Here is a 72,089-nt window from a genome sequence, read left to right as displayed (position 1 = left end):
AATATAATACATAGCCTTTCATGACTGGCTTCTTTTACTTAACATGTTTTCTTTTCTTTTTCTTTTTCTTATTTATTTATTTATTTTTTTTGAGACAGTCTTGCTCTGTTGCCCAGGCTGGAGTGCAATAGCATGATCTTGGCTCACCACAACCTGCACCTCTTCGGTTCAAGCGATTCTCCTGCCTCAGCCTCCCGAGTAGCTGAGATTACAGGCATGTACCACTGTACCTGGCTAATTCTGTAGTTTTAGTAGAGACAGGGTCTCTCCATGTTGGTCAGGCTGGTCTCAAACTCACGAACTCAGGTGATCTGCCCACCTCAGCCTCCCAAAGTGCTGGGATTACAGGCATGGGCCACCGCGCCCAGCCTAATCTTTGTATTTTTAGTAGAGATAGGGTTTCACCATGTTGGCTACGCTGGTCTCAAACTCCTGACCTCAGGTGATCTGCCCACCTTGGCCTCCCAAAGTGCTGGAATGACAGGCATGGGCCACTGCATCTGGCCCTAACATAATGTTTTCAAAGTTCATAAATGTAGCATGCATTAGTTCTTTGTTCCTTTTTATTGGTGAATAATAATCTATTGTATGGTTATCTTGCATGTTATTTATCCATTTATTAGTTGATGGACATTTGGTTATTTGTACTTTTTGGTTATTATGAATAAAGCTTCTATGAACACGTAAAAATTTTTCTGTGGATGTACATTTTCATTTTTGGGGGGTACATAACCAGGATTGAAATTGCTGGATCAAACATAATTGTTTTATAACAGCATAGTAGTATTACTTTAGATATTTGACAGAAATAGATTTCAGAGTCTGTTGACTCCGGTTGTCATATGGTGAATTTCTTTCAGTCCGGGGTACTCAGCCACACAAATAACCACACCTTTAGATATGGATACACACATGGCGAAAGACTGCTTAACTACATAATGCACGCATGCAGCTCTCATTTTTAACCGGAGATAAGCACCTAATAGCATTATGATGCCTTAAAGGGGAACCTTGCCATGCAGTCATCTCCCTGTACATTTTAATTACAACTCATGACAATTACAATGTGGTATTTCCCCTTCCAAATCAAGATGAGAGAGAGTACAGATAACCACGTCCCTTTTTCTTTCTTCTTACATGCTTGTTTGTTTTTGACAAAGGAAACGAACAGAACTAATGATGTAGTAATTTCAGCAGGCCTGGCTCCCATGTTTGGGGAATTTGGTGCAGCCCTGCACCAGTAGTACTGAGAATTTTCACTCAGCATTCTCATTGTTTTTTTTCTCTTAATTATGGTAAAATATATGCAATATAAAATATGTGATTTTGACTCTTTTTAAGTGCACCATTTAGAGGCATTAATGACATTCACAATATTGCAGAGCCGTCACCACTATGTCTACAATTTTTCCATTACCAAGAACAGAAACTCTGTACCCCTTAGGAAGAATCTCGGCTCAAGTTATCCTCCTGCCTTGGCCTTCTGAGTAGCTGGGATTACAGGCTTGCACCACCGTGCCTTGCTACTCTGTATCTTTTTAACAAAAGGTTCTTACTTTCAAGTGTACCTGGGTTCATTTTGTACAAGTTTGAGACAGGGTCTCACCCTGTCACCCAAGCTGGAGTGACACCATCACGGTGGCTCACACCTGTAATCCCAGCACTTTGGGAAGCTGAGGCGGGTGGATCACTCGAGGTCAGGAGTTTGAGATCAGCTTGGCCAACATGACGAAACCTGGTCTCTACAAAAATAGAAAAATTAGCTGGGTGTGGTAGCACCTGTAATCCCAGCTACTCGGAAGGCTGAGGTAGGAGAATTGCTTGAATCTAGGAGGCAGAGGTTTCAGTGAGCGGAGATCACGCCACTGCACTCCAGCCTGGGTGACAGAGTAAGACCCTGTCTCAAAAAAAAAAAAAAAAAAACCTTAAAATTAAAAAATAAAAGTAATTTTTAAAAAGCTTTACATTTTCATGAAGTCCAATTTATCTATGTTTTTGTTGGTTTTACTTTTGGTGTCAGATCTGAGAGTCCATGGTCACCTAATCACTCTTTTTTTCCTTTAACACCTACAAAGCTTCTGGACCTCATGACTCCTATGCAGGAGAGGCAGGACGTGTAAATGTCCTACAAAATAATTAACAGTGGTGGAAGTGGCAAGTCAACTATCTTTCTAATACAGAAAATGTTTAGAAAGCCACATATTTACACTGAATATGGGCTAAAACAGCATTTGTATTTTCTTTGACAAAGCTCATATTTAATGAAGTATGTTAATGTTGCTCTGAGAACCTAAGTTCATTTTCATCAATTATTTGTTTGGGTCTCTATCAAAGTGGACAATATGAGAGGTGTCTGCCTAGCTTGGAAACCATTGTTCCTCCTAAGGAAACTGCCCCCACAATGTCCTCTCCCACCTTGGTGGTTCCCTGGAAGCCACACTTGTACCTCATGATCCTACTCCCTGGTCAGGACCCAGCCTGGCCAACCAATTCTGTCCTGAGAATCTGTCTTTGAGACTGAGAAATGATGTGTTCATTACTGCAGGGGACCATGGGACTGCCTCATCCTGCTATTTGATTTGAATTAAGTAAAATTCATTCCCTGCCTTGAGATCCATGTGAGAGATCCCTGTATTTACCTATTTTCTTGAAACAGGGTCTTGCTCTTTTGCCCAAGCTGGAGAACAGTGGTGCGATCTCAGCTCACTGCAATTTCTGCCTCCTGGGCACAAGTTATTCTCCTGCCTTGGCCTTCTGAGTAACTGGGATTATAAGCATGCACCACCGTGCCTAGCTACCCTGTATTTTTTAGTAAAAAGTTCTTATTTTCAAGTGTATCTGAGTTCATTTTGTACCAGTATGATTTTTTTTTTTTTTTTCGAGACAGGGTCTCACTTTGTCACCCAGGCTGGAGTGCAGGTCTGTCACTGTAGCCTTGACCTCCCAGGCTCAAGCCATCCTCCCACCCAACCTCAGCCTCCTGAGCAGCTGGGACTACAGCCACGTGCCACCATGCCTGGCTAATTTTTGTATTATTTATAGAGACGGGGTTTTATCGTGTTGCCCAGGCTGATCTCAAACTCCTGAGCTCAAGTGCTCCTCCTTCCTTGGCCTCCCTAAGTGCTGGGATTACAAGTGTGAGCCACTGTGCCCAGCCTGATATTTTGAAATAATGTTTATGTTCCCATACTGGTGGGCTGGCTTCTCTCCCTGCAGGTACCCTAGCTGCAACCAGAGTTGAGCTGTGAAACTGCAGTCAGAGAGGAGGGTATGGCTTAGTGCAAATATGGAAGTCTCAGTCATACAGAGGAAAACATGAAAAGCCTATTCTTTCCTCCTCACAGGATTGTGAGAAGCAGGGATCTTGAGGTAGGTGAGATGATTGGGCCCTTCATGTTCGTTGCTCTTTGGGGCTCTGCCTAGATGAGAAGGGGCTTCAGGCTCACCCAGCTGGGAGCAATGGCGCCTGAAGACATGAAGGCTCTTGATCTGCTTCCCTGGACACTGTCCGGGGGAGGCTGCCAGCCCTGGGAGGCCTATCCTGTGGTTTGGCAACATTTTTAACAAGAGACTGAAGAGATGGTGAGATTGTGGTGTCAAACACAGCTACAAAAATGAGTCTAGGACAGAACTCCTTGGCTCTTCAAGGTGTGGCATTCAGGGACCTGGAGGTTTCCCCAGGTCCCAGCAAGGAGACGCAGACAGCCTGCGAGAGCCTGCGGACCCTCAGAGGCCTAGCTGGGTGCTGAGGCCTCTATGGCCCAGAGCACGGATGGTGCCAGACGTACACTCACACTTCAGCATCGCCAGTACCAGGGGCAGGGCAGAGGAGATGCTCAGCTTCAGAGACCAATGCGCGTCCATAGGACCCCACCTAGGTGGGAATGACCCTTCTGTCATCTCCAGGACTCAGTGACCCTCTGTACCAAGGCACCATCCTGGGGAAGAGAAGGGGTGGGACTTAAAGGAGCTGAGAAATCATTGCCCTGGGCTCCTGTTTGCCAGACACAGACAAAGCTGGAGCAGATGCAGCTCTCCTTTCTCACCCTCACCTCTCTGAAATGTAAAGAGCTCATCGGACACTGAAAAACTAAAGAAGCCATGTTCACTTTGCATTCTGGGTGTTCTGTGAACTCCAATTTAGACTAGACTATACTAAAAGCTCCAGAATCCAAAATCAACAGACATTGTTCTCAGGGCCAGAAAAGTTAATCCAAAAGATACCAACGACTCCCTTGTTTCTCCTGCCTATCCTGCCTCCCTCCACCTCTCCCTCTCTCCTGTCTTTCCCTCATTCCTCAGTAGGTCTTAAATGCCCTATTGGAGGTCAGGATCTGGAGATTCCAAGATGACTACAGAATCCCTCCTGCGTGGAATTCACAGTCCTGAGACAAGACAGAGACCAAGCAGCTCCAAGCTCCAACACTGAGGTGTCCACGGGGGCTCTGAGAGCAGAGAGAGGAGCCTCTTCTCTCTGCTTGGGCAGGTGTGAGGGTGAGCGTATGAGTTTCACAGGAATGTGTGTACCTCTGGTATAGATGTGGGTGTCTGTGGTAGATGCAAACAGTTACCTACCCCTAAATGATTCTCTCCCTTCTTTTTTCCTAATGGAACCAGATTTTGTTTGAGGCTGCCTGTGTGCCATCTTAAGGGCTGATGCATGAATGATGAATGATTCTGTTTCCATTGCAGACTCTGTTTCCAGGCCCCCTTCCCTTGTAGCCATGGCTCATGATCCAGATTTTTTTTTGTTTTTTTTTTGAGATGGAGTCACACTCTGTTGCCCAGGCTGGAGTGCAGTTACGCCATCTCGGCTCACTGCAACCTCCGCCCCCTGGGTTCAAGCAATTCTCCTGCCTCAGCCTCCCGAGTAGCTGGTATTACAGGGGCCTGTCACCATGCCCAACTAATTTTTTGTATTTTTAGTAGAGACAGCGTTTCACCATGTTGGCCAGCTGGTCTCAAACTCCTGACCTCAGGTGATCCACCCGCCTCAGCCTCCCAAAGTGCTGGGATTACAGGCATGAGCCACTGCGCCTGGCCAATTTTGTATTTTTAGTAGAAATGGGGTTTCACCATGTTGGCTAAGCTGGTGTTGAACTCCTTGGCCTCAAGTGAACTGCCTGCCGCGGCCTCCCAAAGTGCTGGGATTACAGGCATGAGCCACCATGCCCAACTTATTAAAAAGTTTTAGAGCAGGAACGAAAGGAAGTAAAGTACACTTGGAAGAGGGCCAAGTGGGTGACTTGAGAGATCAAATGCACTGTTTTGACCTTTGACTTGGGGTTTTATATGTTGGCATGTTTCTGGGGGTGTTGGCTCCCTTCTCCCTGATTCCTCCCTTGGGGTGGGCTGTCCGCAGGTGCAGTGGCCTGCCAGCACTTGGGACAGGAGCATGCACAGTGTGTTTCCTGGAGTTGTGCGCATGCTCACTTGAGGCTTCTTCCCTTACCAGTTGAGTGTTCCTATAAGGAACCAGTTAAACTCTAATTTTGCCTCTTAGTGTGCCTGTGTGAGCCCACTCACCCAGCTTCTGAGATATTATTAGGAAGCTAATCACCAGCTTCAGGGTTTTTCTATCTATTGGGAGACTACCTTTGCCTGGTGCTGGCTGTGACCAATAATGATCTCTGAGAGACAGTGTAACAACTGCCTGACCATCACCTGACAGATGCCTGCCAGTCAGAGTGGGAGATGGCCTCTTCTGCCTGCTCATGTCTAGCTACCTACTGCAACAGCTCTATTTATGAAACCAGTTCCATTTATGAAAATTTATCAAGCTGTTCTCATGATATGTGCACTTTTCTTTATGTTGTACTATAAGTGTAGCTGAGAAGTATGGGAAGTGGAGGACAAAGTGTGGAGAAAATGCCAATGGGTTCTGTCTTACAAAGTGAGGAGTGAAGAGAGTATGTTAGGTTGATGGAGAAGATATAAAATCCTGAATATGTAAATGAACAATAGTAACCAATAGATGAAGTAAAAGTAATACTAGAAGTGTGGAACATGGAGGAAACTAGTAGTAGGGAGGTAAAGTGAGAGTTAAATTCTCATGTTTCATTGTATGAGTCAATAGATGTATTCCAAGGTGGAATTAGTCACCTAAAGAATTCAAATCCAGGCCAGGTGCAGTGGCTCACACCTATAATCCCAGAACTTTGGGAGGCTGAGGCAGGAGGATCACCCGAGGTTAGGAGGTCAAGACCAGCCTGGCCAACATGACAAAATACCGTCTCTACTAAAAATACAAAAATTAGCTGGGCATGGTGGCACATGCCTGTAATCCCAGCTACTTGGGAGGCTGAGGCAGGAGAATCACTTGAACCTGGGAGGCAGAGGTTGCAGTGAGCTGAGATGGCGCCACTGCACTTCAGCCTGGGCAACAGAGTGAGACTCCATCTCAAAAAAAAAAAAAAAAAAAGAATTCAGATCCTAAGCTGGGTGCAGTGGCTCATGCCTGCAATCCCAGCACTTTGGGAGGTTGAGGCAGGAGGATCACTTGAGACCAGGAGTTCAAGACCAGCCTGGGCAACATAGAGAGACCTCATCTCAAAAAAAAAAAAAAAAAAAAGGACTCAGATTCTCAGATTTCTAGTGGTGAAAGAGATGACTTCTGACGTTGGGAGGCATGGGATGGAAGACTGTTATCATCACTAATGCTGAGCTATTTAATTTATAACCATGTAGGCCAGGTGCAGTGGCTCACACCTGTAATCCTAGCACTTTGGGAGGCCGAGGCTGGCTGATTGCCTGAGCTCAGGAGTTTGAGACCAGGCTGGGCAACATGGCAAAACTCCATCTGTACTAAAAATACAAAAGTGTAGCTGGACATGGAGCTCAGGAGTTTGAGACCAGGCTGGGCAACATGGCAAAACCCCGTCTCTACTAAAAATACAAAAGTGAAGCTGGACATGGTGGTGTGCACCTGTAGTCAGGTGGCTGAGGCAGAAGAATCGCTTGAATCCGGGAGGCAGAGGTTGCAGTGAGCCGAGATTGCACCACTGCACTCCATCCAGCCTGGGCACAGAGCAAGACTTTGTCTCAAAATAATAATAATAATAATAATTTATTACCTTGTACATCTATTATTTTAATAATACAGACCTTAAAAAAATACAATTGACCAGGGTGGAAGGAAGCTAAAAAAATAAAAATAAAAATAATACAAGACAATAAACAAGTGCTACATTGTATGATATAGTCAAGCAGTGCTGAGAAGGGCCTTCTGATGTTTTGAGGCCAGAGCACCTCTTTGCCCTGGCTACCAACCCATGTCACCAAGACCCACAGAATGTCTAAAAGACCTTTTGGCTTTGAAATGTTTCTAGGACACAGGCTATAACCCACATTTTCCCTTAAACTATATTTCCTAAAGTAGGCAATGGTATTTCTAAATCTCAGTTTTTCAGTACCATGGGGGAAGCACCAACAACTTTCAATGGTGCTAGGAAAGTCTTAAAGATGTCCCAGCAAAATTATTTTTTAATATATTTTATGCTTTAAGCAGTTTATACTCATCAGCATTTGTAGACATTATGAGGCAAGGGGAATACAGAGGAGTATAGGAACCTGCATAAAATTTGATAAACAGTAGGATGTTGTAATCTAAAAATTATTGGGGTATGAAATAAGATTTTTAGGAGGCCATTGGTTTGGACTGAACTCCAGCACCAGGTTCAACAGACCAAACAAGAATGGAGTCACTCATGTGAAGTTCCACACCACCAAACTGAAAGTAAGTTGTTTATCTGACCTTCCAAGAAATCAGGACAGAGAGAGAGCAATAATAGCCAAATCCCCAAACAGTCTGGTTTTAGCTGGCATGATAAAAAAAAGTCCCCTCTGCTTTAACCTTTACAAGAAAAGTGGCTTTGAAATGACCTATTCACTTTCTGTTTTCTCTTTCTGCTTCCCTCAGTGCCTCTGTTTATAAAACCAAGTTCCGGGCCAGGTGCAGTGGCTCACACCTGTAATCCCAGCACTTTGGGAGGCCGAGGTGGCCGGATTACCTGAGGTCAGATGTTCAAGATCATCCTGGGTAATGTGGTGAAACCCCATCTCTACTAGCTGGGCGTGGTGGTGCATGCCTCTAATTCCAGCTACTTGGGAGTCTGAGGCAGGAGAATCGCTTGAACCCGGGAAGTGGAGGTTGCAGTGAGCTGAGATGGCGCCACTGCACTCCAGCCTAAGAGACAGAGTGAGACTCCATCTCAAAAAATAAAATAAAATAAAAAAAATAAATAAAATAAAACCAAGCTCCTCTGCTCAGCTTATCAGAGTACTCATCTGTCTTATGAAATAAGTGTGCCTGATTCTGGAATCACAAATAAAAGCCAATTAAGATCTTTAAACTAAATTTGTTGTAATTTTGTCTGTTGAAAGAGCTTTGCCATGGAATTAACAGAAGTCACCTTAAATTCAGGTCTTTTTCATACCTTGGACAAAACACACAGCTGAAGCAGGATGTCAGCTCACAAATGTTCATTTATTTCACTCCACAAAAATATACACTAGGCTGAGTCCTGGAGATTCAGTGCACACCTTCAAGGACCCTTTAGGAGAGTAGACAGATTTTGTGAATTAAAATGGCAATTAATAGGGCCTTCTCCCTATTAAATGTATTCATAACATTTTGCACCCAGTTTAGGAGGCTCCTGGGCCACCCCTAAAGCCCATCCGTGGAAGGATTCATGAACTTTTTGCTCTAAGAGTCTAAGAACTTAGGACCACCATGTTTCTTATCACTTCCATGGATCCTAGGGCAAGGGTGCTTCTTGGGAAGCCAGCAGCCAGGAGACTCCTCTTGCAAGAAGATCTTGGAACATCTCTTCTGGTCACAGAGATGTTCCAAGTGGAACCAAAGACAAGTCGAGCACCTTTGTTTACAGCTGAAGAAACTGGAAACCCAGAAAGGGGAAGTCTTACCCAAGGTCTACTTCCTCATCCACTTAGAGATCACAATAACGATAGTCACAATTGCTGCCTCAATGGAGTGCAGGGGAGTGGGAGTCACTCAAAGATCTTTCCAACACTCTGGCCTGGGCTTGATCATCCCTGTTCTCCAGAGTCAGAGAGGACGAGTGGCTTGTCAGGTCACATAGCAGGAAGCAGCCCAGCTTGGCACACAACTCAGTTCTGTGGAACTTCAAAGCAGGAGGCCAACAGTTAAGAGGGCTATAAAGGTGGCAGAGACACTGTCTTTGCCCTCATGAAGCTGGTAATCTTATTGGCTCTGGGGATGGGGCATTAATATGTAAAGAAGTTAACATTTTGGCATAGGGGCAGTGGCTGATCCCTGTAATCCCAGCGCTTTGAGAGGCCGAAACAGGAGGATCACTTGAGGCCAGGAGTTCAAGACCAGTCTGGGCAACATAGCGAGGCCCTGTTCCCTACAAAAATAAACAAATAAATAAAATAAAGAGTAAATAAAAAGTTAACATATTTATTGAATGCTTACTCCTGGCCTGGAGAGATGCGCCCTGGGATAGAGCCCTGAGTCCTGAATCCATGCTGCCGGATTTTGCATTATCTTTGGCTCAGATGATAGTTGCTTTTGTTTTTTTGAGACAGAGTCTTACTCTGTTGCCCAGGCTGGAATGCAGTGGCACCATCTCGGCTCACTGCAACCTCTACCTCCCAGGTTCAAGTGCTTCTCATGCCTCAGACTCCCAAGTAGCTGGGATTACAGGCATGTGCCACCATGACCGGCTAGTTTTTGCAGTTTTAGTAGAGACAGGGTTTTGCCATGTTGCCCAGGCTGGTCTTGAACTCCTGGCCTCAAGTGATCCACCCACCTCGGCCTCCCAAACTGCTGGGATTACAGGCATGCGCCACTGTGCCCGGCCTGAAATCACAGTTTTAATGCTGTGCACACTCAGGCTGCAGTTTATAGAGTTCTGGCAGGCAGAGAGCAGGTGTCCTAGTTTCCTCAATTTTGCACCAACCAAGGGCCTCTGTGACTCCCACCTGGAGCCCTGCTCTTCTCCTCCAGCCTGCACATAAGAGGCAGCTGTGCTGAGTCTTTCTGCCTTGGTGGGGAGGTGAGAACTGCACAGGGGGACAGGGAGCCTCTTAGGGGGTGGGAGGTCCTCTAATCAGCCTGTCATCAGTTATTGATCAGACCCCCGGGTCAGAACTTCTCCCTGGCCACGAGGCCTGGTTGACCTCTCCAGCCCCATCTGTTTCTCCAGGGTCCTCCGTACCCCACTACCAATCCATATTTGCACCTGCCTGAACACACACGCAGTTGCCTCCTTCCTTGCATTGTCCACACAGCTCCCTTGCCTGGAAGGCCCTGGCCGTCCTGATCACCAGGCAGTGAGTTCCTGTCCTTCCTTCACAGGCTGCTCATGCTCCAGTTCCTCGAGGCCCTCCCTGACCTCCAGCCTAACTTTGATCTCTGCTGTTTTCAATGCCTCTGTGTCTGTCATTTCACTTGTCTTTCTCCTTCTTAGGGAGCCATATTCTTTCCTATGTCCCTGTCCTTTGCATGAGGCATAGTGTCCAGGACACACTCAAAAATACCAAAAAATGAAGGCACGTTCCTTCCCTTCTCTCCCTCTACACCCGGGCCTCATTTAATTATGCACAGACTCTGAGAGTTGGCAAGTATTCACTTCAATTCCTCACTTTACAGATGAGGAAACCAAGACCCAGAGAGAAAGTGACTTCCCTAAGGTCACAGGCTGTTGACAGAGTCCAGACTGAACCCAGGTTTCTTTCCTCCCTGTCTTGTGCCCTGTTCCCTTCCCCATGCTTCTCGGAGTAGCCTTTCTCTTGGGGAAATGATGATTTTATTTAGCCACAAGGAACCTGTGGTTGGATTAGGTTGTCCTCAAGAAAACAGAGGAGGCCTCCAAGAAAGACCTCTTTAATGGTGGAGGAGGAAGGAAGTGTAGAGTAAGAATTGCTACAAACTTTGGTTTCCTCCTGTGTAAAATTAGGAGCCTGATCCCTGTCCTGCAGCAGTGTTCTGAGGATATGTGTTGATGTAAGAGCCGAGGTTCTCATTCATGAAGAGCTTATATCACATGTTTCTCTTGCTGGGGGAATATCGCCTCTTCAGTCAAGAGCTTTTATAATCTGGTCCAAATTACCTTTCCAGACTCATCTTATCCTATTCTAGCCCAATAGCTCACACTCCAGCCACATCTGGCTCCCCCGCTGTCCTAACCATTTCCTACCCTTTCCTCCTCTGTACCTATTTCCTCAGCCTGGACTAGCCTTTCCTCTCAATCCAACCATTGCAACCCCGGTCCATTTCTGGGTCCAACTCAAAGACCACCTCCTCTGAGAAGTCTTGCCTGATAGCCCTCCTTTCTGTGTCTCTGACGGTTTGCTCACTCTTCTCCTTAGGCATGGCTTGGTCATTTCTATTTGGATAAATGTCCCTCTTCCTTTTACCCTGTGGGTTTCTTGAGAGCAGAGATCCTGTGCTGTCAATATCTGTGTTTCCTGCAGCCCTTAGGAAGCTCTAGTACAGAGCAGTTGCTCCATCTTGTCTGTGGTAAGCAAGAAATAAAGGCTTCCTGGGACAGAGTCAATGTGAAGAAAGATAACACCAGGCAGAGCCTTCAGGTGAAGCAGGAACACGGCTTCCAAGAACACTGATCATTGGTTTTGCAGAGCAAACCCCTAGCTGGCTCCTTTGTGTGCCTATTTTGGCCCAATTTTCACGTCAGCACGTTTCCACCATCCCCAAGCTGAAACTTCCCTCTGCCTCTCAGTGACTGACCCTTGTCTCACCAGATGTTTATTTTGCCTCCCAGGCTGAGGAGTTTAGACACTGCTCTTGCAACAGGGGACCCAGGCAGCTGTGTGACCTTGGCATGTGACCTTACATCTCTGAGCCTTGGTGCACCTCCTCTGCAAAACAGCAATTTAAAATAGCACCTGACTCCTGGGTTGCTGTGTTGATTAGATGAGCCAAGGCATGGGAGGTGCCTAGCCCAGTGCCTGACATGAAGTAAATACTCAATTAAAGATGGAAAAACCAAAAATAAACTCACTTAGTATGTGTTTCCCTCTGTGTTGCCAAAACCTGTTCCTGGACCCTTGCCACCCATCTTGTTGTTTGGCGAGTCTTGCTTGGGGCAATTTCCAGCTGCCCCCTGCCAGGAGCGCCCCTGATGGAAACCTGGGACCCAGGAAGGAGGAGGTGCTGGCACGACTGTGAATCCACAGTCACCAAGCTGCCCTTGCCCAGACTGCGGGTAAAACCTACATAAGTAACACATCTACAAAGTATTAATTTTTTTGTTTTGTTTTTTTGAGATGGAGTCTCACTCTGTCACCCAGGCTAGAGTGCAGTCGTGCGATCTCTGCTCACTGCAACCTCCACCTCCTGGGTTTAAGCGATTCTCCTGCTTCAGCCTCCTGAGTAGCTGAGATTACAGGCACATGCCACCACGCCAGGCTAATTTTTGTATTTTTAGTAGAGACGCAGTTTCACTATGTTGGCCAGGCTAGTCTCAAACTCCTGACCTCAAGTAATCCACCTGCCTCGGCTCCCCAAAGTGCTGGGATTACAGGCACCAGCCACCGCGCCCAGCTTTTTTGCTTTTTAAAGATCTAATGTCACAAATGGGAAGACTTCTGCCTTCTGGGAGGCCCTCATGTGTGCCTGGCCCGGGATCAGTCCCATCCAGCAAGGGCATTGATGAAAAGTCTCAGGACATCTAACACAAAGTGGTGCTCCCTGGCACTTGTGGCTGCACCAGTATGAGGCTGATCTGCTGCTTGGCTCACCCCCCCAGAGCAGAGCTCCTTTCTGGCCCTCTCTAATCATGGCCCATTTCCAAGGAGAAAATGACAACAAAGTCCTAGGCAAAGCACTGGAGTCCTGGTCTTGGCCTTAACCTCCTGGGACTGATTGCATCCCTCTCTGGCTCTCCCACCTGGAGGGCAATTCCCGCCTGCAGTGGAAAGCAGTAGCTGTGTGCAAGTCTTAAAATTCTCAGTGGCACACTTAGAAATAACAGAGGGAATTAGGTTTCATAAAACCATCTATTTAAGTGGCTCCAAATTAAGCCCCATTGTGATCTCTCTCTCTTTCTCTCTGGTTCTTTATATCCTGATTGTTCATGAGAGGCCCCACAGGACAGGTAAGAACTGCCCCCCTTTTGTTTTTTGAGACAGTCTCACTCTGTCGCCCAGGCTGGAGGGCAGTGGCACAATCTCGGCTCACTGCAACCTCCACTTTCCAGGTTCAAGCAATTCTCATGCCTCAGCCTCCAGAGTAGCTGGGATTATAGGCATGTGCCACCACACCCAGCTAATTTTTTGTATTAGAAAACTTTTTTTTTTTTTTCCTGATAAACCAGCAGAAAGGCATTAGTCCTGGTAACTAATCAAGTCAGGAATTGCCGAGAGGAGGGAGAAGGGGAGGTGCAGGGCCAAGGCTGGGACTATTAACACACATCTGGATTTTTGGAGGAATAGTTTATTACTCCTCCTCCTCCAACTCCTTCTATATTCAAGGATTTTCAAGTGGGAAAAGCTGAGGTCTTGGCCTTGGGTGACTTTCATAGCCAAATGACCTTAGCAATGGATTGGTTGATGCAGAACTTCTCATTGATGACTTTGTAAACCCTTGGTTAGCTCACTGCTGTCTTGCTGCTTCTCTGTGTCAGAATTAAGAAACTACTCTAGGTCTTTCAACAGAGGGAGTTTAACACAAGGAATTGCTTACATAGATGATGGAAGGATGAAAAGCTGAACAGGGGATAGTGAGGAACACAGGTTAGCACCAGCAGGAAGCTTCTTATTCCAAGGCTGAGGAGGTGATGCCCAGAAGCCAGTGTTGGTGGCAGCAGCTAGAACCATGGCAGGGCTGCCCGTGAGAGCTCGCCCCATGGAGGTGAGGGTTGTCTGTCAGGAGTCAGAGCCACAGAAGGGCTTGGAACCATAGATGATACACAGCCACTGTGGAAGGTGCAGAGCAAGAGGGGGGAAATGGTTGATCCCCACATCTCACCCCACCGTACTCTGGTCTTGTACCAGTTTCTCCCAACACACAAAGCTATGTGAAAGCCACTTGGCAAGGGAACCTGGGAAACACAGCTTCCTGCAATATAGAGCAGAACAATGGAAAGGCAGGGAATAAGCTGGGAGCAAACAGTGGGCCATCTGTGTAACACGAGGCTGCTGGATGAAATGGCCGGGAAGTAAGAAAGCACTGCAGAGAGGAGCTGAGGGGGCCATGGCAGGCTGGATCCCATTGAAAGCCTTACAGCAGTGTTTCCCAATGTGTGGGATGCACTGGGCCACCTGAGCTGGCAAAAAGACCGGGCAGAGCATGAAGGAACAGTGTATCAGTAAGAAAGCTAGTCCATTTTCAATTCTCTTTCCCATCATCTGATGACATTAAGGAGAAAGTCTCTATTTGGTGCTAACCTGTGTTTAACATCACTCTAACATTTTCTAATTTCTTTTTTCTTTCTTTTTTTTTTTTTCTTTTTTTTTTTTTTTTGAGACAGAGCTCTGTTGCCCAGGCTGGAGTGCAGTGGTGTGATGTAGGCTCACTGCAACCCGCAACCTCCACCTCCTGGGTTCAAGCAATTCTCCTGCCTCAGCCTCCTAAGTAGCTGGGACTACAGGCATGCACCACCACTCCCAGCTAATTTTTGTATTTTTAGTAGAGACGGGGTTTCGCCATGTTAGCCAGGCTGGTCTCAAACTCCTGACCTCAAGTGATCCACCAGCCACGGCCTCCCAAAGTGCTGGGATTACAGGCGTGAGCCACCGTGCCTGGCCACGTTTCCTCATTTCTTTTTAACTCCAAAAGATAGCAAACCAGACAGGTGTGGTGGTTCATGCCTGTAATCTCAGCACTTTGGGAGGCCTATGCAGGAAGATTGCTTGAGTCCAGGAGTTCAAGACCAGCCTGAGCATCATAGTGATGACCCCATCTCTACAAAGAATAAAAAATTAGCTGGGCATAGTGGTGTGTGCTTGTAGTCTTAGCTACTTGGGAGGCTGAGGCAGGAGGATCCCTTGAGCCTGGGAGTTTGAGGTTGCAGTGAGCCATGACTGTACCACTGCACATTCCAGCCTGGATGACAGAGTGACACCCTGTCTAAAGAAAAAAGTGAGAAAACCTTAGGTTAAAGCCTTTGGCTGGTACTGGCATAATAGATGCTGCTGGTCCTGCCTAATCCCCTTCACCTAGTTGATACATTCACCTCCCAGCTGCTGTGAATGTTGGCAGCTAGCACTTTACAGCCACACCCTTCTTTTGGAAATTGCCTCACCTGGAAATAGGTGGGCGATTATACCATTATCCCGAGGGGAAGTATGCGGCAATGACTGATTGATGCAAGGCACAAAAGCCCAGCCCTTATGCCTTGAGGTGGTTCAACTCTGGTCCCATTCCTGTTCCAGAGCTTCAGCTGGCCCCACGCCTTTGCTTAGCCTCTTTCTGTTTCCCTCCCTCCTTCACCAGGAGTCCCCCATGTAAATCACTTGCACAAGAATCCCCACCTTATACTCAAGCCCTGGCTTGACTTCTAGAGAATCTAAGATAGCAGGCAACAGGAGCTAGCTGGGATTGTGTAACTTTAAAAATTATCCTTTTTAATATTTTTGCCTGTATTGATTTATGATAAGCTATAAAGGTTTTCCCTTTATAGTAGTGCTACTAAGTTTTGTGTAAGTGTAATATTATTTTTAATATATATATATATAATTAAATTATAAAGACCATGGGCAACATAGTGAGACCCATCTCTACAAAAATTAGCAGGGCATGGTGGCATGTGCCTGTAGTCCTAGCTACTTGGGAGGCTAAGGCAGGAGGATCCCTTGAGCCTGGGAGGTCAAGGCTGCAGTGAGCTAGGACTACACCACCGCACTCCAGCCTAGGCAACAAAGTAAGACGCTGTCTCAAAAAAAAAAAAAAAAAAAAAAAAGGCAGGGGTTGGTAGAAAAAAGAAAAAAGAAAAAAGAAAAAATAATTACCTGGGCATGGTGGCATATGCCTATACTACACTACTCAGGTGGCTGAGCTGGGAGGATCCCTTGAGTCTCAGGAATTCGAGGCTGAAATGAGCTATGATTGCACCACTGCACTCCAGCCTGGGAAACAGAGCAAGTCCCTTTCTCTAATAATATATATATTTTTTATTTTTATATTTTAATTTATATATAAATATATATAGGTCAAGCTCTGTGGCTCTGTAATGCCTGTAATCCCAGCATTTTGGGAGGCCGAGGCAGGCAGATCAGCTAGGTTAGGAGTTTGAGACCAACCTGTCCAACATGGTGAAACCCCGTCTCTACTAAAAATACAAAAATTAGCTGGGAGTAGTGGTGCATGACTGTAATCCCAGCTACTTGGGAGGCTGAGGCAGGAGAATAGCTTGAACCCGGGAAGCGGAGGTTGCAGTGAGCCGAGATCTCACCACTGCCCTCCAGCCTGGATGACAGAGCGAGACTCTGTCTAAAAAAATATATATATATAAAAAATATTTTTATAATTTTTATAATACTTATTTTTATATTTTATAATATTTATTTTTATTCTATTTTTATAAGTTATTTATAATATGTATTTTATAATATTTAATATATATAATTCTATATATGTAATAAAATAAAAATAAATAACTTTCTTTTTTTTGAGATGGAATCCCCCTCTGTCGCCCAGGCTGGAGTGCAGTGTCGCGATCTCACTGCAACCTCCGCCTCCCGAGTTCAAGCGATTCTTGTGCCTCAGGCTTCTGAGTAGCTGGGATTACAGGCACACGCCACATCTGGCTAATTTTTGTATTTTTATTAGAGACAGAGTTTCACCATGTTGGCCAAGTTGGTCTCAAACTCCTAGCTTCAAGTGATCCACCCGTCTCAGTCACCCAAAGTGCTGGGATTACAGGTGAGTGCACCCGGCAGAAATGGACTATTAATACATTCAAAAACTTGGATGGACCTCAAAAGCATTATGCTAAGAAACCCACAAAACTAGGTGCTGTGTGATTCCTCTTCTATGAAACTTTAAAAAGGCAAAATTACAAGGACAGAAGGAAGATCAGCATTGCCAGGGGCTGGGAGGGGAGGGGAGTGACTGCCAAAGGGCACGGAGGACCTTTTTGGGAAACAGAAATATTCTATATAGTGTAATTGTAGTGGAGGCTATAGACTACATACATTTATCAAAATGTATCAAACTATACACTTGAAATGGTAAATTTTAATGTACATAAATTATACCTTATAAAGCTGATTCTTTTTTTTTTTTTTTTGAGATGGAGTCTTGCTCTGTTGCCCAAGCTGGAGTGCAGTGGCATAATCTCAGCTCACTGCAACCTCTGCCTCCCGGGTTCAAGTGATTCTCCTGCCTCAGCCTTGTGAGTAGCTGGGACTACGGGCGCACGCCACCACACCCAGCTAATTTTTGTATTTTTAATAGAGACAGGGATTCACTATGTTGGCCAGGCTGGTCTCGAACTCCTGACCTCGCGATCCTCCTGCCTTGGCCTCCCATAGTGCTGGGATTACAGGCATGAGCCACCGCACCCGGCCATAAAGCTGGTTTTTAAAAAATAGAGGCAGAGCATGGTGGCTCACACCTGTAGCCCCAGCCACTTAGAAGGTTGGAGGATCACCTGAGCCCAGGAATTCCAGGCTGCTGTGAGCCATTGTCGCACCACTGCACTCCAGCCTGGGTGACAGAGGGAGACCCTATCTTCAAAACAAAAAAAAGACATAAAATGAAATAATAGTACGGTTGCATGTGGGTATAGGAGAAATTGCGATGATGGTAGGGGGAAGAGCCCAAGTGGGAAGAATATTTCAGAGGGAGGTGCCAAGCCTTTACCGAGTAGGTAAAGTGGACTCCTGGAGTCCACTCTAGGAATTGGGCAAGTTTGGTGGCTCGGGGCCGGTTGGGGTGAGTGGGGAGGAAGCGGAATGTGGCTCCTTGACACAGCCTCAGGCCTGATGCTTACGACAGATGCAGACCTCTAGGCAGAGTGGTGGGCAGAAGCCCAGCATGCCTCTCTCTCCTTCCCCCAGGGACCAGTTGAGGAGAAAGCAAGGACCCCCTGCCTCTGCATAGCAACACCTTTCCTGGTCTTTGGGTCCTTTTTTTTTTTTTCTTTTTTTCCCTGAAAGAGACAGGGGCTCCCTCTCTCACCCAGGCTGGAGTGCAGTGGTACACTCATAGCTCACTGTAGCCTCAACCTCCTGGGCTCAAGTGATCTTCCTGTCTTGGCCTCCCAAAGCACTGGGATTACAGGCATGAGGAGCCACCACACCTAGCCAAGTTTCTTTCTTTCTTTCTTTTCTTTTTTTTTTTTTTTTTAAAGCAAATATCCCTGGAAAAGAGGAAGAATGAAGAAAAAAGAGGGTATTGAGGAAGCTGGCAAAGAAAGAGCTTTCCCCAGCCTCCCTCTGAAGCAAGGTGGGGAGCAAGAAGAGTGCTTGGTGACAGAGGTGAGCTCCAAGAGGCCATTTCAGAGGACAGAATGGGCCCTGGAAGCCCCCAAGGGTACTCAGCCAGGAGCCTTTCCTCTCAGCCTTGGTCTTTCGGCTTCCAGGTCTCTCTAAGTCTCCCATCTTTGTCTCTGACTCTTTCTGAAGGAGGATCACGCTGAGCCAAGGTGGGATGCTGACATAAAGTCCTCATGGGAGTCAGCTCTGAGAGTCCCCTCAATGTTGACTTAGTATGAAGTCAGCTTGTCCAAACATCACCATGGACAGTACTTCATTAGATTAAATGACTTCTTTTTGCAAAGAAGAACCTGTACTAATATTTGCTTTGCATCTTGTAAAATCATATGGAAATAGGATAATGATGCTGAAAATAGAAAGAGTGAATTCCCAGAGAGAGTGTGGCTGAGATAGCTGTACTTTTCCAAGCAGCCCCTCCTCCCCCGTCCGCAGCCTCTCACTCTGAGCAGCCCCAGCCTCAGCCGAAGGCGACTGTCAGGCTCTGGAGTTTATTCAGATCATCACATGGAGAGTTTTTTAAATTTAGACTCAAACCACCTTTCCCTTGGTGGGTCAGGGGTCTGTTGTTTTTGTTGTTGTTTAAAAATTTGCTAAGAAATTCAAGAAAAGGGAGTAAACAGTTGTATGCTTGTAAAAAAAATCTATCACCAGTAAATACTAATGAAAACGTTTCTTTTTTCTTTTTCTGTTTTCTTTTCTTCTTCTCTACTTTTTTTTTCTTTTTTTTTTTTGAGACGGAGTCTCACTCTGTTGCCCAGGCTAGAGTGCAGTGGTGTGATCTCGGCTCACTGCAAGCTCCGCCTCCCGGGTTCACGCCATTCTCCTGCCTCAGCCTCCTGAGTAGCTGGGACTACAGGCACCTGCCACCATGCCCACCTAATTTTTTGTATTTCTAGTAGTGACGGGGTTTCACCATTTTAGCCAGGATGGTCTCGATCTCCTGACCTCGTGATCTGCCCACCTCGGCCTCCCAAAGTGCTGGGATTACAGGCGTGAGCCACCGCGCCTGGCTTTTTTTTTTTTTTTTTAGAGACAGGGTCTTGCTCTGGTTGCCCAGGCTGGAGTACAGTGGTGGGTCACATAGCTCACTGTAACCCTCAAACTCCTGGGCTCAAGCGATCCTTGAACTTCAGCCTCCCAAGTGGCTGAGACTACATGCAGGTACCACCATGCCCAGCTAATTTTTTTAATTTTTCATAGAAATGGAAGTCTCACTATGTTGCCCAGGCTGGTCTGGAACTCCTGATCTCAAGCAATCCTCCTGCCTTGGCCTCCCAAAGTCCCGGGATTACAGGCGTGAGCCACTGTGCCTGGCTTTTTTTGATCATTTCCTTAGTGAAATGCATATTGTTAATAATGTGATTCACTAATTTGTCAAACATTTGCAGAGTACTATGCACTGCATTCCCTGCACTATGACAGACACCAGGGTTGTACTAATTCATGTTTGCATCCATTTGTTTTTCAACAAATATTATTGAGTTCTTTCTGTGAGCGAAGCACTGAGTGAGGCTTCGAAGGACAGGAAGGAATGTGAAATAGCTTAAGTTCCCTTACAATTTTGCCTTACAGGAGGCAATGAAGGATTCATCTATTCAATTGCTCCTTCCTGTATTAATTGACTCCATGTTTACTCCTGAACATCCACTTCTGGGCACTAAGATGCGGGGTGAGTGTAGCCCTGTCCTTTCGGAGTTCAAGGCTGGACACACCCCAGAATCCCTTCCCAACTCTGTTGCCATTAAGTCACTCAACCAGACAACCACTGGACAGAATGAGGTGCACACATAAATGTGAAACAATGGCCAGCTGACCAGTGAGGTGTCAGTGGCTGGCCCGGGCTCTGGCCCAGAGGACCTCGGGGAAGGCCAGCACCCTTCTTGGTGGCAGCCAGTACTTCCCCTTTGCTCCCCGTCATTGTATTTGCAATGTTAATTAGCAGCAGTGGCAGTGTGTCTTGTTCAGATCAGTGTCTGGCACATAGTGTGTGCCCAGAAATATCTGTGGCCTGACTTCAGCCAGCTTCCCAGAGCAACTGAGTTTCTGGAGGAGAAGGCCTTTGGGGCAGGATTCTGGGGGAAGTCTGGGGGGCCTTGGTGTGCTGGCAGGCAGAGGCACCAATATTTAGAAAAGTGTCATAGGCTTGACACCATGGCGTATGCCTGTAATCCCAGCACTTTAGGAGGCTCAGGTGGGAGGATCGCTTGAGGCCAGGAGTTCAAGACCAGTCAGGGTAACATAGTGAGATCCTGTCTCTACAAAAAATTTACAAAAAATAGGGCCAGGCACAGTGGCTCACACCTGTAATCCCAGCACTTTGGGAGGCCCAGGAGGGTGGATCACTTGAGATCAGGAGTTCAAGACCAGCCTGGCTAACATAGCAAAACCCCGTCTCTACTAAAAATACAAAAATTAGCCAGGCGTGGTGGTGGGGACCTGCAATCCCAGCTACTCAGGAGGCTGAGGCAGGGAGAATAGCTTGAACCTAGGAGGCGGAGGTTGCAGTGAGCCAAGATCACACGATTGCACTCCAGCCTGGGTGACAGAGTGAAACTCCATCTCAAACAAACAAACAAGCAAACAAACAAACAAAAATTACAAAAAAGAATTAGCCAAATGTGGTGGTGTGCACCTGTAGTTCCAGCTACTCAGGAGGCTGAGGTGGGAGGATCGTTTGGGCCCAGGAGGCGAAGGCTGGGTCTTGTATAGTACTTGCATAGTACTCTGTAAATGTTTGACAAATTAGTGAATCACATTATTAACAACATGCATTTCACTAAGAAAATGATCAAAAAAAGCCAGGCACAGTGGCTCACGAAAACAAGGCAAAATGATAACATTTCAACTATAAATAGCAGAGCAAGCAATTCCTCTGTCACCCTGCAAAACAATGAGGTTGCAGTGATCCCAGATCGTGCCACTGGATTCCAGCCTGGGCCAGAGAGCAAGACCCTGGCTCAATCAATTTAATTTAATTTAATTTAATTTAAACAAAAAATAAAATCTTGAACCCTGTGATGCCAGGACTCTCATAAGTTCCCAAGAGCCACAGTCACCTAATAATTCCAGCCAACATCTATTGAAGGCTGACTGTGTGCCAGGCACGGGTCTAAGCACTTTACATGGATTCATCCAATCCTCACAGTGGCTCACGCCTGTAATCCCAGGACTTTGGGAGGCCAAAGCAGGAGCTATGATTGTGCCTCTGCACTCCAGCCTGCAGGACAGAGCAAGATCGTGTCTCTTTAAAAAAAAAAAGTGCCACGTATGTAATAAATGCTCCAGAGAAACATTAGAGGTGACGTTGATGATGGCGAGGTGATTAGTCATGAGTGACCAAGAAGCCAAAGGCAGAGGCTGGAGCCAGCCAACTCTGTGGATGCGTCCAACTCTGGAATCCTTGGAGATGTTTCTTTTTTCTTTCCTTTTTTTTTCTTTTTTTGAGAGAGGATCACCTAGGCTGGAGTGCAGTGGCACAATCACAGCTCATTGCAGCCTCAAGCTCCCTAAGGGATGTTTTTGAAATCCATGGATAAAGATGTTTCTCTGCCTTTCCCTTGTCAGAGAAGCCTGGGGCCCAGCAGCTGGCAGGTCCCTATACCCCCTGCTGGAAGTCCACACTGCAGGCTTGTCCAGGAGCTTGCCTGGGTGGGACTTTGCCGGGCTGGGCACAGCAGGCCTCCCAGTCAGGCTCCAAGGGACCAGAGCTGCAGAGTCAGCCCCCACCAGCACACTCCCAGTTCCTCCTCTGCTGATGGACACGGCTCTCAAGTTACTTCCCTGTGTGTGTGCTGGGGGAGTGAAGGGGACTCTATTTATCCTTCAAGCGACATGAAGGAAGAGGCTCATTGTTTTGCAGGATGACAGAGGAATTGCTTGCTCTGCTATTTATAGTTGAAATGTTATCATTTTGCCTTGTTTTCGTGGCCTGAAGTCCCCAGTGCTTCCTGTCTAGCAGTCCTCATTCTCTCCCTTTGCAGAGTCTGCCTTTAGTTTAAAATCTTGGGGCTGGGCGTGGTGGCTCACTCCTGTACTCCCAGCACTTTGGGAGGCCGAGGCAGGTGGATTGCTTGAGCTCAGGAGTTTGAGACCAGCCTGGGCAAAATGGTGAAACCCTGTCTCTACTAAAAATACAAAAATTAGCTGGGTATGGTGGGAGCTGGGCCAGCTATTTGGGAGGATGAGGTGGGAGGATGGCTTGAGCCTGGGAGGCGGAGGTTGCAGTGATCCCAGATCGTGCCACTGGACTCCAGCCTGGGCCACAGAGCAAGACCCTGGCCCAATCAATTTAATTTAATTTAATTTAAACAAAAAATAAAATCTTGAACCCTGTGATGCCAGGACTCTCATAAGTTCCCAAGAGCCACAGTCACCTAATAATTCCAGCCAACATCTATTGAAGGCTGACTGTGTGCCAGGCACGGGTCTAAGCACTTTACATGGATTCATCCAACCCTCACAGCAATGCTTTGAGGCAGATGCCACTATCATCCAAACTTTACAGAGGAGAAAACTGAGGCACGGGGTTTGTAAATTACCTCTCCAAAGTTGTCAGGTGGTAAGTGGGGAAAACAGACCCCAATCTCTTAACCACAAACACCTGTATCTCGAAGACAGGCAGCTCCTGTTTTTGGAACTTGGATTGGAAGAAAAGTAAAGTCCGGCACCGTGGCACATGCCTGTAATCCCAATACTTTGGGAGGCCAAGGCAGGAGGATCGCTTGAACACAGGGGTTCAAGACCAGCCTGGGCAACATAAGGAGACTCCATCTCTACAAAATATAGAATTAAATTAGCCAGGCATGGTGGTGTGTGCCTGGGGTCCCAGCTACTTGGGAGGCTGAGGTGGGAGGATCACTTGAGTCTGGGAGGTCAAGGCTGCAGTGAGCAGTTGATCGCACCACTGCACTCTAGCCTGGGCGAAAGAGTAAGACCCTGTCCCCCAAAAAACCAACCAACCAACCAAACAACAAAAAAACTAGACCTTAAACACTGCTTCAATTTTAGCTCCAGTTACAAGCAAGACAGTTTTTTCTGTTTGAATCTTCCATCATCCCAGGGTACAGAAGCTAGATAGTGGCCAAAGAAATGCAGTCTCCGAGCCCTGCAGTGAGAGCTGAAGGAATAGTGACTGACAGTAACTGACCTGTGGTCACGGGTCAGGACCATTTCCTGATTTCCAGCTTCCCCAACCCATTGGTCAGCTTTCTATCCCATGGAGGAGCAGCTTGGGGCCAAAAAGGCCACCTGCAGAGAGCACCAACACCTTGTGCCAGAGACCACACTAGGAAGGGACTGCAGCAGAGGATTAGAGGTGCTTTGGTTTGCTTGCTTGTTTTATTTTGGTTTAATAATTAGGGAGGTATCCAGACCCAACCATGGTTCTTTTTACCCCATTTAGGCAGTGAAGCCCAGAGTCGCTTGATGCCTCAAAGGAGGTGATTAAAGTGGAAGAGAAAATATTCTTTTCCTGGCTTTTGAGTTTCAAATGCCTATGCCTTTAGGCAAATAGAAAGGACTAATCTAGGCTGGGCACGGTGGCTCACACTTTTAATCCCAGCATTTTGGCAGGCCGAGGTGGGAGGATCACTTGAAACCAGGAAGATCCCTTGGGACCAACCTGGGCATAGTGAGACCCAGTCTCTACAAGAAATTTAAAAATTTGCTGGGTGTGGTGGCCCCAGCCTGTAGTCCTAGCTACTTGGGAGGCCAGGGTGGGAGGATCACTTGAGCCTAGGAGGTTGAGGCTGCAGTGAGCTATGATTGTTCCACTACACTCCAGCCTGGATGAGAGAGGCAGACCCTGTCTCAATAATAATAATAATAATAATAATAATAAAAATAAAATTAAAAAGGACTAATGAACTCGCCTAAAGATGAGGGGTGCATAATGAAGAAAACCAGCATCCTTCCCCAGGTGGGGGAATACTGATGTTGATGGGTCCTGAGAGGGGATCCTTGACCCTTGTGCCTTGTCTAAGCTTCAGATTGGAGGCAAAACATCCATCCAGACTGTGGAGCTGATGATCAGAGAGCACCCAGTACCATTTAATGGGAAAGGCCCTGGGCAGGCACCAGACACAGAGAAAGAGGAATGAGCTGGAGCCAAGGAGGCCTCCCCAGTGAAACACTGCTGGGCACCCGACACCAGCAGAGGCTCTAGACCTGGGGCACAGAGGAGCAGGTGTCCCAGCAGCAAGCTCTGAGGACAGGTGGGACCCCAGCCCTCGATCGCAAGCCCTCGATGACTTCCTCGATAGCAAGCCCTGAGGAAAGGGGCAGGCCCCCCACATTGTCTGAGATGACATTTCTGCCACCTAGCATAACAGGGGCTCAGAATAAAATTGAGGTTAATATGTTATTAACATATTAAAAGTAAAAAATATGTTTTTACTTCAGCAAACCTGTTCCTTTTGTGCCTTCATGAAAGTCTTTCAGGAGTCATCTACACAGCAGGTCTCTCGTCACTCTGGGGAGCCCAGTGGCTCAGAAGCCCCCTGTAGTCCGGGGAAGGCCTGCTAAAGTACATCCAGCACAAACAAGCTTCCAACTCACCCACCTCCCTGTGTTCAGCTTGGAATAGCAAATACCAAAAAATAAACATTTGAAACTGATGGCCTCAATGTACAGTCTGGAGTTCATGGGTCTAAGTTTCCCGCTGGCGTTCCCCTCAAGGTCCGCCATTACCTGGGCTCCACTGCCTGCAAGGTTTCATGACCCCTCTCGAGGGAGGCAGCATCCCAAACACGGCTGGGCGTGTATGTCCTTCCTTCCTCTGGCCCCATCCTTCACCATCCCACTCCACACCATCCACACTGCCCGGTAAGCAGCCCTGGGGACCTCAAGACTTCACTCAAACACCACCTCCTTTGTGAAGTTTTCCCAGGTAGTGCTAACCACACCCTTCTTCTGTGACCTCACTGTGACAGGTACAGATGGCTACGGGTGCCCTGGCCCTGCCTTGGGAATGAGTCTGTTTTCATGTCTTTGTCTTCCACTGCAAGACTTTTGGGGTTCAGGATAAGAGAGAGAGAACAGGGGGTATCAAAGAGAGTTGCTAACTACTTTGCTATGTAAAAGGATGTTTGTGAAACAATATCCCAGCTCCTCTACCTACCATCACCATTATTTCATAAAAGCATGGTCATATTAATGCAAAAAATAATAGAAAAATCATGGCCTCAGAATGAAGGATGCTCCTTCACAGAAAGAAGTCTTTACAGCTTCCACATTTATACACACACACGTTGGCCCAGGTTTCTCATTTGCCCTCAAGTCGTGGAGTGGTCCTAGAATACAAGCTCTGCAGGGTGCCTGGGGGCCTGTGAGATCGCAGCTCTGGCCATTGGGGATCCCTGGCAACCAGAACCTGAGGGATGCCCCTCCGATGCTGCCTGAGGCGCTCCCCATCTGGTCTCAGTTTGGAATGGTGAGTGAGACTGGAGGCCATGGGTGCCGATGATGTCACTGGGAAACTCCCAATTTGTGTGTCGATTTAAGCTTAACAAGGATGGTTCTCAGCTGGTGAATCCCATTTGGTTGAGAAGCCTCAGACTAAAGAGGTTCATAGGCGAGGCTTACTGGATTTGACACAGCTTCTGCAGCCCAACACAAGGTCTGTGTAGGAGGAACTCTCCTGAACCCCACTCCACAACCAGGGAGGAGCCCGGTGGGTGGCGTGCACCTGTAACCCCAGCAACTCCCTAGGCCACGGCAAGAGGATCTCTTGAGCCCAGGAGTTCCAAACCAGCCTGGAAAACACAGTGAGGACTCATCTTTATAAAAAAGTTAATAAAATTAGCCAGGCATGGTGGTGTGTGCCTGTAAACTCAGCAACTTGGGAGGCTGAGAGGGAGGATTGCTTAAGCTTAGGAGGTCAAGGCTGCAGTGAGCTGTGGTTACACCACTGCACTCCAGCCTGGGCAGCAGAGCAAGACCATATCTCTAAAAAAGAAAGAAAGAAAACTAGTATGTGACAATCAGGCAAGGTGCTCAACCCACAATCCCAACACCATCCTACCTTTTTAGCCCCTCCCACAATTTTATGTCATTGTCAATGTTCCCTTTTTATAACAATTACTTTAAAACCTCCCTTACTGTTACTGTATGCATAACATAACTGACCAACATGTATTATGTATATAGAAGACAAGCAATTTATAAAAACATAACTTAGGCCAGGCCCAGTGGCTCATGTGTGTAATCCTGGGACTTTAGAAGGCCGAGGCACTTGAGGTCAGGAATTCGAGACCAGCTACCATGGCCAACATGGTGAAACCCTGTCTCTATTAAAAATGCAGACGTTAGCTGAGCATGGTAGCACACACCTGTAGTCCCAGCTACTCGGGAGGCTGAGGCACCTTCACTTGAACCCGGGAGGTGGAGGTTGCAGTGAGCCAAGATCATGCCACTGCACTCCAGCCTGGGCGACACAGTGAGACTCCATCTCAATAATAATAATAATAATAATAATAATAATAACATAACTTAAAATAATATGCTTTTAAAAGACTACATATTGGGTACAGTGTACACCGCTCAGATGATGGGTGCACCAAAATCTCAGAAATCACCACTAAAGAACTTATCTATGTAACCACAAACTACCTGTACCTCAGAAACTATTGAAATAAAAATTTAAAAATAGATATGTATGCTTTTAAATATGTAAATATGTAAATGCCCTGGCCCAAATACACTAGTAGAATTAATAAAATAGGTGCTTGCAGTTCTGTATAGAATCATCATAGACATGTGTGTTATTTAGTAATGTGATGTTTTAGTTTTTCATTTTTTAGTTGACAATTATATATATTGATTGTGTACATGTTGTTTTGAAATAGTTATACATTACATATTTCAAACATAATCACTAATCAAGCAAATTAACATATTAACCTCACATGCTTTTCATTTTTTTGTAATGTGATGTTTTGGTGAGTCAAATACCATGAGCTATGTTGCCACTAGTGGTTTGATATTCTGAAATCTCTTGGTAAAGTGCTGAGCCAAACAGAACATATCTTTTCTTGATTTACATAGGAATCACAATACTAGAAAATGCAGTATAGGTTAAAACTGCAAAAATACTTGGTGTTTATATGTACACATATACACTGTATGTAAAATGGATTATTGAAGAGAGAATTATTCGTGGGTTTAAACTACAAGGCTGTTTGGAGAAGCAGTGGAAAGCCTGGCCATGACAAACCAAAATCGGCCCCTCCCCCAACCAAACCTCCTAGTGAGAACCATTGATGTGGGCTGCAGAGGCACAGAAAGAAAGTGATCCACCCAAGGCCACTCGACTTGTCAGCTCCCACACCTGGCCTGGGCCTGTGACTTTTGACCCCAACTCAGTGCTCCCAACTGCACCAGGACATTTCAGACACTGTTGTTTGGAGTTCAAGGCTCCCTGGAGGTCCCTTTAGGGTGACCGCAGAAGCCCAGGGAAGCATCATACCCTTTTAACCAGAGCCATTGCATGTTTATATATTTTGTTTAAAAAATGTGTAAAATAATTGCTAACAATTTGGGGGCATTTGCCATGTGCCAGACACCTCTGGAGATATTACATTGAGTTTCCACAACCACCCTGTGGGGCAAGCATTAGGAGCCCTTTTTACTGATAAGGAAATGGAGGCTGAGGGGCCTAAGGCCACATAGCCCCAAGTCTCTCTGATCTGAGTCTGAGCCCCTTCCATTCTGCAGGCTGTCTCCCCACACCCTGTTTAGAGGTTGGGCTTCCTTGTCATCTTTATTCAAAAAAAAAAAAAAAGCTATTGGAATGGGAAAAGATTTTTGTGACTGGACGTGGTGGCTCACACCTATAATTTCAGCACTTTGTGGGGCGGAGGCGGGGATCGCTTGAACTCAGAAGTTTGAGACCAGCCTGGGCAATATGGTGAAACCCCATCTCTGCAACAGCAACAGAAAAGCTGTGTGTGGTGACATGCGCCTGTAGTCCCAGCTACTTGGGAGGCTGAGATGCAGGATCACTTGAGCCCAAGGTAGAGGCTGCAGTGAGCTGAGACCATACCACTGCACTCCAGCCCGGGCAACAGACCTGTCTCAAAAAAACAAAACAAAACAAGAAAAAGGTTTTGCTGTGAAACAGTGGCCCCATGGAGGCCACTTCAGCAGGCCCTGGGTCATTTGATTGTGGGTGTTTGGACACACTTGGTCTTTCCAATCTCCTAGGAAAGGCCAGTGTTGAAGTAGCCCCCTCTATAGAGCTGCAGGCCAGAACCCACTTTGTTTATAAAAAGCACGCAACCCATCAGTCGTTGCAGAAAAGATAGCAAAAAGAATGAGATCAGGCTGGGCACAGTGGCTCACGCCTGAAATCCCAGCACTTTGGGAGGCCGAGGCTGGTGGATCACTTGAGGTCAGGAGTTTGAGGCCAGCCTGGCCAACATGGTGAAACCCCGTCTCTACTAAAATTACAAAAATTAGCCAGGCGTGGTGGCACATGCCTGTAATCCCAGCTACTCGGGAGGCTGAGGCAGGAGAATCACTTGAACCCGGGTCGGGGAGGTTGCAGTGAGCCCAGATTTTGCCATTGCACTCCAGCCTGGGTGAGAGAGCAAGACTCTGTCTCAAAAAAGAAAAAAGAAAAGAAAAGAAAAGAAAAGAATGAGATCAAAACCACCCATAATCTCCCCTCTTGATGAGGTGGCTATTAACAGACAGTGATTAACTTTCCAGACTATATATGAACAATGAATTTATTCATATAGTTCATTTATCTATTTATGGAGGTTACATTTAATAAAATGTATATCATGGAAAACATTCTATTTTATAATTTTATGTAAGTTGATAATGCATATTTACATATTGCTAACAGGATGGGATACGAGCACACTCTAGACACAATTTGATGAACCTTATCTGGCCAAGTGGAGGATGGGTGTGTCTCCTCCTTTCCCAGGTGCCAAAACCCCAGTTCTTTTATTTATAACGACAATAACTGACTTTGAACTCTGCCTTACAACTCACTAAGTCCTCTCCAGCTATTCTCTCTTTTATTTTTTTTGAGATGGAGTCTTGCTCTGTTGCCCAGGTTGGAGTGCAGTGGCACAATCTCTGCTCACTACAACCTCTGCTTCCCGGGTTCAAGTGATTCTCCTGACTCAGCCTCCTGAGTAGCTGGGATTACAGGCACCTGCCACTACGCCCAGCTAATTATTGTATTTTTAATGGAGACAGGATTTCGCCATATTGGCCAGGCAGGTCTCAAACTCCTGACCTCAGGTGAGCCACCTGCCTCGGCCTCCCAGCTGGGATTACAGGCGTGAACCACCCTACCAGCCCCATTCTCTCTTTTAATCCTAACACTCACTCTGGGAGGTCAGTCTATGTTGCCTAATTATCTTCATTTTATTGAGAAGGAAATTCAAGTTCAAAGAGGCTCCTTGACTTGCCAGCTTGATCCTGTGTCCTCCCAACCAGCCATCGCCTCCTCTTTATGGTTTGTCGGGTGCAGCCTGCATGCTCCAGGCAAGTGACTTCTCAGCGCAGCTGCTGGCCTCTGGCTGAGACCTCTGGCTTCTGTGCAGGGCCAAGGATGTGGGCAGAGCCCCAGGCAGCTGCCAGGAGCCAGACTCTGCCCAGCGCCCTGGGGATCCCCTCTTGCCAGCGCCTGAAATGCCTGCTTTGTCACTTAGCAACTGCTGGTGGTGTCAACAGTAAAGGGCTGTGATCCTGTTTCAGAGCTTCTGAGATCTTCCAAAGGTGTTTGCTCTTTCCAATGCCAATTAGACACTCCTGAGGCCAATACCAACCTTGTAGGGCACAGGCAGGGGCTGGACCACTCAGCGCCCTCCCTACTCCCCTGGCCTTGGTGGGCCCTGCCCTTGCAGCTGGCCCTGAGCTCAGGGCACCCAGAGGGTAGTCTGCTCCTCCCAGGCCTCCTCCTAGGGTGTCAGGGTGTGAGGTGTCAGATCTGGGCCACTCCTGACATTCTAATCCACCCAGGATTCCAGCAGGTGCCAAGTCTCTGGTATCAGGGGAAATGACCTCAGAGCTTTGGATGTGGCTGGCAGGACTGTCCAGACTTAAAGGTCTCCCAGCAGGCACCTGTCACCTGAGCTGGGAGGTCTCTTGTCCCTCCCCTGCCTCAGACCTTCCAGAAGACAGCTGAGGCTCCTGGGAGAGAAGGTAGACTTCTGGGACAAGATGAGACCTTGGAATTTCAAAGCCCCTTTTATGAATGCTTGGCTCTCTGAAGTCCAGGCCAGGCACGGTGGCTCATGCCTATAATCCTAGCACTTTGGGAGGACAACGTGGGCAGATCACTTGAGGTCAGGAGTTTGAGAGCAGCCCGGCCAACATGGTGAAACCCTGTCTCCACAAAAAACACGAAAATCACCCAGGCATGGTGGTGGGCGCCTGTAATCCCAACTACTCAGGAGAGTGAGGCAGGAGAATCGCTTGAACCTGTGAGGTGGAGGCTGCAGTGAGCTGAGATCACGTCACTTCACTCTAGCTTGGGCAACAGAGTGAGACCCTGTCTCAAAAAATAGATATCTATATCTCTCTATATAGATGTACATAATAAAGGCTGAAAACACAGCTTTCCTCTTGGGCCAGTGGAGGAGAAGCAAGCTTGCCATGTACTGTGTGGGCTTGGGGGCCCTGAGGAAGACCCTCTCTTGCTCCCAGGTATTTATCACTACACCACGCAGTGGATGGAAAGTGAAATTAGGACCACTCTTCACACTGCCACTCGCTGTGGCCTTCACCCCCTTCCCTTCCCTCGAACCTGTGAGGAGTGCGGAACTGCTCCATCACGTCCATTTTCACACATGAGGAATCCCAGGTTCGGAAAGGTTATTTGTGATTCATCCCAAGCCAGGGACCAAAATTGGTCAGGGCAGAGCTCAATCCCAAAGGCAGGTTTTCCGTTTCCACCATAACCCAAAGCACTCAGCCATTCTCCAGTCATGCTCCTTTCATAACAGGAGTCACACGCACGTAAATGTGTTCATTTGGAAATTCTTTGGTGGAGCTATTTATGTGCCCATTCATCATCAATATTTATTTTTTTAATTAATTATTATTATTATTTTGATACAGAGTCTTGCTGCAATGCCCAGGCTGGAGTGCAGTGGCGCAATCTCGGCTCACTGCAGCCTCCGCCTCCCTGATTTGTGATTCTCTTACCTCAGCCTCCTGAGTAGCTGGGATTACAGGCACCCGCCACCATGTCTGGCTGATTTTTGTATTTTTTAGTAGAGGCAGAGTTTCACTATATTGGCCAGGCTGGCCTGGAACTCCTGACCTCAAGTGATCCGCCCGCCTTGGCCTCCCAAAGTGCTGGGATTACAGGCATGAGCCACCAGGCCCAGCCCATCACCAGTATTTATTAAGCACTTTCTTTTTTTATTTTTATATTTTGACATTTACAAAATGATGTGGGGTGTGTGTGTGTGTGTGTGTGTGTGTGTGTTTTAAGAGACAGGATCTTGCTTCGTTGCCCAGGTGGAAGTGCAGTGGTGTGGTCACGGCTCACTGCAGTCTTGACTTCCTGGGCTCAAGCGATCCTCCCGTTATGGTTCTCAGTCTCCCAAAGTAGCTGGGACCACAGATGCACACCACCATGTACAGCTAATTTTATTTTGTAAATTTTTTATAGAGACAGGGTCTCATTGTGTTGCCCAGGCTGTTGTTGAACTCCTGGGCTCAAGCAATCCTCTGCCTCAGCCTCCCAAAGTGCTGGGATTACAGGTGTGAGCCACTGTGCCCAGTTTATTAAGCCCGTTCTGTGAGCCCAGCTCTTGGCTGGAGACTGTGGGGAACTCCAAGGTGAAAACGGTCTAGTTCCTGCTTGAGAAGGAGAAGGTGTGGATTAAGGAGAAAAGGAAGACAGGTCCTGAAGACAGACATGCAGGGAGAACAATAGGCTGGAGGAGGGGACAGCCAGCACATCCCAGGGGCACTGTCTGTGGGCTGGGGCTCCAGGGGGCTTCATGGAGGAGGACTGGGCGAAAAAGGGGCTCTGTTTGGAAGCTGTGATGACCCTTGAGAGTCTTGATGGACGCAACAGCCAAGAGCCCCCAGCTCCCAGTTGGCAGAGGTGCAGGCTGGGGCTGAGGCTGTGCTCAGAGTCCCCAGGTGCTCAGAAGGTGTGTGGAGACAGAGCCTGGGTGAAGCTGCAGTGCACACATCCCCTGCTTGGTGGAGTGGAGAACCTGTCCCGGGCATCCCTGGCTTAGCTCTGAAGAGCAGAGTACAGTTGGTCCCCCGTTCAGGGCCCCAGCCAAGCCCCCCGGGGAGGGACAGCCCTTCGGAAGCCCCTTTCTTCCCTGCAGGCACATGTGGGTGCTTTTCCCAAAAGCCGGGGTAGAACCACCTCTCTCTTTGGAGAAAGTTCTTCCATGGTAACTGCTAACACAGCAGGGATCAGCGGACCCTCGACAAGAGTGAAGTAAGGTCACAGAGTGCAGCAGGGTTAAGCCCCCTGTGGACCAGGCTGGCCCTGCCACTTACCAGCTTTGGGGATTTTGGGCAAATCACTTAATGCTCTGAATTTCAGTTTCTCCTCTGTAAAATACAGTTGTGTCTGCCTTATAGGGTGGTTGTGAGTTTTTCTTTTTTAAATCTTTCTTTTTAAAATTTTTTTGAGACGGGATCTTGCTCCATCACTCAGGCTGGAGGGCAGTGGTGCCGTTATGGCTCACTGTACTCTCAAATTCCTAGGCTCAAGCAATCCTCCTCTCTTAGCCTCCCAAAGGGCTGGGATTACAGGTGTGCACTACCACACCTGGCTAATTTTTAAAAATCTTTTGTAGATATAGGGTCTTGCTATATTGCCCAGGCTGCCCTCAAACTCCTAGCCTCAAGTGATCTTCCTGCCTAAGCCTCTAAAAGGTTTGGGATTACAGGTGTGAACCACCACACACCAGCCAGCGAATTTTTCATGAGATGATGTCTATTAAGTGACCAGCACACAGTAGGCCCTCACAAGGCAGCAGTTACCTAGCCAGGTAGATCACACATATCCAGCACTCGGGAAATGTCTGAAGAATGAATCAAATACTTTTCCTTTTTCTTTTTGTCTGCCAATATTTGTTCTTAACCTAGAAAGCTAGTTGAGATCAGAAAGCTACAATGCTTGGAAACAAGCCACCCTGGGCTGGAAGTAGGGGCGTGACTGCTGTGTCCTTTGTGGGGTTGATCTGTTGGAGCTGAGTGTGAAGCCTGGACAGTGAGCGGCTCACCTGGAACCCCCAGGACAGCTCTCCAGGGGGACTGGGTTAGTGGGCTTTTCAGTTACTTGCCCTTTCTAATTCCAGTACATTCTTATTTAAAAATACCTTAAAAGTAATAAATGATCATTAAAACAACGGCTTATATTGAGCTTATGATATACCAAGTGCTGTTCTAATATGTCTTTCTTTTTTTTAAGACATAGTCTTGCTCTATAAAAGAAGACCTTCAAAAATGAAAGAATATACTATGCTGAGGATTGAAATACTCAGTATTGTTTTGGTTTTTGTTTGTTTTTTGAGATAAAGTCTTACTCCATCAACTAGGCTGGAGGGCAGTGGTGTGATCTGGCCTCACTGCAACCTCCACCTCCCGGGTTCAAGCAATTCTCTTGCCTCAGCGTCCCGCAAAGCTTGAATTACAGGTGCGTGCCACCATGCCTTGCTAATTTTTGTATTTTTTAGTAGAGACAGGATTTCACCATGTTGACCAGGCTGGTCTCAAACTCCTGGCCTCAAGTGATCTACCTGCCTTGTCCTCCCAAAGTGCTGGCAGGTATGAGCCACCACGCCCAACCTAATATGTCTTAATTTGTTCATCTGCATGATAGTTTTACAACATAGGTACTATTATTTTCCACCTTTTATGGATAAGTAAACTGAGGCACAGAGAGTTTAAATAACTTGCCCAGAGTCAACCAGCTAAGAAGTAATACAGTGGGGACATGAGCACCGGCAATCTGGCTCTAGAATCCCACTCTTAATCACTAGATGATCATGTCTTATTGTCTGTATATGTCTGTTTTATTGACTCCAGAGTGAGGGTCTCACTCTGTTGCCTTGGCTGGAGTGCAGTGGTATGATCATGGGTTACTGAAGCCTCGACCTCCTGGGCTCAGGTGAGCCTCTCGCCTCAGCCTCGCAAACAGCTGGGACCACAGACACGTGCCACCATGCCTGGCTTTCTTTCTTTTTTTCTTTTTCTTTCTTTTTTTTTTTTTTTTAAATTTTGGAGACCAGATCTCTGTTGCCCAGGCCGGAGTACAGTGGCACAGCCACAGCTCACTGCAGCTGCAACCTCCTGAGCTCAGGTGACTACCCACCTCAGTTTCCCGAGTAGCTGGGACTACAGGTGTATACCACTATTCTCGTCTAATTTTTAAATTTTTTTTTTCTTTTGCAGAGATAGGGTTTCACCATGTTGCCCAGGCTGCTCTCAAACTCCCTGCCTCGGCCTCCCAAAGTGCTGGGATTACAGGTGGGAGCCACCATGCCTGGCCTTATATGTTTCTTATGGTACATATATGTAAAAATACAGGAAAGTAAAAATAAGTTAAAGATAACCTACATTCTTAATATCCAAAGATAATCGTTGTTGCTAACAGTGTAATGAGAAGTTACACACATAACATTTGAAGCAAGACAAACTCATGTTTGAATTCTGGCTTCACTGTTTTTGGCAGTGTGACCTTGGCGTAGAAAACAGATAAAAATACTTTCGTAATCTTGGAGGAGGGAAGATCTTTCTTGACAATGATACCGAAGACAGACAACAGTGAAAAAAATGGACGGATGTTACATATGACAATTAAGAACTTCTGGATGTTATGGCAGAGAACAAAACAAAATGTAAAGTCAAATAGCAAACGGAAAAAATACTTGCTTTATATGTAATAGAAACACATATATGAAGGACTATTTAAAAATCAGTAAGAAGTAGACCTCACTAAAAATGAGAGTTTCTGCCAAAGAACTACAAATGGCCAATAAACGTATATTCAACCTTATGAATAACCACAAGAATAATTAAAATGATGAGATGTGATTTTCATACATCAGATTTGGCAGGGAGTAAAATGACTGACAATAGCTGGGAGTGATGGTGTGCACCTGTAGTCCCAGTTGCTGGGGAGGCCAAGGTGGGAGGACCTCATGAGCCCATGTCGTGGTCAGCCTGAGCAACAGAGTGAAACACCGTCTCAAAACCCAAACCCAAACAAACCAAAACGAAAGGCTGACAATAACCAGTGTTGGCAAGGATGTAGATGCTCTCCTAGACTGTGGGTGATGGGGGGGGTGGGGTGGATGGGATAAATACAGCTTTTCAAGAGACACGTTGGTAACATGTATCTAAATCCTTTTCCATGTGCCCTCCACTTGGCCTAATATTTCAACTTCAAATAATTTTTTTTTTTTCAGCGGAGTCTCCCTCTGTTGCCCAGGCTGGAGTGCAGTGGCTCAATCTGGGCACACTGTAACCTCTGTCTCCTGGGTTCAAGTGATTCTTCTGCCTCAGGCTCCTGTGTAGCTGGGACCACAGGCACCCACCACCACACTCAGCTAATTTTTGTATTTTTAGTAGAGACGGGGTTTCACCATGTTGGTCAGGCTGGTCTCGAACTCCCGACCTCAGGTGATCGCCTGCATCGCCCTCCCAAAGTGCTGGGATTACAGGTGTGAGCCATTGTGCCTGGCCCCAGATAACTTATGCTAATGAAAGGATAAATCATCAAATGAGAATGATGTATGTGCTCGAATAGTCACTGGAACATTTTTATAAAAGCAAAAAGCTAGAAACAACTTAAATGTCCTTTAAAAGGGGATTGTTAAGTAAAATACTGTAAAGTTATAAAATAAACTATTACATAGCTGTTAAAGGGGATACAGTGGATTTAAACATGCTGATGATAAGGGGAAGAGTACAAAAAAATTCAAAAAACAAGTTGGGGTATGTGACCTTATTTTTCAGTAACAGAGTCTTCTGGCTGAGCCCTAACTTGTATTTTGATTTTGACTCTATACAACTGGTTTTCTGGAATTTGTAGGAGTTGAAATGTTTGACAGACTATTTTTTAAATATGCATGAGGTTTCTCTTGAAAACTCTAGCACAGTGTTGAGAAGATGGTGGAGATTTGTAAGTAGGGCTAGGACCCCAGCCTGTGTAAGAAAGGGACAACGGTAAGATTTTTTTTGGTTATTTGTGCATCTGTAAGTGTATTTGTAGATTTACCAGAGACTGGTGTGTATAAGCTACATTCGCTTAAAAAAAACTTATTTAGACCGGGTGCAGTGGCTCACACCTGTAATCCCAGCACTTTGGAAGGCCAAGGTGAGAGGATTGCTTGAGTCCAAGGGTTCAAAAGCAGCCTGGGCAACTTAGTGAGACCCTGTCCGTACAAAAAAACAAAAACAAAAGCAAGCAACAAAAAACTCCACACTTATTTATTGAACATAAAAATAGAGAAGGCATAACTTGATGAGTTTTTTCAAAGCGAGCACCCTCATGTGACCGCCAGTCAGATGTACAAATTTGTGGGAGCCCGGAAGCTGGTCTCTTGCCCCCCCAGCCACTTTTCTTCTCAGGGGACCACTCTTCTGACTTCCACCACCAGAAATGAGTTTGATTGTGTTTGAACTTTACATCAGTGGAACTATAAACCATGGCCTCTTTTATGTTTAGCTTCTTTCACTCAGCATTATGAAATGCAGCTGGGTGTACTAGCTGTCACTCATATTCCTTTCTGCATAGTATTTTATTGTATGAATATACACACATTGTTGATCTATTTTTCTGTTTATGACTATTTGGATTGTTTTTATCTTTGTCTATAAAAAATGATGTCACTGTAGATATTCTCACACATGACTTTTCGTGTGTAAATGTGCCAGTTTTATTAGGTATATACCTAGCTGGTTAAAGGGTTTATTTACATTTAGCCTTTTTTTTTCTTTTTTGAGACAGAATCTCGCTCTGTCGCCCAGCCTGGAGTGCAGTGGCACAATCCTGGCTCATTGCAACCTCTGCCTCCTGGGTTCAAGTGATTCTCCTGCCTCAGCCTGCAGAGTAGCTGGGACTACAGGCACCCGCCACCACGCCCAGCTAATTTTTGTATTTTTAGTAGGATGGGGTTTCACCATGTTGGCCAGGCTGGTCTCAAACTCCTGACCTCAAGTGATCCACCCATCTTGGCCTCCCAAAGTGCTAGGATTACAGGCATGAGCCACTGTGCCTGGCCACTTACATTTGGCTTTAATAGATAGTGCCAAACCATTTTCCAAAGTTGTACCAGATTGCATTTCTACCAATGGTATTTGGGAGTTTCAGTTCCACCACATATTTGCCAGCAAGTGACGTGTCATGTCAATTTTGAGTATACGGGTGGGTGGATATCTCACTGTGGTTTTAACTTGTGATTCACTGATGACTAATGAGGATTAACACTTTTTTAAACAAGTTTCTTAGCCATTTGTCTGGAACATCCTTTGTGTTCTAGACACTTGCTTTTTTTCTGTTGAGTTGTTAATCTTTTTCTTATGAATTTGCAGTTCTTTATGCATTTTGGATATTAGATCTTCGCCAGTTATATGTATTGCAAAAATATTTTTAAAAATATTTATTTATTTGTAGAGAAAGAGTCTTGCTATGTTGTCCGGGCTGGTCTTAAACTCCTGGACTCAAGCGATCCCTCTGCCTTGGCCTCTGAAAGTGTTGGGATTATAAGCGTGAGCCACCATACCCAGATGCAAGAAATCTTTTCCCATTCCAATAGCTTTCCTTTTTACTCTCTTAATAGTTTGTTTGATAAACAGATACTCTTTAATATAGTCCAATTTATCTACTTTTCTTTTATGATTTGTGCTTCTTTGTGTCCTGCTTAATACATTTTGCCTAAAATAAGGACATAAATATATTTTTCTATGCCGGTTTCTAAAAGCTTTATTGTTTCACCTTTCACATTCAGAGCCTATCTGGATTTGATTTTTGTGTATGATATGAGATAAGAGTCAAGATTCACTCTTTTTCCTATATGGTTATTCAGCTGACCCAGCACCACTAACGGAAAAGACCCATCTCTTCCCCACTGTGCTAACGTGTCATTTTTTGTCTTAACTGTCTGTATATGTGTGTGTTGTTTCTGGACACTGTGTTATTTCACATTGGCTTGTTTGCCTGTCTTTGTATTAATACTGGGCTATTTTAGTTATTGCACAGTAGTACCCCCTTGTCTACAGTTTCACTTTCCATGGTTTATGTTACTCAAGGTACAGAACAATGATATATTTTGAGAAGGAGAGACCACATTCGCATAACTTTCATTCCAATATATTGTTATAATTGTTCTATTTTGTTATTAGTTTTTGTTGTTAATCTCTTAATGGGACTAATTTGTAAGTCACATTTTATTATAGGTATGTAACAGAAGAAAAACCATAGTATATATACGTTTTGCTATTATCTGTGATTTCAGGCGTCCACCGGGGGTCTTGAAACATATCCCTCACAGATAAGAAGAAGCTACTACGGTCCAAATCCTTCTACTGTGTTTTTATTTTTCAAGACTTTCTTAACTATTCTTGGCCCTTTGTATTTTCATATAAATTCTGGAATTGGTTTGTCCATTTCAACCTCCCTTATTCCCTTTCCTCCATAACCCTGCCACCACAAAAATCTGCTGGGATTTTAATTGTGATTACTTTGAATCTATAGATCAAGTTAGGGAGAAGTGATATCTTAACAATATTACTGCTTTTCTTTCTTTTTTTTCTCTTTTCTGAAAGAGTCTCATTCTGTTGCCTAGGCTGGAGTGCAGTGGTACAACCCTGGCTCACTGCAACCTCCAACTGCTGGATTCAACCGATTCTCCTGCCTCAGCCTCCTGAATAGCCGCGATTGCAGGTGCCCACCACTACGCCTGACTAATTTTTGTATTTTTGGTAGAGATGGGGTTTCACTGTGTTGGCCAGGCTAGTATCAAACTCCTGGCCTCAAGCAATCTACCCGCCTCAGCTTCCCAAACTGCTGGGATTGCAGGTGTGAGCCACTGCCCCTAGCCAATACTGAGTATTTCGATCCTGAACATATCCTGAAATGATATCCTTTCATTTTTGAGGGTCTTCTTTTATAAGCCTCCATAAAGCTGTATAAGTTTTTGTGTAGAGGCTCTGTACAGTTTTGTTTCATTCATCCCTGTATATTTATGTCCTTGATGCTACTGTATATGATATTTAATTTTTTTCAATTTATAATTAGATAGAAATGCAAAGAATTTTTTAAAATTTTAACCTTGCATCTAGTGACTTGTTAAATTCATTTATTAATGGTAGCAGTTTTTTTTGGAGATGGGGTCTCACTCTGTCACCGAAGCTGTAGTGCAGTGGTGCGATCGCTGCTCACTGCAACCTCTGCCTCCTGGGTTCAAGTGATTCTCGTGTCTCAGCCTCCCGAGTAGCTGGGGTTATAGCCACACACAACCACGCCTGGCTAATTTTTGTATTTTTAGTAGAGACAGGGTTTCACCATGTTAGCCAGGCTGGTCTTGAACTCCTGACCTCAAATGATTTGCCAACCTCAGCCTCCTAAAGTGCTGGGATTATAGGCATCGGCCACTGTACCCGGCCATGGTAGCAGTTTATCTGTAGATTTGTTTAGATTTTCTAGGTCTATAATAATGTCATCTCTGTATTATAGCAATTTTAATGTCTTCCTTACTGATTCTTTTAAAAAAAAATTTTCATTTATTTATTTATTATTTTATTTATTTAAAATATTTTTGAGGCAGAGTCTCACTTTGTCACCCAGGCTGGAGTGTAGTGGCACCATCTTGGCTCACCGCAGCCTTGACCTCCTGGGTTCAAGAGATCCTCCTGCCTCAGCTCCCCAAGTAGCTGAGACTACAGAGGCATGCCATCACGCCTGGCTAACTTACTGATTCTTAGACATTTTATTTATCCTCTCCCTCCCCCGTACATCTTCTCTTTTTCCTCCTCCTTTTTTCTTTTTCTTCCTCTTTTTCTTGTTTGTAATTGTTTCACTGGCTAAGACCGCTACTACCATGTTAAAAAGAAGTGGTGATAATGGTCATCATTGTTCTAAATGCAGTGGAATGCTTTCAGTATTTCACTATTAAGTATGATGTTTGCTGTAGAATTTTAAAATTTGAAGTGAAATTCACCTAACATAACATTTAGGGCACTTGGTTATTCACAACACTGTGCAGTCACTACTTCTGTCTGGTCCAAAATATTTCTGTCATTCCAAAATAAACTCTGTTCCTATTCAGCAATTACTCCCCATTTCCCCAAACCTCCCACCTCTGGCCACCACCAATTTGCATTCTGTTTCTATGGATTTACATGTTCTGGATATTTCATATAAGTAAAATCATACATCTCTGGTCTTTTGTGACTGACTTCTCTTACTTAGCATACTGTTTTCAAGATTCATTCATGCTGTAGCACAAATCAGTACTTCATTCCTTTTTATGGCAGAATAATATTCCACCGTGTATATGTACCACATTTGTTTATCCATTCAGATGTTGCTGGACATTGGATTGGTTTTGCCTTTTGGCACTGCAAATAGTGTCACTATGAACACTCATGTACAGCAGTTTCTCCCTCCCACCATCTATGGTTTTGTTTTCCATTTGTTCAATTGCCCACCATCTTACGGTGAGAGAGAGTCTTACTTTGTCATCCAGGCTGGAGTGCAGTGGCATGATTGCTGACTGCAACCTCCGCCTCCCAGGTTCAAGTGATTCTTGTGCCTCAGCCTCCAGAGTAGCTGGGATTACAGGCGTCTGCCACCATGCCCAGCTAATTTTTTTTTTATTTTTTATTTTTAGTAGAGACGAGGTTTTACCATGTTGGTCAGGCTGGTCTCGAACTCTCGACCTCAGGGCATCCACCCACCTCAGCCTCCCAACGTGCTGGGATTACAGGCATGAGCCACTAGGCTCAGCCAACAATTCATAATTTTTAAATTGTGTGCTGTTCTGAGTAGTATAATGAAATCTTGTGCCGTCTGGCTCTGTCCCATCCAGGATATGAATCATTCCTTTGTTCAGCTTATCCATGCTGTATTTACTACCTGCCCATTAGTTACCAACATCATCTTGTTTGCTCCTGACATCCAACCATCAACATCATCATGGCTTGATTATCCAGGATTGCCCAAAGCATATGATCCTCCTCACACATAGTCAGAAGGCCAATAGCAGCCTAGTGATACATCGCAATGCCTGTCATTCACCTCTCCTCATCTCATCACATAGGCATTTTAGGCTTTCACATCATAAGAAGTAGAAGGGTGAGCACAACACAATAAGATATTATGGGGGTGGAGGGAGAAGTAAAAAAAAAAACCTGTAGTGTATATGGGATTTGGTGCAATCCGAGGTTTGAGGCATCCACTGGAAACCTTGGAAAGTATCCCCTGCAGATAAGGGCAGACTACTGTACGAGGAATTTATTTTTGAGCCCGTTTTAAATTATTTTAGGTATGTATCTAGAGGTGGACTTGCTGGGTCATATGATAATTCTGTGTTTAACTTTTTGAGGAAACACCAAACTGTTAAAAAACAACCCGAACCATTTTACATTCCTACCAGAAATGTATGAGGGTTTGAATTTCTCCACATTCTCACCAACACTTGTTATCTTCAACTTTAAAAAATTTTAGCCACCCTCTTGAATATATTCTTTATCAAATTAAGAAATTTTTCTTCTGGGACAGCATCACTTTGTAATATTCTTGACAAAACTGCATAATCTCAATCTAGCTATGGGAAAACATCAGAGAAATTTGCACTGAGAGACATTTCACAAAACAAAGTACTCTTCAAAAAGTGTTAAGGTCATAAAGACAAAGAAAGACTGAGGAACTGTTCCAGTTTGGAGGAAAGTAAGTAGACATGACAATTAAATGCTAGATGGGATCTTGGACTGGATCCTGGGTCAGAAAGCAACATTAATGGAAAATCTAGCAAACTTTTAAGAAGGTGGCCAGGCACGGTGACTCATGCCTGTAATCCCAGAACTTTGGGAGGCCAAGCCAGGCAGATCACCTGAGGTCTGGAGTTTGAGACCAGCCTGGCCAACATAGTGAAACCCGTCTCTACCAAAATACAAAAATTAGCTGGGTGTGGTGGCACATGCCTGTAGTCCCAGCTACTTGGGAAGCTGAGGCAGGAGAATCGCTTGAACCCAAAAGACAGAGGTTGCAGTGAGCTGAGATTGTGTCACTGCACTCCAGCCTGGATGACAGAGTGAGACTCTGTCTCAAAAAAATATATATATATAAAATATTTTATATTAAATATATAAAATATTTTATATTATATATATAAAATATTTATATATTATATATAATATTTATATATTATGTATAACATATTTATATATTATGTATAACATATTTATATATTATAAATATTTATATATAATATATAAATATTTATATATTATATATAAAATATTTATATATAATATATAAAATATTCATATATTATATATAATATTCATATATTATATATATAATATTCATATATTATATATAATATTCATATATTATATATATAATATTCATATATTATATATAATATTCATATATTATATATAATATTCATATATTATATATAATATTCATATATTATATATAATATTCATATATTATATATAATATTCATATATTATATATAATATTCATATATTATATATATAATATTCATATATTATATATATAATATTCATATATTATATATAATATTCATATATTATATATATAATATTCATATATTATATATAATATTCATATATTATATATGAATATTCATATATTATATATGAATATTTATATATTCATATATAATATTTATATATTATATATAAAATATTTATATATTATATATAATATTTATATATTATATATAAAATATTTATATATTATATATATAAAATATTTATTATATATATAATATTTATATGTTATATATAAAATATATATTATATATAAAATATTTATATAGTATATGTAAAAATATATAGTATATATAAATATATAATATATAACATATTTATATATTATATATAAATATATAATATATAACATATTTATATATTATATATAAATATATAATATATAACATATTATATATTATATATAAATATATATAATATATAACATATTATATATTATATATAAATATATATAATATATAACATATTATATATTATATATAATATTGATATATTATATATAAAATATTTACATATTATATATTATATATAAAATATTTATACATTATATATAATTTTAAATATATAATAAAATTATAAATATATTTATAAATTTACAAATATATAAATACATTATATATAAATATATAAATATAGTATATAAATATATAATTATAATAAAGATATATATTTATAGATATAGAGATATAATATATAGATATATTTATATATGTAAAATATATAAATATGTATTTTTATATGTAAATTTTAAGAAGATCTGTTAATCATATTGCATCAATGTTAATTTCCCAGTTTCAAGAATTGTACTACAGTTACATTAAAGGGTAAGATCAGGGGAAGTTGGGTGAAGAATATACAGAAACTTTGCACTATTTTTGCAACTTCTTTGTAAGTCTTAATTAATATTTTAAAGTAAAAAAAAGTTCCCTTCTATTACTAGTTGCTATGTATTTGTTGTGAATGAGATTAAATTTTGGTAAATGCTTTTTCTGTATCTATTGATATTATTATGCAATTTTCTCCTTTATTCTAGTAATACACTTATTGTGATTGCTATTTTTTCTTTAGGAGTTTTTTTGTCCATCTATGTTTCTGAGAAAGATTGGTGATAGTTTTCCTTTGTTATAATGTCCTTGTCAGATATGGGGATTAAGGTTATGTGATCGCCTATAATATACATTGGGAAATGTTTCTTCATCTATTTTCCAAGGGAACCTATGTACAAATGGTGTTATTTCTTCTTTAAATACTTTCCATATTCACCAAGAGAGCTATCCGGTCTTGGAATTTTGATTGAAGGAAGATTTTCAAAATATAGATTCCATTATTTTCAGTAAATATGGCACTTTTCATATCTTGTTTTTTCCTTGTGTCAATTTTGTTTAGTTGTGTTTTTCTAGAAATGTGTCTATTTCACTTAAAATTTCAAGTTCACTGTCATAGTGTTATTCATAATATTATTATCTTTCTAATATGTGGGATCTGTAATGATGCTCCTATTTCTTTCTGCTATTGGTAATTTGTGTCTTCTCTATTTTTATTCTTGATCTTTCCGGCTAAGGTCTTATACATTTAAATTTTTGATGCTCTTTATTGTATATTTGTTTTCAACTTTATTATTACCTGTTGTTATCATTATTATTTTTCTCCCACTTTCTTTGTATTTAATTTACTATTTTATTTTCTTTTTTATTATTATACTTTAAGTTCTAGGGTACATGTGCACAATGTGCAGGTTTGTTACATATGTATACATGTGCCATGTTGGTGTGCTGCACCCATTAACTCGTCATTTACATTAGGTATATCTCCTAATGCTTTCCCTCCCCCTCCCCCCACCGCTTAACAGGCCCCAGTGTGTGATGTTCCCCTTCCTGTGTCCAAGTGCTCTCATTGTTCAATTCCCACCTATGAGGGAGAACATGCAGTGTTTGGTTTTTTGTTCTTGCAATAGTTTGCTGAGAATGATGGTTTCCAGCTTCATCCATGTCCCTACAAAGGCCATGAACTCATCCCTTTTTTTATGGCTGCATAGTACTCCATGGTGTATATGTGCCACATTTTCTTAATCCAGTCTATCACTGATGGACATTTGGGTTGGTTCCAAGTCTTTGCTATTGTGAATAGTGCTGCAATAAACATAAGTGTGCATGTGCCTTTATAGCAGCATGATTTATAATCCTTTGGGTATATACCCAGTAATGGGATGGCTGCGTCAAATGGTATTTCTAGTTCTAGATCCTTGAGGAATTGCCACACTGTCTTCCACAATGGTTGAACTAGTTTACAGTCCCACCAACAGTATAAAAGTGTTCCTATTTCTCCACATCCTCTCCAGCACCTGTTGTTTCCTGACTTTCTAATGAACACCATTCTAACTGGTGTGAGATGGTATCTCATTGTGGTTTTGATTTGCATTTCTCTGATGGCCAGTGATGATGAGCATTTTTTCAGGTGTCTGTTGGCTGCAAAAATGTCTTCTTTTGATAATCGTCTGTTCATATCCTTCATCCACTTTTTGATGGGGTTGTTTGTTTTTTTCTTGTAAATTTGTTTGAGTTCTTAGTAGATTCTGGATATTAGCCCTTTGTCAGATGAGTAGATTGCAAAAATTTTCTCCCATTCTGTAGGTTTCCTGTTCATTCTAATGGTAGTTTCTTTTGCTGTACAGAAGCTCTTTAGTTTAATTAGATCCCATTTGTCAATTTTGGCTTTTGTTGCCATTGCTTTTGGTGTTTTAGACATGAAGTCCTTGCCCATGCCTATGTCCTGAATGGTATTGCCTAAGTTTTCTTCTAGAGTTTTTAGGTTTTAGGTCTAACATTTAAGTCTTTGATCCATCTTGAATTAATCTTTGTATAAGGTGTAAGGAAGGGATCCAGTTTCAGCTTTCTCCATATGGCTAGCCAGTTTTCCCAGCACCATTTATTAAATAGGGGATCCTTCCCCCATTTCTTGTTTTTGTCAGGTTTGTCAAATATCAGATGGTTATATATATGTGGTATTATTTCTGAGGGCTCTGTTCTGTTCCATTGGTCTATATCTCTGTTTTGGTACCAGTACCATGCTGTTTTGGTTACTGTAGCCTTGTAATATAGTTTGAAGTCAGGTAGCGTGATGCCTGCAGCTTTGTTCTTTTGGCTTAGGATTGTCTTGGCAAAGCGGGCTCTTTTTGGTTCCATATGAACTTTAAAGTAGTTTTTTCCAATTCTGTGAAGAAAGTCATTGGTAGCTTGATGGGGATGGCATTGAATCTATAAATTACCTTGGGCAGTATGGCTGTTTTCATGATTTTGATTCTTCCTATCCATGAGCATGGAATGTTCTTCCATTTGTTTGTATCCTCTTTCATTTCATTGAGCAGTGGTTTGTAGTTCTTGAAGAGGTCCTTCGCATCCCTTGTAAATTGGATTCCTATTTTATTCTCTTTGAAGCAATTGTGAATGGGAGTTCACTCATGATTTGGCACTCTGTCTGTTATTGGTGTATAAGAATGCTTGTGATTTTTGCACATTGATTTTCTATCCTGAGACTTTGCTGAAGTTGCTTATCAGTTAAGGAGATTTTGGGCTGAGACGATGGGGTTTTCTAAATATACATCATGTCATCTGCAAACAAGGACAATTTGACTTCCTCTTTTCCTAATTGAATACCCTTTATTTCCTTCTCCTGCCTAATTGCCCTGGCCAGAACTTCCAACACTATGTTGAATAGGAGTGGTGACAGATGGCATTCTTGTCTTGTGCCAGTTTTCAAAGGGAATGTTTCCAGTTTTTGTCCATTCAGTATGATATTGGCTGTGGTTTTGTCATAAATAGCTCTTATTATTTTGAGATACGTTCCATCAATACCTAATTTATTGAGAGTTTTTAGCATGAAGGGGTGTTGAATTTTGTCAAAGGCCTTTTCTGCATCTATTGAGATAATCATGTGGTTTTTGTCTTTGGTTCTGTTTATATGCTGGATTACGTTTATTGATTTTCATATGTTGAACCAGCCTTGCATCCCAGGGATGAAGCACACTTGATCGTGGTGGATAAGCTTTTTGATGTGCTGCTGGATTCAGTTTGCCAGTATTTTATTGAGGATGTTTGCATTGATGTTCATCAAGGATATTGGTCTAAAATTCTCTTTTTTTGTTGTGTCTCTGCCAGGCTTTGGTATCAGGATGATGCTGGCCTCAAAAAACGAGTTAGGGAGGATTCCTTCTTTTTCTATTGATTGGAATAGTTTCAGAAGGAATGGTACCAGCTCCTTCTTATACCTCTGGTAGAATTCAGCTGTGAATCCGTCTGGTCCTGGACTTTTATTGGTTGGTAGGCTATTAATTATTGCCACAATTTCACAGCCTGTTATTGGTCTATTTAGGGATTCAACTTCTTCCTGCTTTAGTCTTAGGAGGGTGTATGTGCCCAGGAATTTATCCATTTCTTCTAGATTTTCTAGTTTATTTGCATAGAGGTGTTTATAGTATTCTCTGATGTTAGTTTGTATTTCTGTGGGATCGGTGGTGATATCCCCTTTATCATTTTTTATTGCATCTATTTGATTCTTCTCTCTTTTCTCCTTTATTAGTCTTGCAACAGTCTATCAATTTTGTTGATCTTTTCAAAAAACCAGCTCCTGGATTCATTAATTTTTTGAAGGTTTTTTTGTGTCTCTATCTCCTTCAGTTCTTCTCTGATCTTAGTTATTTCTTGCCTTCTGCTAGCTTTTGAATGTGTTTGCTCTTGCTTCTCTAGTTCTTTTAATTGTGATGTTAGGGTGTCAATTTTAGGTCTTTCCTGCTTTCTCTTGTGGGTATTTGGTGCTATAAATTTCCCTTTACACACTGCTTTAAATGTATCCCAGAGATTCTGGTATGTTGTGTCTTTGTTCTCATTGGTTTCAAAGAACATCTTTATTTCTGCCTTCATTTCGTTATGTACCCAGTAGTCATTCAGGAGCAGGTTGTTCAGTTTCCATGTAGTTGAGCGGTTTGGAGTGACTTTCTTAATCCTGAGTTCTAGTTTGATTGCACTGTGGTCTGAGAGACAGTTTGTTATAATTTCTGTTCTTTTACATTTGCTGAGGAGTGCTTTCCTTCCAACTATGTGGTCAATTTTGGAATAAGTGCAATGTGGTGCTGAGAAGAATGTATACTCTGTTGATTTGGGGTGGAGAGTTCTGTAGATGTCTATTAGGTCCACTTTGTGCAGAGCTGAGTTCAATTCCTGGATATCCTTGTTAATTTCCTGTCTCGTTGATCTGTCTAATGTTGACAGTGTGGTGTTAAAGTCTCCCACTATTATTGTGTGGGAGTCTAAGTCTCTTTGTAGATCTCTAAGGACTTGCTTATGAATCTGGGTGCTCCTGTGTTGGGTGCATATATATTTAAGTTATCTCTTCATGTTGAGTTGATCCCTTTACCATTATGTAATGGCCTTCTTTGTCTCTTTTGATCTTTGTTGGTTTAAAGTCTGTTTTATGAGAGACTAGGATTGCAACCCCTGCCTTTTTTTTTGTTTTCCATTTGCTTGGTTGATCTTTCTCCATCCTTTTATTTTGAGCCTATGTGTGTCTCTGCACGTGAGATAGGTCTCCTGAATACAGCACACTGATGAGTCTTGACTCTATCCAATTTGCCAGTCTGTGTCTTTTAATTGGAGCATTTAGCCCATTTACATTTAAGGCTAATATTTTTATGTGTGAATTTGATTCTGTCCTTATGATGTTAGCTGGTTATTTTGCTTGTTAGTTGTTGCAGTTTCTTCCTAGCATTGATGGTCTTTACAATTTGGCATGTTTTTGCAGTGGCTGGTACCAGTTGTTCCTTTCCATGTTTAGTGCTTCCTTCAGGAGCTCTTGTAGGGCAGGCCTGGTGGTGACAAAATCTCTCAGCATTTGCTTGTCTGTAAAGGATTTTATTTCTCCTTCACTTATGAAGCTTAGTTTGGCTGGATATGAAATTCTGGGTTAAAAATTCTTTTCTTTAAGAATGTTGAATATTGGCCCCCACTCTCTTTTGGCTTGTAGAGTTTCTGCTGAGAGATCCACTGTTAGTCTGATGGGTTTCACTTTGTGGGTAACCCGATCTTTCTCTCTGGCTGCCCTTAACATTTTTTCCTTCATTTCAACTTTGGTGAATCTGACAATTATGTGTCTTGGAGTTGCTCTTCTTGGGGAATATCTTTGTGGCATTCTCTGTATTTCCTGAATTAGAATGTTGGCCTGCCTTCTAGGTTGGGGAAGTTCTCCTGCATAATATCCCAAGTAGTGTTTTCCAACTTGGTTCCATTCTCCCCATCAGTTTTAGGTACACCAATCAGATGTAGATTTGGTCTTTTCACATAGTCCCATATTTCTTGTAGGCTTTATTCATTTCTTTTTACTCTTTTTTCTCTAAACTTCTCTTCTCGCTTCATTTCATTCATTTGATCTTCCATCACTGATATCCTTTCTTCCAATTGATGGAATCGGCTACTGAAGCTTGTGCATTCATCACGTAGTTTTCGTGCCATGGTTTTCAGCTCCATCAGGTCATTTAAGGACTTCTCTACACTGGTTATTCTAGTTAGCCATTTGTAAAATCTTTTTTCAAGGTTTTTAGCTTCTTTGCATTGGGTTCGAATTTCCTCCTTTAGCTCGGAGAAGTTTGATCATCTGAAGCCTTCTTCTCTCAACTCGTCAAAGTCATTCTCCGTCCAGCTTTGTTCCGTTGCTGGCAAGGAGCTGCATTCCTTTGGAGGGGGAGAGGCACTCTGATTTTTAGAATTTTCAGCTTTTCTGCTCTGTTTTTTCCCCATCTTTGTGGTTTTATCTACCTTTGGTCTTTGATGATGGTGACATACAGATGGGGTTTTGGTGTGGATGTCCTTTCTGTTTGTTAGTTTTCCTTCTAACAGTCAGGACCCTCAGCTGCAGGTCTGTTGGAGTTTGCTGGAGGTCCACTCCAGACTCTGTTTGCCTGGGTATCAGCAGTGGAGGCTGCAGAACAGTGAATATTGCTGAACAGCAAATGTTGCTGCCTGATCATTCCTCTGGAAGCTTTGTCTCAGAGGGGTACCCGGCTGTGTGAGGTGTCAGTGTGCCCCTACTGGGGGATGTCTCCTAGTTAGGCTACTCGGAGGTCCGGGACTCACTTGAGGAGGCAGTCTGTCTGTTCTCAGATCTCAAACTCCATGCTGGGAGAACCACTACTCTCTTCAAAGCCCAGTTGGAAATGCAAAAATCACCAGTCTTCTGCGTCGCTCATGCTGGGAGCTGTAGACTGGAGCTGTTCCTATTCGGCCATCTTGGAACCACCCCCCGCCCCACCTTTTTTTTTTTTTCGAGACAGAGTTTCACTCTTGTCACCCAGGCTGGAGTGCAATGGCATGATCTTAGTTCACTGCAACCTCTGCCTCCCGGGTTTAAGCGATTTTCCTGCCTCAACCTCCTGAGTAGCTAGAATTGCAGGCGTGTGCCACCATGCCCGGGTAATTTTTTGTATTTTTAGTAGAGATGGGGTTTCCCTATGTTGGCTAGGCTGGTCTCGAACCCCTGACTTTGTGATCCGCCCACCTCGGCCTCCCAAAGTGCTGGGATTACAGGCATGAGCCACCCTGCCCAGCCTTAATTTACTATTTTCTAACTATTATCTGGAAATATGGATAACTGATTTTTGGTACTTTTCTTCTTACATATGTATTTGAAGCTATAAAATTTTCTCTAAACATGCCTAAGCAGCAGCCCAGAAGTATTGACATGCCATTTTTATATTATAATTCTCTTCAACATGTTTTCTAATTTTTATTGTAATTTTTTTGAGCCATGGGTCATTGTGAAGTATATTGCTTAATTTGTAAACTTTTGGGGAGTTTTTCTAGTTTTCTTTCTGTAATTCATATTTAGCTTATTTCTATTGTAGTCAGAGATACATGCTCTAAGTTATTTTAATCCTCTGAAATTTGTTGAGACTTGCTTTATGGCCAAGCATACGTTCACTTTTTAAATTTTTCCATGTGCATTTGAAAAGAATATATATAATTTAGTTGAGTTCAGCGTTCTTTTTTTTTTATTTTTTTATTTTTTGAGACAGAATCTTGCTCTGTCTGCCAGGCTGGAGTGCAGTGGCACGATCACAGCTCACTGCAACCTCTGCCTCCTGGCTTCAAGCAATTATCCTGCCTCAGCCTCCTGAGTAGCTGGGGTTACAGGTGCGCACCACCATGCCTGGCTACTTTTTGTATTTTTAGTAGAGATAAGATTTTGCCATGTTGGCCAGGCTGGTCTCAAACTCCTGGCCTCAAGTGACCCACCTACCTCAGCCTCCCAAAGTGCTGGGATTACAGGCATGAGCCACCACACCTGGCCAAGATCATCTTTTATAACCAGATAGTTTTCAAAACCTAGATTGACAATCTTTATCTTCTACTTTACATATTTTGTCCATTTACACTCAACATAGCTATGATATATTGAGATTTTACTCTTTTCTCTATAGCTAAATGATTTAATGTTGATTTTTATTTTTTCTTCTTTTCTCTTGGATTAATCAATATTTTCAATAAATTTTCCTCCATTTTTAGCTTAGTAGTTATACCTTATTTTGTTCTTCTTTAATGGGTTGCCCTAGAGATTATAACATGTATCCTTGACTTATTGGAATCTCATATAGATTAGTACTTTTACATTTTCTAGATAATGCAAGGTCCTTTGAACATTTTAACTCCATTTACTTCATCCTTCTCTTTATGCTACTATTGTCCTATAGCTTATGTTTGGGGTTCTGTTGTTAGGTGCATGTATGCTTGTAATTATTTTATTTTCCTGATGGATTAAACTTTTGCATCGTTATAAAATGCTATTGTTTGTCTCTAGTACAAATTTTTGCCTTAAAGCTTATTTCTTTTAGTATAGCCATACTAGCTGTGCTTTGGCTAATGTTTGCATGGTATACCTTTTTCTGTTCCTTTATTTATTTAGTTATTTATTTATTTTTGAGACAGAGTCTCACTCTGTCACCCAGGCTGGAGTGCAGTGGCACCATCTTGGCTCACTGCAACCTCCACTTCCCAGGTTCAAGTGATTCTCGTGCCTCAGCCTCCTGAGTAGCTGGAATTACAGGTGTGTGCCATCAAGCCCAGCTAATTTTTGTATTTTTAGTAGAGATGGGGTTTCACAATGTTGGCCAGGCTGGTCTTGAACTCCTGACGTCAAGTGATCCGCCCACCTCTGCCTCCCAAAGTGCTGGGATTATAGGTGTGAGCCACCACACCCAGCTTATCCCTTTACTTTTAACTTATTGCATCTTTGAATCTAAAGAGTATTCTTGTATACAGCATAGAGTTGGATCATTTTTTAAAAAATTCATTATGCCAATTCTGCCTTTTGATCACAGTGTTTAAATCTATTTATATTTAATGTAATTACTAATAAGGTAGGATTGACACCTACTGTTTTGTTATTTATTTTTAATATATTTTATGTCTTTTTGTTCCACTATTTTGCAGTTACTGCTGCCTTTGCATTGAAAAGATATTTTGTAGTGTACTATTTTAATTCCTTTGTTCTTTTCTTTACTATTTTGTTTTGTTTTTAACTTATTTCTTAGTGGTAGCCCTGAGGATTACAATTACCATCTTAATTTAAAAACAATCTAGCTTGGATCGCTAACAACTTTATATCAATCTTACATGAAAACATTGCTTCAATATGGCTTCATTTTCTCCCCACTCCTTTGTGCTAGTATTGTCATACATGTTACATCTTTATACGTTACAAGCCAATTAACATAGTTTTATAATTATTGGCTTATATGGTTGTCTTCTAAATTGGATAGAAAAAAAAGTTACAAACAAAAATACATGTATACTCTCTTTTATATTTACTTATGCAGTCACTTTAATTGGTGCTGTTTTGTTTTTTTTTTTTTTGACAGTCTCACTTGTCACTCAAGCTGGAGTTCAGTGGTACGATCTTGGCTCACTGCAACCTCCACCTCCTGGGTTCAAGCGATTCTCCTGCCTCAACCTCCTGAGTAGCTGGGATTACAGGTGTGCACCACCATGATCGGCTAATTTTTGTATTTTTAGTAGAGACAGGGCTTCACCATGTTGGCCAGGCTGGTCTTGAACTCCTGCTCTCAAGTGATCCACCCGCCTCAGCCCCCCAAAGTGCTGGGATTACAGATGTGAGGCTCTGGGCTGGGCCTGTAGTTATCTTTTTTGTAATGTCATTATCTAATTTTGGTATTAGGGCAATGCTAGTCTCATAGAATGAGTTAAAAATGGTTCCCTCTGCTTCTGTCTTCTAAAGGAGATTGTAGAGATTGGTCTAATTTCTTCCTTAAATGCTTGGTAGAATCCACCAGTAAATACATGTGGGCCTGGTGTTTTCTGTTTTGGAATTTATTAATTATTAATTCAACTTGTTCAATAGGTATAGACCTATGCAGATTGTCTGTTTCTTCCTATGTGAATTTAGGAAGGTTGTGTCCTTCAATGAATTGATCCAATTGATCTAGGTTATAAAATTAGTGGGAATAGGGTTGTTCATAGTATTTCCTTATTATCTTTTAAAAATTCATGGGAGCTGTAGTGATATCCCCCTTACATTTCTGATATTAGTGATTTGTATCCTCTTTTTTTCCTAGTCTGTTTTATGTTTTATTAATCTTGCAAAAAACCACCTGTTGGTTTCATTGATTTTCTCTATTGAGTTCCTGTTTGCAATGTCATTGGTTTCTGCTTCAGTTTTTATTATTTCTTTTTTTCTGCTTAGTGTGAATTTAATTTGCTCTTATATTTCTAGTTTCCAAAGGTAGAAGTTTAGATTATTGATTTTAGCTCTTTCTTCTTTTCTTTTCTTTTTTTTTTTCTTTTTTATTTCTTTGACAGGATCTTACTCTGTCCCCTAGACTGGAGTGCAGTGGTGAGATCAGGGCTCACTGCTGCCTCAACCTCCCACACTCAAGTGATTCTTCTGCCTCAGCCTCAAGTAGCTAGGATTACAGATGTGTGCCACCACACCTGGCTATTTTGTTTTTTTTTGTAGAGATAAAGTCTCATTATATTGTCCAGGCTGGTCTTGAACTTATGGGCTAGGCAATCCTCCTGTCTTGGCCTCCCAAAGTGCTGGGATTCCAGGCGTGAGCCACTGTGCCTGGCCTATTTTCTAATACATGCATCTGATGCTATACATTTCCCTCTAAGCACAGCTTTTGTTGCGTCCCACAAATTTTGATAAGTTGTCTTTTTATTTTCACTGTGTTCACAATATTTTTAAATTTATCTGAGATACATTCTTTGACCCATGTATTGTTTTGAACTGAATGTGTAATACATTTGTAGAAATAGAAGGAATGCAACAAATATCAGAATTTCATAATATACATTAGACATTTACGTAAAAGTTATTTTCCAAAGAGGTTTCCCCTATGTTTCTGTCTTTCCTATCTTCCTCAGAGGGTAAATAATAATTACTGCTCTCCTGGATAAGTTGTTCCATTGTGTTGGAGAGTAATTATATGTTTATGTTTCATATCATAAAAACTCTATCTTTCATTTCACAGCACAGTCTCATGGCACTGTTTCACAGTAAAAGTGTCCTCCACTCAAATTAGAAGAGCCCAAAGAAATTAGAGCAAACAGCAGTGAAATTCATGTGAATAAATGCTGGAGTACCAACGATTTTTAAATATTGACTTAGTAGCAGGGTGTCTACCGGCACAAACCTTCCATTTATTTGTCTTATTAAAATTGTAATAATAGAAATGAAAGCTATTTTAATGAAAAAGGAGCTCAGGAAGGAGGTCATTAAATATAACTAAATATATTGAAAATATAAATACCACGCATTTCCTGATTAGTATCAGGTAAATATCAAAATATTCTATCCCAAATTCTGGTCTCAGAGAAAAAGGTCAGAGACAATTACAAAGAAGGTGTTTCATATTATCAGGTTCATTTTTAAAACAATGAGATCTTTTGGGAAAATTGCTTTAGTCTTTCTTTTTATCAGAGATTTCTGTTGGTCCTTTTGTTGGTAATCCATCCATTTATGTCTGCATTATTATAGTCTCTTTGGCTTTTATTTTTATCATTGGATTATTATATAGTTTTTCTAGACATATATGACCAACAAAAGGGGAAATCAGAGGGTGTATGTGTGACCCAGGACGTTTTTGTGTTGTTTTGTTTTTTTGAGATGGAGTTTCACTTTGTCACCCAGGCTGGAGTGCAGTGGTGCCATCCCGGCTCACTGCAACCTCTGCCTCCTGGGTTCAAGCAATTCTCCTGCCTCAGCCTCCCCAGTAGCTGGGGGATTACAGGCACTACACCTCCACACTAAGCTAATTTTGTATTTTTAGTAGAGAGGAGGTTTCACCATGTTGCCAGGCTGGTCTTGAACTCCTGACCTCAGGTGATCTGCCCACCTTGGCCTCCCAAAGTGCTGGGATGACAGGCGTGAGTGAGCCACTGTGCCCGGCCGGAAGTTTTTGCAGATTCAGAGCAGAACTGGAATGAAGACACAAGGAATGTACATCATTTTCCCAGGCCTGAGGTCCTAACCATGAGATGGGATGTACCCTCAGAGCACAGGTGGGCAGCCAGGAGCCCAGGAGAGCAGAAAGGAAACTCCATGGGGCTAGGGCTCCGTGAGGCAGTGGGCTGGAGCCTGCCAGGCAGCTTGGAAGCACTGAAATCACCCTGGGAGCATGGAGCCTAGAGCCCATGCCCAGCCCAAACCCTGGCTGCCTGCGGGGGACACCGCAGCCCCACTCACCCACAACCACCCCGTATGGTTTTTTGTTTTTTGTTTTTGAGGCGGAGCCTCGCTCTGTCACCCAGGCTGGAGTGCAGGGGCGCGATCTCAGCTCACTGCAGCCTCCACCTCCCAGGTTCAAGTGATTGTCATGCCTCAGCCTCTCAAGTAGCTGAGATTACAGGCACGGGCCACCACACAGGCTAATTTTTGTATTTTTAGTAGAGACGGGTTTCACCATGCTGGCCAGGCTGATCTTGAACTCCTGACCTCAAGTGATCTGCCCACCTTGGCCTCCCAAAGTGATGGGATTATAGGCGTGAGCTACCTCGCCCGGCCTCATGTGTTATTTTGAAGTGTATTGTTTAATCTCCAAGTATTTTTGGATTTTCCAGCTATTTTTCTGTTACTGAGTTTTAGTTTAATTCCACTGTAGTCTGAGGACAGAGATATGATTTCCATTGTTTTAAATGTTGGCCAGGCACAGTGCCTCATGCCTGTAATCCCAGCACTTTGGGAAGCTAAGGTGAGAAGATGGCTTCAGCTCAGGAGTTCAAGACCAGCCTGGCAACATGGTGAAACCCCCATCTCTACCAAAAATACAAAAGATTAGCTGGGCATGGTGGTGTATACCTGTGGTCTCAGCTACTCAGGAGACTGAGGTGGGAGGATTGCTTGAGCCTGGGAGGCGGAGGCTGCAGTGAGCTGAGATGACACCACTGCACTCCAGCCTGCGTGACAGAGTAAGACTCCATCTCAAAAAAAAAAAGGTGGTTTTAAAAATTTTTATTTTTATTTTTATTTTTTATACTTTAAGTTCTAGGGTACATGTGCACAACGTGCAGGTTTGTTACATATGTATACATGTGCCATGTTGGTGTGTTGCACCCATTAACTCGTCATTTACATTAGGTATATCTCCTAATGCTATCCCTCCCCCTTCCCCCCACCCCACAACAGGCCCCAGTGTGTGATGTTCCCCTTCCTGTGTCCAAGTGTTCTCATTGTTCAATTCCCAACTTATAAGGGAGAACATGCGGTGTTTGGTTTATTGTCCTTGCAATAGTTTGCTGAGAATGATGGTTTCCAGCTTCATCCATGTCCCTACAAAGGCCATGAACTCATCCCTTTTTTATGGCTGCATAGTATTCCATGGTGTATAGGTGCCACATTTTCTTAATGCAGTCTATCATTGATGGACATTTGGGTTGGTTCCAAGTCTTTGTTATTGTGAATAGTGCCACAATGAACATATGTGTGCATGTGTCTTTATAGCAGCATGATTTATAATCCTTTGGGTATATACCCAGTAATGGGATGGCTGCGTCAAATGGTATTTCTAGTTCTAGATCCTTGAGGAATTGCCACACTGTCTTCCACAATGGTTGAGCTAGTTTACAGTCCCCCCAACAGTGTAAAAGTGTTCCTATTTCTCCACAACCTCTCCAGCACCTGTTGTTTCCTGACTTTTTAATGATCACCATTCTAACTGGTGTGAGATGGCATCTCATTGTGGTTTTGATTTGCATTTCTCTGATGGCCAGTGATGATGAGCATTTTTTCATGTGTCTGTTGGCTGCATAAATGTCTTCTTTTGAGAAGTGTCTGTTCATATCCTTCATCCACTTTTTGGTGGGGTTGTTTGTTTTTTTCTTGTAAATTTGTTTGAGTTCTTAGTAGATTCTGGATATTAGCCCTTTGTCAGATGAGTAGATTACAAAAATTTTCTCCCATTCTGTAGGTTGCCTTTTCACTCTGATGATAGTTTCTTTTGCTGTGCAGAAGCTCTTTAGTTTAATTAGATCCCATTTGTCAATTTTGGCTTTTGTTGCCATTGTTTTTGGTGTTTTAGACATGAAGTCCTTGCCCATGCCTATGTCCTGAATGGTATTGCCTAGGTTTTCTTCTAGGGTTTATTATGGTTTTAGGTCTAACATTTAAGTCTTTGATCCATCTTGAATTAATTTTTGTATAAGGTGTAAGGAAGGGATCCAGTTTCAGCTTTCTACATATGGCTAGCCAGTTTCCCCAGCACCATTTATTAAATAGGGAATCCAGCTGATAAGCAACTTCAGCAAAGTCTCAGGATACAAAATCAATGTGCAAAAATCACAAGCATTCTTATACACCAATAACAGACAAACAGAGAGCCAAATCATGAGTGAACTCCCATTTGCAATTGCTTCAAACAGAATAAAATACCTAGGAATCCAACTCACAAGGGATGTGAAGGACCTCTTCAAGAACTACAAATCACTGCTCAATGAAATAAAAGAGGACGCAAACAAATGGAAGAACATTCCATGCTCATGGATAGGAAGAATCAAAATCATGAAAATGACCATACTACCCAAGGTAATTTATAGATTAAACGCCATCCCCATCAAGCTACCAATGACTTTCTTCACAGAATTGGAATAAACTACTTTAAAGTTCATATGGAACCAAAAAGAAGAGCCCGCATTGCCAAGTCAATCCTAAGCAAAAAGAACAAAGCTGGAGGCATCACACTATTTGACTTCAAACTATACCACAAGGCTACAGTAACTAAAACAGCATGGTACTGGTACCAAAACAGAGATATAGACCAATGGAACAGAACAGAGCCCTCAGAAATAATACCAACCATCTGATCTTTGACAAACTTGACAAAAACAAAAAATTTTTATTTTTAATTTTTTAAAATTATTATTACTATTTTACTTTTTTTTTTTTTTTTTTTTGAGAGAGTCTCGCTGTTGCCCAGGCTGGAGTGCAATGGCGTGATCTCAGCTCACTGCAGGCTCCGCCCCCTGGGGTTCACACCATTCTCCTGCCTCAGCCTCCCGAGTAGCTGGGACTACAGGCGCCTGCCACCTCGCCCGGCTAATTTTTTGTACTTTTAGTAGAGACGGGGTTTCACTGTGTTAGCCAGGATGGTCTCGATCTCCTGACCTTGTGATCCGCCCGCCTCGGCCTCCCAAAGTGCTTGGATTACAGGCGTGAGCCACTGCGCCTGGCCTATTTTACTATTTTTTAAAATTTTTCCTGTTCACTTAGAATGGAAGGTGGTTTTCTTTTTTAATGGCCCAGAAGTTGTTTATCTTGGTGAATGTTCCACATGAGCTTGAGAAGAGAAGAATGTGTATTCTACTGTTGCTGAATGAAGCTGTCTATAAATAGCCATCATACCCCATTGACTGGTGGTGGTGTTGAGTTTACCTAAGTCCTTACTGCTTTTTTGGCTGCTGGATCTGTCCCATTATGAAAAGGGAGGTTGGAGTCTCTAACTATAATAGTGGACTTATGTGTTTCTCCTTGTGGTTCTAGCAGTTTTTGCCTCATGTACCACTGTGACCAGCTATACCACTGACTTTCAAACTGATTATTTATATAATTGATTATTATCTACTATATTTGTTACTGTTTTCTATTTGTTGTTCTTGTTCTTCATTGCTAATTTTGTCTTTCACTCTTTTTCTGTGTTTTGTGGTTTTAATTAGGCATTTTGTATGATTCTGTTTTCTGTCCTTTCTTGGCATATCAGTTATACTTCTTTTTTACTTTTTTTTTTTTTTTTTTGAGATGGTCTCACTCTGTTGCCCAGGCTAGAGGGCAGTGGTGTGATCTCGGCTCACTGCAATCTCTGCCTCCTGGGCTCAAGGGATTCTCCTGCCTCAGCTTCCTGAGTAGCTGGGATTATAGGCACGCAGCACCACGCCTGGCTAATTTTGTATTTTTAGTAGAGATGGAGTTTCACCATGTTGGCCAGAGTGGTCTCAAACTCCTGACCTCAAGTGATCCGCCTGCCTTGGCCTCCTGAAGTGCTGGGATTATAGGCATGAAAGGTCTGAACTCAGGAGTTCATGACCAGTCTGGCCAACATGGTGAAACCCCATCCCTACCAAAAAGACACCATCTCATTCTTTTTTTATGGCTGCATAATATTCCATGGTGTATCTGTACCACATTTTCCTTATCCAATCAGCTGGGCACTTTTTAAACTTTTTTTAATGGTTGCCCTAGAGTTTGCAATATACATTTACAATTAAATATAGTCCTCTTTCAAATAACACTGCGTCTTTTCAAGGGTTGTGCAAATACCTTACAATAAAACATTTCTAATTTGTCTCTCCTGTTCCTTGTATCATTGTTCTTATTCATTTCATTGTACACCTAAGCATACACACACACATACACACACACACACACAAGCGTAATCATACATAACTGAATACATTGTTGTTATTTTGAACAAACGGTTATCTGTTAGATCAATTAAGATTAAGAAAAATGAAAGTTTTTCTTTTACTTCCATTTATTCATTCTCTGGTCCTCTTCCTTTCTTTATATGAATCTGAGTTTCTGACCTACATTATTTTTGTTCTCTTTGAAGAAGTTATGTTAACATTTCTTGCAAGACAGTTCTAATGGCAACAAATTCTCTTCCAAATTTCTTTCCTCCTCCCCCTCCCAAAGCACAAGGAGATTTTTCTCTGAAATTCACTGTGAGAACTGCAAGGTAAGTCTCACGAAAACATGGGGGCCCCATCAATGACAGATTGGATAAAGAAAATGTGGTACAGATACACCATGGAATATTATACAGCCATAAAAAAGAATGATATGGTGTCTTTAGGGGAACATGGGTACAGCTGGAAGCCATTAGCCTTAGCAAACTAACACAGGAACAGAAAACCAAATACTGAATATTCTCACTTAGAAGTGGAAGCTGAATGATGAGAACATGTGGACATAAAGAAGGGAACAGCAGACACTTGGGCCTACCTGAGGGTGTAGGACGGGAGGAGGGAGAGAATCAGAGAAAAGAATTATTGGGTACTAGACTTAGTACTTGGGTGATGAAATAATCTACACAATAAGCTCCTCTGACATAAGTTTACCTGTATAACAAACCTGCACATGTACCCTTGAACCTAAAAGTTAAAAAAATTAAAAAAATATCAAATAATACATAAATAAATGATTTCAGACACTCAAAAATATGTGGGGGGCTTCTGATGCCTAGGGCCTCCTATTGAGCTTCCAGCAATTCGTCAGTTACAGGTTAGGTTTCCCTACCTCAGTTCTGTTTCCCACCAAGGTTTCAGTCTGTGGGTTTCTGCTCCAGTAAGTTGTGATTCTCTGAGAGGCTTCTAGTTTTCAAGGCTGCCGTGGATCTGGGAGAGGGTATGGAAACAGAAAAGGCTAAAATGCACAAAACTCACTCTTCTTTCTGAGATGCAACTTTGTTTCTTGACTAGAAGCTCCTTCGTTGTTGAAACCTGGTGGTTAATTTCTGAAGCCTGGAAAAGTTGATTTTTTTTGTCCTTTGTTGCCAATGTCTTTATGGCTTTCATGGAAAACTGAATTTTTGGAAGTCCTTACTGCATCATTTTAGAATTACTTCTCTCTATCCTGCATTTTAATTCTACATATACTTTAAACACCAAGAAACATTATTATTTTTTATACAGTCAGTATCTATTTACATTTAATCATGTACTTACCTTTCTGCTGTTTGTCATTCTTTCTTGCATTCTTGTGCCTTTGTGTTCAATAATTTCCCTTCTGTTGAAGAGCCTCCTTTAGTATTTCTTTAATAATTTTATTACTATTTTTATTTGAGACGGGTCTCACCCTTTTGCTTAAGCTGGAGTACAGTGGTGCGATGTTGGCTCACTGCAACCTCTGTCTCCCAGGTTCAACGGATTCTCGTGCCTCAGCCTCCCGAGTAGCTGGGATTACAGGCATGCACCACCACGCCCAGCTAATTTTTGTATTTTTAGTAGAGATGGGTTTTCACCATTTTGGCCAGGCTGGTCTCAAACTCCTGGCCTCAAGTGATCCGCCTGCCTCGGCCTCCCAAAGTGCTGAAATTACAGGTGTGAGCCACCATGCCTGGCCTCATTTTACCTTCATTTCTGAAAGAACTTTTAATTGAGAATAGAATTCTAGGTTGGCTATTGTTTTGCTTGAGCTTGTAGGAGCCAAGGAAAGCTTCTGTGTCCTCCAGAGGTTCACTGAAAATGAACTAGCAGGTTAATAGGGAAAGAAGGTGTACAAAATTTTTATAGCATGCACAAACATGGAAGCCATACACAAAGTGTAAGATGTGAAGAGCGGACAGGCCTAAATACTCTCTTCTTAGGGGAGAGATGTATGGAGTGGGGAGGCAGATATTTTGTAAATGATTCTCTTTGGAAGCTGGTTGGGACATGACTGGAAAGTGAAGGGCAGAACTGCACAGGAACACAGGTTGTCCTACTATGCAAATAAAGTCTCCTAAATAATTTCTTAGAGTTGCTATCAAAAGAATTGATGAAGGCTGGGCACAGTGGCTCATGCCTATAATTCCAACACTTTGGGAGGCCAAGGCGTGTGAATTACCCTAGTCAGGAGTTCGAGACCAGCCTGTCCAACGTGGTGAAACCCCGTCTCTCCTAAAAACTACAAAAATTAGCCAGGAGTGGTGGCAGGCACCTGTAATCCCAGCTACTCGGGAGGCTGAGGCCTGAGAATCCCTTGAGCCTGGGAGGTGGAGGATGCAGTGAGCCGAGATCGCACCATTGCACTCTAGCCTGGGCAACAAAAGTGAAACTCTGTCTCAAAAAAAAAAAAAAAAAAAAAAAGAATTGATGAAAAGTTTGTCTGGCCATGGTGATGACTTCCAGCCTCTTCTCTTCACCTATGGTTTATCTTTCCTGATTATTTAATGAGATTCCTAGGAAGGGGACCTTAATTGTATTTCATTTGGAAAGGAGCTTTCTTAGTTGGATAAGGAAATTCCAGAGAGAGTGCTCCAAGTGCTTTGGGAAAGAGGATTGGAGAAACAGGAATGTCGGGGCATGGGGGTGGAGGGGGGAGGTAAAAAAGAGCCCTTGTTTCTGAGGCTTATTTCTGAGGCTTTTCAATTTTCAAAGCACTCAGCATGCCGGAGTGCCATATTTTGAGGAATCCTTTTCTGAGCCACCACAAGCTCCACAAATATTCCATTGGATTATTCTCTAGGCTTCCATACTTTCTGCTGAATAACTGTTAGTTAATTATTATTCTTTTGAAAATGATGTGTCCTTTTATTCCGTGGTCACTTTTATGAAGTTTTATTTGTCTTTCATTTTCTGCAGTTTTAGTATGACTAGTTGTGTCAGATTTTTTAGTATTCATGCTTGTTGACATTCATGGGGTTTCTTGGGTCTATGACTTGATATCTTTTATCGCTTGGCAGTAGGCTCGTCAAACATTGCCCCTTTCCCATTCTTTTTCTCTACTTCTGAAATCCCAATTACATGTACGTTTGACCTTGTCACCATGTCCCACGTGTTACCTAAGTTTTTTACCGAATGCTGGGCATTGTGTGTACAAAATTATGGAGATAATTTGAGGCTCTCATCATGTTACTTTTCTCCAGAGAGGATTACTTTTGATTCTGGCAAGCAGTTTGAATAAATACAGATTACCCTAATCCAGTCTGAGCCTGATTTGGTTTGAAATCAAATTTTAGTCTTTAGAAGGATCAGGTTATTTTCATTTTACCTTTATTCCTAGGGTATAGGTCTTCTGGGATCCTAATTGGAGCTCTGGGGTCTTTATTCCTCCACAGTGAACCCTGAACTTCAAGTTTTGTCTCGTTAGTGATGCGAGACTGCTGAGAATACTGCTCAGCTTTCAAGCTGCCAGGCTCAATGCTACGTATGCATCAGCTAAGACCCCAAGGGGAGTGCTTCTGAGCCTCTCAGCTTAGCCCCATGGCGCTTATGAAGTGGCTTATGGTTCAGTGGGGAGCCAGGCTTCATGCCAGCCTGACTTCAATGCACCTCCTTTTTCTCAGAGATTTTGGTTTTTTAGGTACCTGTTATCTGCAAATAAGCAAACAAAAACAAGTAAATAAACTTTTTATTTTGGAATAAAAGTTGCAAAGTAGGATAGAGTTCCCATATATCCTTCATCCAGTTTTCCCTCATTGTTAACATCTTGCCTTGCTAGTTGTGTTACATTTAGGAAAAATGAAGTTAACATTGACACAGTGCTATTAGCTGAACTGTAGACTTCATTCAGATTTCACCAGCTTTTTCATGATGTCCTTTTTCTGTTCCAATATAGAATCCAGCATATCACATTATGTTTATCTGCCATATCTCCTTAGTATCTTATGGTCTGTAACGGTTGTTATCAGTCTTCTTGTTTTGTGTTGTTTTGTTGTTTATGACCTTGAGAGCTTTCAGAAGTCCTGGTTAGGTATTTTGTAGAATGTCCCTCAGTTTGGGCTTGCCTGGTGTTTTCTCATGATTAGACAGGATCACGGGTTTGGGAGAAAAATGACAGAGATGCTAAGTACTCTACGGATTGCATCATGTCAGGGAGTACATGATGTAAACATGACTTTTTACTAATGGTTTCAACTTGGATCACTTAGTTGTGAAAGCTGATTACACAAGTTGGGTCATTCTTGTCATACACAACTAAATCAGAGTTGAGGAGCTATGGGAAAAAGCACTTGAGGCACATAGCATTGCTCCAAGAATTGAATTATCCGAAAGCCCAGCTGCTGAAACTGCCTGTAACCTGAAGACCAATTTTACCTAGGAGCTGCTGAAATGAACTGCTGTGACTATAAGACTAGTTTTACCCATGGTGTCACTCTCTAGTGCTTGCCAGCTACCCAGAGCTTCTCTAGTGCCAGTGAGCTTTCTTTCAAAACAGTACATAACATTTATTTATATATATATAAATAAATTACATATATATTACACATTACATGTTACATATATATTTATATATATTATATGTGTACATATATATGTAATATATTATATTATATGCAATATATAAATACATGTTACATATATGTACATATAATATATATTATACATATATTATACATATATAATATATAATACATATATTATACATATATAATATAAATACATATATTATACATATATAATATAAATACATATATATTTATATGTATTTATTGTATGTGTCCTGTGTTGACATATATATATAATATATAGACATATATATACATACACATATATATAATACATATAGACATATATACACATATACATATATAATACATATAGACATATATATACATATACATATATAATACATATATATGTATATGTATTTATTGTATGTGTCCCGTGTTGACACATATATATAATATTACATATTACATATATACATATATAATATTACATATTACATATATACATATATATTTTATATATGTAATACATTATAAAATACATATTACATATATGTACATATAATATATATTATACATATATAATACATATATGTATAATATAAATACATATACATATATTTATATGTATTTATTATATGTGTCCTGTGTTGACATATATAATATATATACATATACATATATAATACATATATGTTTATATGTATTTATTGTATGTGTCCTGTGTTGACACATATATGATATACGTATATATCACATATTACATACATGATATACGTATATATCACATATTACATACATGATATACGTATATATCACATATTACATACATGATATACGTATATATCACATATTACATACATGATATACGTATATATCACATATTACATACATGATATACGTATATATCACATATTACATACATGATATACGTATATATCACATATTACATATATGATATATGTATATATTACATATATGATATATGTATATATTACATATTACATATATGATATATGTATATATTACATATATCATATATGTATATATTACATATATCATATATGTATATATTACATATATCATATATGTATATATTGCATATATATTATGTATGTATATATTACATATATATTATGTATGTATGTATTACATATTACATATATATTATGTATATATATATTACATATTACATATATATTATGTATGTATATATTACATATTACATATATTATGTATGTATATATTACATATTACATATATTATATATGTATATTACATATCACATATATATTATATATGTATATATTACATATTACATATATTATGTATATTCTATATATCATATATTATATAATTACATATTACATATATAATACATAATATATGATATACGATATATAATATATTATATTGTATATGATATATATAATATATAATATATTATATATAATACATTATATATACTACATATTACATATATATGTACATATATAATATATATTATACATATATGTACATATATTATACATATATATTATACATATATATGTATAATATAAATACATATATATATATATATTTTTCGAGATGGAGTTTCATTCTTGTTGCCCAGGCTGGAGTGCAATGGCATGTTCTCAGCTCACTAGAACCTCCACCTCCCGGGTTCAAACGATTCTCCCACCTCAGCCTCCCGAGTAGCTGGGATTACAGGCACCCGCCACCACACCTGGCTAATTTTTGTATTTTTTTTAGAGACGGGGTTTCACCATGTTGGCCAAGCTGGTCTCACACTCCTTACCTCAGGTAATCCCAAAGTGCTGGGATTACAGGCGTGAGCCACCGTGCCCGCCAACATTTATCTTTTTAATAAAACCCCCAAACTTTTCTTTGTTCTGCAGACAAACCAGAAACCATCCTGTCTATGTGTATGCCCTGAACTGCAATTCTTGCTTCCCAAAATAAAAAGTTAAATTTAGAGATTTGTCTCTACATTTGATTTTGACTTTGACATAGTTAAAGCAATGTCTGCCAGATTTCTCCAGTAAAGTTATGTTTTCCCCTTTCTGCACTGTATACTTTGGAAGTGGGTCTCTGAGAACAGCCCCCACACAAGGAGATTTAAGCTCCACCCACTGTAAAGACAAGTATTTACTTATCTAATTTGGAATTTTTTCTGCATGGAAAATTTGTTGCTCAAATAGTTTTTTACTTTTGTTTTCATGAAATCAGTATTTCTAGTTGTTCAGTGCAAACATTGGTCTAATACAAGGTAGTTTGCTGTGACTAGAAACAGAAGTCTGCTGCATTTATTCTTAAGACATATTTAGTTTAGAGAAAGCTAGTAAAAGCAATTATCTCTGGCATCTGTGGCAAATGAGATTATATGTGTCTGTGTGTATGTGGTGGGTTTTCACTTTCTGTAGTTGTATATATTTGCATATTTTATAACAAGCCCATATTTTATTTTACAATCAGCAAAACAATGATGGTTTATCAATTTTATAAAAATAACAGAACAAAACAGGGGCCTTTACCTTTACTTCTTAGGGGAGAGGAAAAAAAGTCTCTTTCCTCTACCCATCTTAGGTTTTCCAGCTGGGGCCCTGTAAATTAGATTGACAAAAGGCAGATTAACAAGAGAGAAACAAACAGAAGTTTATTAATGTGGGCATTGCACATACCCACGGGAACACCCAGTGATGAGTAACTCCAAGGGATGGTTACAATGTAGGGTTAAAGAGCATCTTAACAAAAAGAAAATAAAGTTTTAGAAAGTGACAAGACAAAGGAAAAGGACTTTAGCTTCTAGTAAAATGTGCACAGGCAAATACATGGGAAAACCTAATGCAGGATGAGGGCTAATTAATGAGGTTTACTATGTCGATTCCTCTGGTGCCCGGTAGGCTAAGGGTCTAGCATGGTTTCCAGTGATTAATTTCTGTCCTTTGTGGTAGAGAGGGGAGGGAGGATATCTTAACAAACCTTTGTCCTGTTTTTCGGCAAATAGAGGGAGGGCAGAGAGCTTTTCTGATCTTTTTCTTTTTTTTTTTTTTTTTTGAGGCAGAGTCTTACTCTGTTGCCCAGGCTGGAGTGCAGTGGTGTGATCTCAGCTCACTGCAACCTCTGCCACTGGGGTTACGCGATTCTCATGCCTCAGCCTCCCCAGCATTTGGGACTACATGTGTGCACCACCATGTCCGGTTAATTTTTATTTTTATTTTTTTTCAGTAGAGACCAAGTTTCGCCATGTTGGCCAGGCTGGTCTTGAACTCCTGGCCTCAAGTGATCTGCCTGCCTCGGCCTCCCAAAGTGCTGGGATTACAGGTGTGAGTCATCATGCCCAGCCAGAGAACTTTTCTTATATCTGCTTCTTCTCAGTTATCTTGAGCTCAAAATCATCTTTATGATGAAGTGGCATATTTTGGGGTGACATATTCTGCTACCCTTCAGCTCCCATGATCTATGACTGTGTCTCTCAGTGAAGGGAAAAAATGAAGTTCACTGTTTAGATTATTTAGCTCAGAGTCACATCTTTTTCCCATAAACTCTGCTATTTGGATGTTTGGGGCATAAGGAACTGTGCTCTTGGGTCAGTGTGCATAGTACCCAAAAACCTGGGGTCTAGAGTTCAGATTCTGCATCTACCACTTACGACTGGCTGAGTAACCTTGACCAACATACTTACCTTTTTGTGCCTCTGTTTATCTGCCTCTGGGGTTATTGTGAGGAATAAATGAGATAATGAATGTAAAACATTTTGCATAGTACCTCTGCCGCAAAGTGCTCATTTCATGTTAACGATGATTATCATTAGGAATCAAATGTAGGCTTGGAGGGGAGTCAGTCCTGAGCTTGATGGTCCTAGACCTTTCTCTGGACTGAATCCCCCTTTGGAGCCCTGCCTGCTTTCATGGGTTGTTCAGATCTAATTTCCTTTATAAATTTGGTTGCTAAGAAAGAGTGCAATTTTCCATATTGACTAAGCATTTAAAAATATGTATGTAAAATCACGGAGTTAGGAAAAAGTCGAGGCCCTGGGGGTTTGCTTTTAACCCTTTGTTCTTTAACAGTGAGTTTTTTTCTTTTTAAAATCAAATAAACAAGCCAGCCAATACTCTTCAGTCTCACCATGATCTCTCACAGTCTAGAATAAGGTCTGGTCCCCCAAGGGCCTGGAGCTGAGCCCAGTACCTGGAGGGTGTCAGGCTGAGGTGATCAAAGATACTGACGCATCTGACACCAGCAGGTGCTGGGACAGGTGAAGCCCATGTGTGGATGAACATAAGGCATCAGGGGACCCATTGAACGCTACATTTGTGGTGGAAAAGCACTGAACGCCCTCTGCAACATGATTAGCTGATTAATTCACTGGGAGCTTGTTTTGTTCCTATTATGGAGACTAATCATGTGTTGTTTGAACGTGTTAGATGTTCCAGCTCCAATAAAGACATTAGTGACCATGAATAAATAAAATGTGTTTGCATTTCTAAGTAGTGGGTTGGAATTTTATAATTTTCTATTTCCCTAACAGCATCTCATTATCCTGAAGCATCTCCTGCCCTGTTTGCTAGATTCTAGACACAAGGTTTCATCCAAAAGAACAAATTTTCAGGCTGCAAAATGAAAAGAAGACTGAATGTTAACTGAATGTTGTCAACAAACCTGGGCTTTCATGGCCTCAGTCTGTAATGACTGTGGACAAACTGGTTGTATCCCAGGCATTGTGTTGAGTTTTCTTTTCCCTTTTTTTCTTTTTTTTTTTTGAGGTGGAGTTTAGCTCTAGTTGCCCAGGCTGGAGTGCAGTGGCGCGATCTTGGCTCACCGCAGCCTCCACCTCCTGGGTTCAAGTGATTCTTCTACTTCAGCCTCCCGAGTAGCTGGGATTACAGGCGTGCACCACCATGCCTGGCTAATTTTTGTATTTTTAGTAGTGACAGGGTTTCACCATGTTGGCCAGGCTGGTCTCAACTCCTGACCTCATGTGATCTACCCGCCTCAGCATCCCAAAGTGCTGGGATTACAGGCGTGAGTCACCGCGCCTGACCTGTGTTGAGTTTTAGACACATGACCTCATTTCCTCCTCCCCTCAAATCTGGCCAGTCACGGTGGCTCACCCAGCACTTTGGGAAGCCAAGGCAGGTAGATCACCTGAGGTCAGGAGTTTGAGACCAGCCTGACCAACATGGTGAAACTCCGTCTCTACTAAAAATACAAAAAATAGCTGGGTGTGGTGGCAGGTGTTTGTAATCCCAGCTCTGTCACCCAGGCTGGAGTGCAGTGACACGATCTCAGCTCACTGCAACCTCCACGTCCCAGTTTCAAGCGATTCTCCTGTCTCAGCCTCCCAAGTAGCTGGGATTACAGGCGCCCACCACCATGCCTGGCTAATTTTTGTATTTTCAGTAGAAACGGGGTTTCACCATATTGATCAGGCTGGTCTCAAATTCCTGACCTCAGGTGATCTACCCACCTTGGCGTCCCAAAGTGTTAGGATTACAGGCGTGAGCCACCGTGCCAGGCCCTTCCCCAATATTTCTTAAGGGATTTTTTTTTTTTTGAGATAGCACCTTGTTCTGTCGTCCAGGCTGAAGCAGTGGTGTGATCATAGCCCACTGCAGCCTCTGCCTCTTCAGCTCAAGCTATCCTCTCACCTCAGCCTCCCAGGTAGCTGGGACTACAGTCACATGCCCCCACACCCAGCTAATTTTTGTATTTTTGGTAGAGATGAGGTCTCACCATGTTGCCAAGGCTGGTCTTGAACCCCTGGGCTCAAGCAATCCTTCCATCTTGGCCTCCCAAAGTGCTGGGATTACAGGCATGAATCTTTCCCCAGTATTTCTTTAGTCTAAGAGCAAGACCTACTTTCCTCATAATAATGGCAGGTGGATGTGTCATCTTGGGTATTAATGCTGACAGATAGTAAGCTTGTGTATACAGTAGGAGTTTAGTTCTATTACAGACATCTCTTGCTTAACGCATGGATCAAGCACTACTTTCCAATCAAAAACTATCTGAACAGGCAGAAACTGCAGAAATTCTGAGTGTCTAATGAACCAGTGTGAGCAGATTGAATGGCTTGCAGGGCAAAATTAATCAATTTGGAACTTTGCTTGTTGGGCAAAATCTTAGCAGAAAACTCTCCCACTACTTCAGTTCAATCACTAGATAGCATTTTCTCTAGTAAATAATACTGGAAATTCACATGGGCTTATAACCATCCTATAGAACATACTGTGTTAACGTTCCCTTTTTAGGACTTGATAATTTTTTAAAGACTCAGCTTCTTCAATAAAAGGCTGAGATTATGGGTTTTTTTTCTTCTTCTTCTTTTCTTCTTCTTCTTCTTCTTCTTCTTCTTCTTCTTCTTCTTCTTCTTCTTCTTCTTCTTCTTCTTTCTTCTTCTTCCTCCTCCTCCTCCTCCTCCTCCTCCTCTTCTTCTTCTTCCTTCTTCCTTCTTCTCTTCTTCTTCCTTCCTCTTCTTCTTCTTCCTTCTTCTTCCTTCTTCTTTTCTTCTTCTTCTTCTTCTTCTCTTCTTCTTCTTCTTCTTCTTCTTCTTCTTTCTTCTTCTTCTTCTTCTTCTTCTTCTTCTTCTTTCTTCTTCTTCTTCTTCTTCTTCTTCTCTCTTCTTCTTCTTCATCCCTCTTCCCTCTTCCCTCTTCCTCTTCCTCTTCTTCCTTCTTCCTTCTTCCTTCTCCTTCTCCTTCTCCTCCTCCTTCTTCTTCTTCTTCTTCTTCTTCTTCTTCTTCTTCTTCTCCTTCTTCTTCTTCTTCTTCTTCTTTCTTCTTCTTCTTCTTCCTCTTCTTCTTCCTCTACAGGTGTGCACCACCACACCTGGCTAGTTTTTTATTTTTGGTAGAGACAGGGTCTCAATATGTTGCCCAGGGTGGTCTTGAACTCCTGGGCTCAAGCTGTCCTCCCGCCTCAGCCTCCTGAGTAGTTGAGGCTATAGGTGCACACCACCACACCAGTTACATAAATTTTTTTTTTTTTTTTTGTGGATACTGGGTCTCGCTCTGTCACCCAGGCTGGAGCACAGTGGCACAACCACAGCTCACTGCAGCCTTGACCTCTCAGGCTTAAGCAATCCTCCTACCTCAGCCTCCTGAGTAGCTGGGACTACAGGCATGCACCACCACCCCCGGCTAATTTTTATTTTATTTACTTATTTAGTAGAGATGGGGTCTAGCTCTGTTGCCGGGGCTAGTTCCAAATTCCTGGGCTCAATTGATCTTCCTTCCCTGGCCTCCTAAAGTGCTAGGATTACAGCTGTGAGTCACTGCCCAGCCAGATTTTCCTTCTCAACTCATTTCATGATCACCCTTTTAGGTGGGAGTTTTCCCTACATGCTGGCCTCCTTCTGTGTTCCTACCGAAATCCCAAATCTTTGAAAACATCCTTGCTTCCTCACCACAAGTAGTTTCAGGCTTTTGTTGCTTGTCTTACTTGTAAGAATCCCACCCCACCTCGT

Source organism: Nomascus leucogenys, chromosome 2 (assembly GCF_006542625.1).
Source record: "Nomascus leucogenys isolate Asia chromosome 2, Asia_NLE_v1, whole genome shotgun sequence".
Lineage (NCBI taxonomy): Eukaryota > Metazoa > Chordata > Mammalia > Primates > Hylobatidae > Nomascus > Nomascus leucogenys.
The sequence above is the reverse complement of the archived record's forward strand: the minus strand, read 5'-3'. Positions refer to the sequence as shown.